The sequence below is a fragment of the Barbus barbus genome, assembly GCF_936440315.1.
Source record: "Barbus barbus genome assembly, chromosome: 40".
NCBI classification, from domain to species: domain Eukaryota; kingdom Metazoa; phylum Chordata; class Actinopteri; order Cypriniformes; family Cyprinidae; genus Barbus; species Barbus barbus.
Window position 1 is genome coordinate 9,825,881 of NC_136718.1, and position 72,089 is coordinate 9,897,969.

The 72,089-nt window shown below is 39.3% G+C and overlaps 1 protein-coding gene across 1 annotated transcript; it reads left to right on the forward strand.

The window, feature by feature from the left end:
* Positions 1-13,498: 13,498 nt before the first annotated feature.
* On the forward strand, positions 13,499-59,670 carry LOC306859115 (delta-type opioid receptor-like; the record flags this gene model as incomplete). Its single annotated transcript, XM_079399963.1, has 3 exons — positions 13,499-13,707; positions 51,358-51,716; positions 59,147-59,670. 3 exons carry the CDS (start codon positions 13,499-13,501, stop codon positions 59,668-59,670), a joined length of 1,092 nt encoding a protein of 363 aa, XP_079256089.1.
* Positions 59,671-72,089: the final 12,419 nt, after the last annotated feature.

Sequence of the window (72,089 nt, forward strand, 5' to 3'; positions counted from 1 at the left end):
GTAACTTAAATGACACATAATAGTATTTAAGTATTATTATTTTTTACAAAACACTTATGCGTTTGAACAAAACATTTGTAACAGACAATGTTCTGTAACAAAATTCAACATATTACAGAATATAAAATGGTGTTAACAAATCTCATTTGAGTTTTCATTCGTTACATAAGCAGGACCTAATAAATTTTACTCTAAAGGACCTGAATGGATAATTATGTAAAGCAATGTGACACTGTGGTACAAAAGGGACACATGATTTGTGCATATTATAATTGCAGACTATGAGGTGTGTGTGTGTGTGTGTGTGTGTGTCTAAATACAGGATCAGTGCTAATTGAGCCTCAGGGCTGCTAATTGAGCATTGGTGGTGAGGTGGGACTCGTTAGTTTAGAGTCAGTCCTGCTTTGTTTACGAAAGGCCAGCCGCTGGCAGACTCATTACTTTGTTTGTCTTGTTTGTCATTAGTTTAAAGGGAAGAGTGTGTATGTGTGTTTCTGGATGTGTTGGTGTGTTTGCGTAGGACTGTTTGTAATTAGCTGAAATGGAAGAGAGAAACATTTGCTTAAAAAATCTGCTTAATCCGTCTGAGCGGTGTGATAGAGGAAATACCACATTTGAGAACAAGCTAAATGCATCGCTGAATTATTGATACATTCCGAAACATTGTCCATAACTGGGCATAATACATTTTGACCAAAGCTGAAATGTACACCTGACCCCAAAATAAATATCTAGGAATGCTTTTAATGTTATTTATGCTCTGATGTCTTAACTGCACATTTTATAGAATGTGTGCAAAATAGTTTGTTCTAGTGCTCAGCAGAGTTTGATGTATACAGATATTTAATAGCATAGAGACTAGTGTTGTTTTTGGCAGCCTGTTTTAATTTTAGTTTTTGTAATTTCATTTTAGTTTTTATTAGTTTTAGTCACGTTCATACTCTTTTTAGTCTAGTCAAGTTTCCGTCAACTAAAAGTCTGAGCATTTAGTCTTATTTTAGTCAGAATTATCCATGACTATTTTTGTCTAGTTTTAGTTGACAAAAACTGATGACATTTAGTCTAGTTTTAGTCAATGAAAATTGCATTTTAGTCTCTTTTTAGTAATACAATTCTATTTAACCCAGTCAATATAGTATAAGTACCTAGTAGCAGCGGCATACCGTGGGGTTTTAGTCAGGGCCTTCAGTAAGCAACTGTAAACTACATGTACACACCTATATGCATATAATGCACATATTATGCTGCACACAGTCTCTCAACAGACAATGACGGCTGATCAGCTATTTTAATAGTAGGCTAGATTGGGGTGAGTTAAATGCAGAGTAAATTTCCCTACATGGTCAGTAAAAGTAATCAGCCAATACACAGGTCACTATCCACATTCATGTCACTCTAAAATGACGACGCGCCCAAAGCATCAAAACTGTACAAACTCTGGACATCCACACACCACACCACATTATTATCAATGCACCACATACACCTCCATAACAATGTGCATGATACAATACTCATCAAATAATAAAGCACTCACCTGTCACTTGTAAATAAAGTCCATGGGTCTGACATTCCATGCCCCTTTACTCGGATTTAAACACAGCCAACAAAATAACTTGTGCTCGGTGCTAGCTGTTAGCCACTCATAGTTGCAATCTTTGAAATGGCACATAAAACCTTTGCTGGCCTTTGTTAGCGAATTCACTTTGGGTGTAGGTCTTGCTTTCTCAGTTATTCGCTTTTGTCTGCAAAAGGCGGTTTTAGTAGAGCGGCAATAAGATCTGTAGGCGCCAATGACTGCAGCTGTCATTTTCTTTTCGTTTACTTTCATGTTCGTATTGATTAAGACAAATGAATGGGAAAACACGTTTAATGAGGTTTTAAAGTAGAATTGTTTGGCTAGCATTTATAGTCAAAAAATAGTTTAGAACTTTAAATGAGGATAGAAACCAATAAGCACATAATTTGTGAGGAAATAGAGTTGGAATATACTTGTAATGATTTGTTTCTCCCTAACTCTTTCTGTCTCTCTGTGCTTCCACTTCTTTTGTCTGTTTAATTGAATTTAAATGGAATTGATCCCATGCTGACATTCTCTGAACTCCATCTGCTGAATTCAGTGTGTAGTTCTGAAGAAATATAGTCTACACACTCCTACTGTCTTCCTCAATCAATGTCACACAGCTCCATTCTCCTTGTTCTTTTATGATTTTCTTCACACACTTGGCTTTGATCAATAGGTCTTATGTGTGCGTTTTATGTTTGTGGGTTTTCCCACAGGCCTTTACACTTCCTCGCAAATGGTTTGGGCATATTGCAGGATGTATATAGACATGCTTAGTGGCCAATGACAACATGACAGACTGCTGACAAATTCATGTACAATAATGACGTTGATAGACAGGTGTCAAGAATGGCTTTGACACCCTCAGTACTCATTTAAAGAACTCTTGAGGAATAAATGGAATTTTGAAGTGGCACAATCATCTGCCCATGGGAAGTAAATAAACATACATTATGATTTTCATATCTGAGTCTTCAATTACTCTCCTATCATCAGCATAATCTTTCAGCGCTTGCTGAATAAATGTGATAAAAGAGATATAAGGGCTTTGTTAATTACGCAGTCATCCATGAAGTGAATCCTGAAACCATATCAGATAATAGATCTGAATAGACTAAAAAGATTGTTTTGCTGCTGTGAAGAGATGTCCTCAAATGCGTTGTTGGAAGAGAGATGGGTAGAGAGTGAGCCAGGCTGAAGGGTTTGAAGGTTGAGATGAAGGTTTCTATCTTTGAGGATGGATGGTTGAAGGAGATAATGCTGCATCTCTATTTCAGAGTCATCATTTCACCACTAATTACTCCTGTCTTGCCTCTGTAGGCCCTCCACAACACCATCCCACCTTTTATCCCCTCTAATAACCAGAAATTGCTGACGCGACCACCCACATCTCCATTCCAAAGCACATCCCTCAGTTCCTCTCGAAATTACTTTGCTGCAGTCAAGGATTTGTGGAAGAGTGGTCTAAGACTCCTTAAGGCCATTTACTTTCACTAATGCATGTTCCTGCTGTCATTATAAACAATTTATTGGTGCATGCAATTCCAAAAAAAAAAAAAAGCTTTTTTCATCAAAAATGTAATGATTTATTCTGCCTCTAAATCGTAAATACTTTTTGTTTGATGATACCACAACCTCTTATCATTTTTCATATCCTAACCTCCAAGTGTGATACAGAAACTTTTCACAATCCAGACCCAGAATGATGCAGACCCAGCTGAAAACCAAACCCCATTGTATTCGGTTGAAGTAGAACTCGAAGGAAATGAAGTGAACCCCTGGCCATATTTATGCTCTATTATTCAATCTAAACTGTGTTTGCCTAAGGAGACCAAACTAGCAGCTTATAAAATCTCGATATCACCCCTTCGCAAGCATGTAGAGGTAAGCTAAATACTTGCATCATTGCATTGGTGGTTAAAATTAAGCTTTGGCAGTTTAGCAAAAGGTTTTACACAAATTAGCCAAAAAGACAGTGGTGCAGGGTGTGCGATATATATTGTCTGCGATAATATCGTAATTATTGTTTTAACAATGTGCGATTTGACATTATCGGTATTTAGCCAAAAACCACACAAAACACTCATACAGAGTGCCGTGAAGTCTAGATTAGACTAGTGCGCGCGTGCATTTAGAGTGTGTTCTTTCACTGCATGATTCAGTCTGTTAAAATGCATTTAAAATGAGCACAAAATTTAAGATATAGGGGCAGAACATGTATATTTATATCATTTAATTTAGTAAATCAATATCACACAAACAGTGCCGTTTTTCTCCAAAAATCAGTATGATTACATATATATATGTTTTTTTTACAACAGAATACAACAAAATATTTTTTCCTCCCACCCCGAATTTTTCCCACCACCATGTCCCATAAAGGGCTCCGTACTTCTACAGCATTTATTAATCTTAGATAATGTTAATTTCAGCATTTACTAATGCATTTATAAAACTCACAAGTTGTGTTTTTTAACATTGGTAAATGCTCTGTGAACTAACATGAACAAACAATGAACAACTGTATTTTTATTAACCAACATTAACAAAGATTAATACATAAATGTATTGTTCATTCATGTTACTTACATTTCACTGCTGGTTATGCTCTGTATAATTGTGTATGTGACGAATAAAAATCTTTAATCTTGAATCATTCATGTTAATTAATACTTTAATGTTAACAAATGATACCTTATTGTAAAATGTTACCAATTCATTATACAAATAGATGTATTTGGCACACAAAACGAGATGACAGACAGAGACACTCTCTCACCATTTAATTAGCTACATGAAAAAGTAACTGAGTGACAAATCATTCTGCCAAACATCTCCTTTTGTAAGTCATATAGATAAGAAACAAAATAAAGGTAAGTGATAAGACGCTTTGGATAAACTATTTTATTCACAACATAATGTCTTAAAATACCTTATAGGGTTATGATAACCAAAACAGTCCAGAGCTAGATCAAGCTTTGATCTGTAAACCAAACTGTCACTTTAATTAAATTATTTTTTGCTCTAATAAAAATATTTTATCATTAGCTAGCTCCACACTGAGCTGCTTTATAACAGAAAATCAAGTTATAATTCTAACTGTAGCGACACTGACTGTTTTTCATGTTTAATACAATAAAGCTGCTTGAATTTGTTTGTCATGTTTAATACAGTAAAACTGCTTGAATTAAGGCTATCTGTTGCATAAAGTACGTACTTTACTGGAGTAATGTTACTGAAAAGCAGAGCTCATGCAAACATCCACATCGTTGTAATCAGATGCATTTTTAACTGCTGCTTTCACACTGCTGTCAGTTTTTGTTGTGTTTATTTCGTTACTGAGAGGAAAGCGCGCAATATATATTTACATATTCATCCAAACGCCACTCAGGTTCAGGTGTGTCTTCTCTTGAATTGGATCCAGGAGGGCTGAACTACAGTCTTGGTCAAACCGCAGTATCGCAGGCTCTTACATTAGTCATATGAGATCAAACGATTACTCGACAGCAAAAACATTTGTCGACAATTTTTTATTGTCGACGTTGTCGATAATGTCGACTAATCATTGCAGCCCTAATGCCCTGTATTAAACAGTGTGTAAATACATCTAAATGCCACCTCAGATGAAGCGTCTGTGTTTCCTCTGCATTGCAAAGAAGAATTTTGTTGATTTATTGATTTAATTTGCCTGGTAACAAACCAAATGTCTTATTATCCTAAATAACTGATTCCTTTAATTAAAAACTAGTTTGAGATTTATAGGCCTATCCCAGGGGTGTCAAACTCAGTTCCTGGAGAGCCGCAGCCCTGCAGAGTTTAGTTCCAACCCTGCTCCAACACACATACCATGTAGTTTCCAAATAAGCCTAAATTATTAGACTAGTATAGATATAACCTTATTTAAACACAGCTGATCCAGTGTTTAATTAGGGTTATATATATACTGTGTAGGGCTGTGACCCTCCAGGAACTGAGTTTGACACCCTTGGCCTATCACATTTTTGCGTCCCTTCCACTGTTAAAAAGTAACTAAGTCATTTTTAATTTTTAAATTTTTACATTTAAAATTAGCTACTTTTTACTTTTACTTGAATAGATTTTTAGACTGGTACTTTTACTTGCACTTAAGTAAAATTTCATTAAGGTAATGGTACTTTTACCAGAGTAAAATATTTTCGTACACTTTCCACCTCTGATTTATACTAAATATATGTAGAATTTTAATACTCACCATTTATCAGTACTGGCCATAATATGAAAATAGTTAACAGTTTATCAGTATTGACCAGAATTTGAATATGGTTGCATCCCATTTTCTTACTCCACATTTTCAGGGTTTTATAGGGTTTCTTTTCTCATTGACACTTGTAATTACAGTACATTATTGTGACTACAGTTTCATGTTGACTACAAACATGCTTTAATCTTGCTGGAAAACAAATTCTCAAAGCACACTCATATATTTATAATGGTAGTAACCAAGAATGCTGTGACACATCTCTGAGAAATGCTCTTCATTCCACCATTTGAAAAGCTATGAGTCGCTTCAATAAGGCATCACACCCATGCTCCATCACTCTCTCAGCATTCCCTCGTTGTTTTGCCTTCTTCCATCTTTCAGTGTCTTTGCACCCTGTTTTAGCACTATGTTATAGCACTTAACCGCCGCTGTTTCTTCTCATCCATTATTGGTCATTTTCTGTTCTCACTATGTCACTCGCAGCCATTATAGTTATCAGTCATCCTCCCCCCACAGGTTTCCTCTCTCTACCTCTCATTTCTGCTCCTCAATGCTCCATCACCTTCTCTTCACCTCGCACAGCCCGGAATTCTTTCTCCTCTGTCTGAGATTTCAGATTCCCCCAAAACCCAATGTTAGAAATGTCAGCACCTCAAACTTTGGAACAGATATCTACATATGTGAAAATAAAATATATAGTATAAATAATATGTAAAATAGAAAACATTGTTCCCTGCGGAGAACAAAAGTAGTAAAACTGTACTGTATGAGTGAATCTGTATGGCTGCTGTATAACAAAGAACATTGGGCTATAGAGAATGGGTGCATAAATTAATTTATTGAATGGGATGTTGTAAAAACTGTGTGTGAAAGTACATGTAGCTTATCTGAAACCTATTAAGGGAACCATTATCGTATTTAGTGGAAGTGATTCAAGCGTGGGCCTGTTGCCTCAGTGTACACAAGAGAGAGGAAAACAGATATATAATAGTACATGACATCAGAGATTACATCAGCCCTGGTCTGATCCTGCCAGGTTTTACAACACCATTGTAACGTAATAAAAGTAATATTAATATGTAATTTAAAGCAATAGTTTAATTTAGCTCAAAGGGAATCATTTATGATTTTATAGGGATTTGAACAGAATCACTGTTACTGCGATTCACTGAACGAGCCGTATAACAAACTCTGCACTGGATATTACAATTTCAAATATAGTGAAAACACTATTTAATAGCACAGTAACAAAATCGGCAGATTAAGACATTAACTAAAAACACAAGATACTTCTCTTTTCAATATAAATCAGATTTTATTTATATAAACCTAAGACATAAACTAATCTAATACATGAACACAAGCATTCACACATTCACACATTGCAGAAAGAGAGAAGGTGAGGAAAGGATGAGTTTAAGAGAATGGAAATGTGAAATCCCAAGTTTATAGCAATATGTTCAATTGCATAGACCTTAACAACCATCAATCACTTAATTAACCCTCGCTTTAAGTTTCTCAATGAGGCTAAAATTAATATTAAATGCACCTGATTCAGTTAGATCTTGGAGGCGTTACTTGCTTGCTTTGCCTGTGCTAAGGGGTTTCCTTTGTGTCGTCATTGCAGACAGGGGGTTCCTCGAAGTTGCTGGTTGGCTGGAAGTTCAGTAGTCTTTGAAGTGAGGTCTTGGGCGTTGGCTGAGGATGCGGAGTTGGTCTGGACGAAGTTTGAAGCGAGTGCAGTCGGAGCTGGACTTTGTAGCAAACTTACATTAGAACACAAAACTCCACAGAAAGAAAAGAAACTAAAGTAAAAGAATAAAAATAAAAGGAGGTAATGAGACTAAGTTGTTTTCCTTCTCATTATGGTAGCAGTTGGCACGTGGGCCAGAGCACGCTCAAAGAGCAGCGTCAAAACGCAGTGGCAAAAGAGAAGAAGGGCGTAAGAGAGTAAGAGGCTAAGATGGACTAAGAGAGCATTTTTACAAAGAAGAGTAAGAGAAAGTTTGATGATGTCCTGAGTTTTTAAACTCGGCTTTCAGACCGTCCCATCTGGACGTCTTGACCAATTAGATACTGTCCCCACTAATAAATCGTTGTTATCTGTTCAGTCAGAGGTCCAAACTACACAGGCTCTTGCAAAGTATACTTTTGAACATGATTTCTATAACAAGACTATGATGCCTTTGACAAAGAATTGATTGGAAGAAACATTTAAAGCATGAATTTTCAAACTCATACATACCATACATGCATCTGAATCCTTCAGCTATTCAATAATGATTAAAAACATTATATAATTATATATATAAGACATACATAATATTTGATTAAAACAATGGATAGTCAAATGTGTGGGTTACAAACATAATATGGGTTATTTCTATGCAGAGAAATAACTCATAGGTCCTTTTAAGATGATTTTTAGTGCCCATGGCCAGATTGTCTCTGTGAACGAATGACTTTCAGTCTGGTTCTTTGTCTTCTGTGTGTGGAGACCTGCCCGAGAGAGTCTGTAGCTCGTGATTTTCTATCACAGGTTTACATGTGACCATCAGTCTTGATTACTTGCAAAAAATTTGACAGTCTTTTCCTGAATTGGGAATTATCAATAAGTGTTCTTTTGTCTCAATGTTGCAAGCTGTTTTGGGAAAGAGGCTTGCTGGTTAGGCTTTCTTCAGACTAGCTGGTGCTAGGATCTGGACAGATTTATGACATCCTGTTTCTGGGAGCCTCTCTTTGTGGAATCTCAGCTTCTCGTGTTTCGATGTTCTGATGGAATCTTAACTTTGTCTGATTCAGTCTCTTATATCTTAAACCATGAAGGGTGGATTTTATTAGCATTTGTAGGATGCAGCATTTTCACATTATTATTCAGAGTGACATTTATAATGCAAACAGATTTGCTACATATAAGATGATATGTGTGATCAAATGAATCCAAGCAGAACATGCTTCTAATTTCCTGGCTTGTAAAAGCACAGCAGGATATTTCCCATCTAACAAGTTTAATCAGAGGTTCAAATAATGCATGTAGCATTGCAATAGGAATACAGTTTATTTTATTTACATTATATAAGCCATAAGAGAAGACGGGCTAGCTGTCAAAAAAAATAAAAAATCTAGTTCAGCATTTTTGTTGAAATCTATCATTATTAAACAGCTGAATGTTTGCTAGTTTGTTTTACCTGTGTTTTACACTTGTTTAGACCTTAGACAATCCAAGATGTAGATGAGTTAGTTCATTCATCAGAACAGATCTGGATACATTTATCATTACATCACCTGTTCACCAATGGATCCTCTAAAGTGAATGGGTGCCGTCAGAATGAGAGTTCAAACTGCTGATGAAACATCACGATAATTCTCAAGTAAACCACACCACACCACTCCAGTCCATCAGTTAACATCTTGGAAGTGAAAAGCTGTGTGTTTGTAAGAAACAAAAACATTATTAAGACTAGTTTTAACTTCAAACAAGTCCTCTATTTATAATAATGTTTCTCCAATGAAAAAGCCGTCTAGTCTGAATCAGGAGAGAGATATGCTTAGATTACAAACTAAAACAGTCTAAAACAGTTCTAAACAAATATGTTGGTGGTGTTGATGTGAGAGGAGAACAGAGGATGGACTTTTTAGCTGGAGGAAGTGTTATTATGGATTATGGACTCGTATTTTGTCCAGAAGCAACAGCTTAAAGCTAAAACATCTTATTGGTTGGATCATCTTAATGATGGATTTAAAAAAAAACAAAAAAAACAGACAGCTTCACTTCAAGACACTAACTGATGGACTGGACTCGTGTAGATTACTTGTGGATTATTGTGATGTTTTTATCAGCTGTTTGGACTCTCATTCTGATGGCACCCATTCACTACATTGATGAACAACTGATGTAATAATATTTTTTTCTAAATATGTTCTAACGAAGAAACACACTCATCTACATCTCGGATGGCCTTAGGGCGACCACATTTTCAGTAATTATTATTATTTAATTTTTTTGGGGTGAACTGTTCCTTTATAAGACCTTTACTATAAAGGTACAATATAAGACTATGTTCAAGCTATATATTTAGCAGCATACAAATTAACTGCTTTGTCTCAAAACCTTATAGTTATGAGCCCCAAGTGACAGCTTGCCCCTGGTCTCCCCTATACAGTATATGGTCTCTAGTTGTAGTTTTATCCTTTGTTTTTACTAAGTAGTCTATGAACAACTGAGAGCTTGTCAATATTTCCTTTCAGCACCAAGGACAGTGACCATCCTGACAGTTATGCAGTAAACAGGTTTCCCCCAGCAGTGCAGGAATAAAGCATGTCAAATTGTAACATTTCACTGCTCTCTTAGACATGGCCTTCTATTAATATATAGCACTTTGCATATTTCTTTAACTCAACTAGGCCCAGAGTGCAAGAAACTGCTTAGGAGAGCATAAAATTCATGGAGCAAAATGTTAATGAGACCACATTAATACACCAAGTACTCTTGCCTCCAACGCATGTTTCTTTCAGGCATTAAAAACAAGAATCAGCCAAGGCTTATGTGACTGATGAGTGTGACATGTTGTCCAAGTAAAGACGCTGTGATTTATCACCGGTCCGTTGGTACCTGAACATGAGCTCCCCCTGTAGCCAATGCTCCCATTTATACTCACATTAAAGTTGCTGATACATTTAAGGGCAGCACATACAACATCACTGACATTCAGCCGAGAAAGCATTCGTGCACTTCTCAATTCTGTTACATGGCTGACGAAACAAATCTGCATGCAAAACCGGCCGCATCCTGCAAATAATCCAAACAGCATTAATGACTTATACATGAAATCTATTGCACTTTGCAATTGAAATCTGTTTCAGTTATCACAAAAGCTGCTTGATACACAAATTAATATAAAAACATGAGATCAGAGAGGCGCATCGTATTTCAAGTGCATGTCATGTTAAAGTGGTTGACACATTGACATTATTTGTCAGCATCAAGATTTTAGGTTAAAATGTATTTTAGCATACATTCATGTCAAAGTGTATATATTTTAGGTGCTACAATTGGTCACCATTGATCTCAAGCTTTTCAGCATTTTATATTTATTTTGTGTTTATTAATTTCAATGGCCCTGCACTGTACTTTAAGTTAAATTTATAGTAAAAAATGGCAGCTGTACTTGCCAAAAGGGTTCCAGAACCACATGGTGCCTGTGGTAGTGCTCATTAAAAATGGTTTGTTACTGTGAAATGTACTAAACAAACAGGTGGTACAATAGAAGATAAGGGTAAAACACATTACACTACATTAATGCAGTAAGTATGAATTAAACAACATAATATGCGACATAATACATAACTTTAAAAAATCCCTATTAATTATAAGGTGATTCATACAGTTATTTTAGCATCGTTGATATACTATTGTAATTTTTGTTCATATTTTGAAATAGATTTTATTTTCCTATTTTCTATTTTATTTTATTTTTTTGTTGTATAGTCTTTTTGTTTTTATTATTAGTTATATTTATTTTACATTTAGTAATTTGTTGTATGGTTTTGCCATTATTGTTATTATTATTATTATTAAATTCTTATTATTTTATTGAACATGTAAAGTTTTTATTTTTAGATATTTTATTGCTTAAATTTAAGTTTACGTTTTATATTTTAGTTCAATTAATGTTGTCCAAGATAAAACTGGGAAAGCTTAATATATATATATATCTTATGTATATATATTTACGTTTTTAATAATGTTATCTGTGTGTTTTTAGTTTTAGTTTAGTTTATTGTTAGTTTTCAAGTAAACATGTATAAACAATGTTTTACAAATAGGTTATATTTACTGAGACATGTTTATCAAATTTTTCTCAGGGTTAGCCTACTCTATGTTCTTCTTCTTTTTTTCTTCTATTTTTTGGTTCAGTTAACGTTTTATTGTACTTCAGGTAATGACATTTTTTTATTATAGTTTTAGTTATTCATACTTACAAATATATATTCCTGTTTACTCTCATTTACTGTAAACATTCTATATTTTATGCAATTGATAATATTTAAAAAAAAATATATATATATATATATTTACAAAATTGTAAAACATAGAGTTACATAGACTCTCCATCACAAGACACCTGTTCAGACGCGCGCGCGCGTGCCACTGACACCTGCATGCGCGCGCCATCGCTGCGTAATCAGCGTTTGGGTTAGCGCGTGCCAGTAGAGAGAGAGGGAGAGGGAGAGAGAGACTGAAAGATACCTAGTGGAGATGTAAGTCGCTGCTGAAGATTCGCAACAACAAGCAAGTGCTTTAGCGCACACCCCCCTCCCACTTCGCTCGCTCAGAAAAAAAATGTTTCTCTTGTGCCTGAGATACACAGTGATGTGAATATCTGTGTGCTGTTGGAGACAAAGCTCTGAGACTGCTTAAAACAGACAGAATAGCGGAAAAAAGAATTCCTCGCGTGCTTGCAGGAGTCGGACGCATAAGCGATCACACGGGATTTCTTCAAACAGCGGTATGTGCTGCTCTATTTCAACCTTCCTCAAGCGATGTGATTTAAACGTTTGTCTACTTTTGTTTGGTCGGCTGTGAACGTTACCAGGATGTTGGCATGTTTGGGTTGTTTTCTGTATAGCCAAACTGTGTGATGTATTTCATGCGCAAACTGTTGACAGTACAGTTGATGGTTCACCATGCGCCTCGCATATCACATCGACCTCATCAACTGTAGCGAATTCTGTTTCGGTCAGTGACGATTAATGTTGTCTGAGATACAAACGGGGCATTTTTTTAAAATATATAATATAAAACACACGTTTCAAGTTCATAGTAATGTTTGTGTTCTTGTTGGTTTTAAAGTAAACCATAATTTTTCCAAACATTTTTCAAGGTATATATATAAAAAAATAAATAAAGCATTTTTGATTCATTAATATAAATAGCTACTCCGTTTGACCTGACCTAACAGTTTATTTATTTATTTTTTAATATCTAAATATTTCAAAACTTGAGAGTGGTTTGTTGTCACATGACAACAAAATGGCTGCCTGCATATTGGTTACACCAGACTGACTAATTTGGGGAATTTGGGGAACAAACTTTTTCAAATATGAATAATATTTTAAACAATATTGCTTTGCTGCATATTTTTGTTTCCATTTATACATTTAGAAGACACTTTTATCCAAAACGACTTACAAAAGAGGAACACAGGCAATTCCAAAGAACCAACCGTATTTTTAATATTCAATGCCAGGTTTATTAGACATCTAGAATAGCAAACGTGCATATTTTTTTAAGCATACAACATGTTTATTTATGTTTATTATTTTTGGTAACACCTAATGTTAGTGTCCTTGTAATATGTACTTACTATAGTAATAACAGTACATTAAGCATAATTACACGCAAATAACCCTAAACCAAATACGAATGCTAACCTTGTAGCAAGTACATGTTTTTAACTAATTTTACCAGGTATTACATGTAAAGAATCCTAAATAACAAGGACACCTTAAAAGTGTAACCTTACTTTTATTTTATTTTTTATTTTTTTACCACCAATGTGTGAAAAATAATTTTAATTCAGAAATGTAAAAAACATGTTAATCATGGATGTGAGATAGACAGCATGGAGAGTGTGCTTCACTCAGCATTTTTATGTTTATGTTTTTTTTTCTTCTCTCCAATAGCTGCAGTTATGGAGTTCCCAAATGATTCCACCAGCTTTGCTGACCCCAGACACTTCCGTCTGTACAACGAGTCCCTGTTCCAGAACAACTTCAGCGCCTTCAACGGGACTGACAGCTTCTTCCCAAGGGGTGTCAAGATCACTATAGCAGTGGTCTATATGATCGTCTGTGTGGTGGGGCTAGTGGGAAACTGCTTGGTCATGTACGTCATCATCAGGTAAGCTACATCATAAGCTTTACATAGAATCTGATTAAATAAACATTCTATTGATGTATGGTTTGTCAGAATAGGACAATATTTGACCGAGATGCAACTATTTGAAAATCTGGAATCTGAGAGTGCAAAAAAACAAACAAAAAAAAAACTAAATATTGAGAAAATCACCTTTAGAGTTGTCCAAATGAAGTCTTTAGCATTGCATATTACTAATCAAAAATTTAGTTTTGATATATTTACAGTAGGAAAGTTACAAAATATCTTCATGGAACATGATATTTACTTAATATCCTAATGTTTTTTGGCATAAAAGAAAATTTGATCATTTTGACCCATACTATTCATTGTTGGCTATTGCTACAAACATGCCCATGCAACTTACAACTGGTTATGTGGTCCAGGGTCACATATTACCTGATGAATAGAAAACATGATGGAACTTCATGTATTATTCATAATAAAATGAGGAGTTGGAGGTTATTGGTTTGGTAATGGGTTTGGTAATAGCACACTGCACAGTTTATTTGAGAGCCATGAGGAAAAACCTCTGCATTCTGACAGCAGACCACAGGGTCATGACCTTCGGCTCAGAGACTGAAGTGTTTATTTGGTGTTTTTTATCTTTCCTTTTATTGTCCTACACCAACTCAACCAATGGCATAGCTATAGGGCAGGACTTCTTGTTTGACTAGGAAACCTGTTGGAAACAGTCATCATTTTTGCAGTTCTGTTGGGTGCAACTAATGTTTCACAAATTAGGTGCTGTACCTTTAAGAGGTGTTAAAGGGACAGTACACCCAAAAATGAAAATTCTGCCCAAACGTGTATAACTTTCGATCAGGTTTCTGAAGTAAAAACTCCATATGGAAATTGACTTTCTGATAATCCATTAAAGACAGACCTTTTGTGAGCTCTTGTTTTTAAAATAACCATGTTATGTTGATAGTGGAATTTGTGGTTTAAAGAAAATACCATACCCATGATGCTGTACTGAAAATGCCACCAATCAGATAGTTGCAATGATCAGAGCACACAATACTTTAATAGTTGTGTATAGTGTATGTATATTTTGCAATAGACATAAAATATATAGTTTCTATCGACACAGTCAACAACTGTAAATAATTAGTTTTATATTTCACCGTCATTACTATGTCATTTGCAGTGCTTCATGTAACTGTAGTTCTTTCCATCATTGCAGCGGTTAACCACACAGTCTTATTTTTCTGATTTTCAAATGTTGCTTTGTCTCAGATAAAGGTTTGTAATGTTGTGATTCACATCATAGCTGGTTGGTGATAGTCTCTGTGTATTTATTTTAGTCCATACAATGAAAGACTTTCATTGTGTGGACAAAATGGTTTTCAAAATATCTCCTTTTGACCTGAAGGTGAATAAATAAATTTTTTGGGGTGAATTATCCCTTTAAAGCTATTGAGAACCAGCAGACCACATTTAACCCCCACTGTACTACAACTGAGACCCCCAATGCACAACCATCTCGCTCAGCAGGCTTTGGTTCGCTATTGACAGCTCGGTGGGCCAGGAGATGTGAAATTAATTTTCACCCTCCATCCTCACTCTTTCTGTTTGTTTAGATGCTTTCTCTCAATTACCTCATCTCTCCACCCCCTCATCCCCCACCTCACTGCTTTCTCTCTCCATTCCTGTGTTGTTTTATAGAATGTATGTAATTTGGTCCTGGAGTTTTACTGTACGAGTGAAAGCTACAATGGTGTGTCAGAAATCTGTATCATAACTAATCATGGCACTTTGTCTTTCTTTTTCCAATTCTGAGCTGTCATGTTTACCCCATTTTCTCATCTCATGAACCATCTCCAAATACTTTTTTTTGTTGTTGTTTTTTTGCATCACTCCTTCACAATTTATTACAATTTGTGCTTATGTTTATACTGTAGATGCCAGAAACTATTTTTTAGTAATTGTTATTGATGGTTTCAACATGTTAATACTTCTATCCCAATATCATTTCAATATGAGGAACCCACCATTTATAACGTTTGCCAACACACTGCAAGCTAAACAGACAAAATACAGATAGTCCTTTGGATTTCATGGCAAGGTCACATATGTAGCTAATTTAATACCATTTGGTTTCAGACATCTAAGCTGCATCCAAAGCCAAAGGCAGCTGCTTTGCTTTTTCATTGCCCAGTCAGTGCATTAACAGGCGGTGTTTATGAAGACACCTTTTAAGAAATCTGGTTCCAGTCTGCCTTTTAGGGCTCCATGTGGTCATGTCTAATGATCTAATACAAATTCAACTGAGCTAAATGATTATTTTAGAGCAGATACACTCTTTAAAAAAATAAAAGTTCTTTACTGGCATCTATGGCTCAATGAAGAACCTTCAATATCATCAGAAATTTTCAATTCCACTTATGACTCTTTCTAGTGGAAAAAGTTTTTTTTTAGACTTTTAAAATGTTCTTCACACTAAGTAAAAAGAGTTATTTTAAGAACTGTTCACCAGGAGGTTATTTGGGTAATCTAAAATGGCTCTGCTATAGCATTCCTGCTGGAACCTTTATTTTTAAGAGTAAGAGTGATAAGCTAAAAGATAAAAGATAAAAAAAAAAAAAAAAACATGTTTTAAAATCTTTTACTTCTTCCAACCACTTCATCAGATGCCATTTTTATTCTTCTAACCATGAGCACACAAAGGATTGTGGGATATTACAGGCAGTGAAGTAACAGGATGTTATGCCAAATTCGATTTCAGACCTGTCTTAAGGGATAGCTCTCCCAAGCAATGTTCCCTCAAAAAATATTTTCTTGCTGAGCAAAACTTTTTTCTATTGGGCGGATATTTCGGGCACCTGAGCAAAAACATTCTTTATACCAGACCAGTAACTTTTAACTTTAATGTGCTATTTATATTTGATTTGACCCTTGATGTAACTAAATGATGTACATTTTAGGTTACATGAGAAAACATTTTTTACAGTATAATACACTGCAGTTCAAAAGTTTGGGATCAGTAAAGTTTTTTAAAGAAGTGTCTTATGCTCATCAAGGCTGTAGCCTATCTATTTGAAAAACAATAAAAAAAAAAAAATACTGAACATTATTTCACAAAATAATATTGTGAAATATTATTGGAATTTTAAAATAAATGTTTTCTATTTTAATATACTTTAAAATATAATTAATTCCTGTGAAGCAAAGCTGAATTTTCAGCATCATTGCTCCAGTCTTCAGTGTCATATGATCCTTCAGAAATTATTCTAATATGCTGATTTTTAATCAATGTTGGAAACAGCTGTACTGCTTAATATTTTAATTAGGAAAAAAAATTAAAAGTGAAAAAGAACAGTGTTTACAATATAAACAATATAAAGACTTATATTGTTATGAAAGTTTTCTATTTTGAATAAATGCTAAATTTTTAACTTTTTATTAATCAAAGAATCAAATAAAAAAGTAACACAGGTTCACAATATCAGTTTTTTCTGTATTTTTTAAATAGATACAGATAAATACAGTAAATACAATAAATACAGCCTTGATGAGCAAGAGACTCCATTGAAAAAACAAGGTCAATTATTTATTAGGTTTTATAATATACAAACAAACTATTTAAACTGACAGAACAGAATAGAAAACAAACTGAAGCTAAATTTAAGCTGAGATCTGTAAGTTAAATATATATATATATATATATATATATATATATATATATATATATAAAACGTGAACATATGAATTCTTCTATAGCTGTCTAAACATTCCTATGAAGTAGTTTGCACAGTACACCTGTGTGACTGTAGCTAAATGTATCTGAGCTTTGTTACCGTTCTGTGCCCATCCTAAGCTATTTCCAGCACTTAATCAAACCACTGATGACGTTTATTTCACATGCTATTGCATTTGTGTTGGTTCTCATGTTCAGCGCACCGCAACCATTGCCTGCGTCCCAATGTGCATACTATCCATCCTAAACTCTATGTGATAGTAGTAATTTTCAATACTATTTAGGGCTAGGGTGGATAGTATGCACATTGGGACGCAGGGATTGAAGTATTCGGTTTCTACAGCGACTCATTTGGCACCCATCATTCTCTTTCTATGAAACCTGTAAACCGCATTCACCGGTTATACCTCTATAGCGACATCAACTCTATAGCGGTTTGCCCGAGCAGTGTGATTCTTTCGCTTTTACTGGCATTCAATCAAATGGCTTTCCCAACTCTTGTGTGTGCGCAGCACATTATTTCTTCTGCGCGGTGGCGGTGGAAGAAGTGTGCGGCCGCGCGCGTGCAGCTTAGAGGGAACATTGCTCCCAAGAATGATAATTCTGTCTTCATTTACTCACCATCACATTGTTCCAAACCTGTATGACTTTCTTGTTTCTGTGGAACATAAAAGAAGATACTTTGAGAAATGTCTCATTGAGATTTTTTGTTTTTGTTGTTGTTTTTCTATACAATGGAAGTCAATCACTACCAAAATGATTTGGTTACCAACATTCTTCAAAACTGGTTTGGTTACCAAATTCTTTAATAGAAAAAAAAAAAAAAAAAAAGAATTACAGAATTTTCATTTGTCATCATGTACTCCTCAAGAAGGCAGCATCATTTTGGTTTTATATACAGACGTGGCCTGAACTGTCCATCTGGTTGTGTCTGGTTGTCCCATAATGATATTGTACCGCACATGGTGCATAGTGATGTACCAGAGACTAATCATCGGGCAGCCTCAGCTTCCTGTTCTGTGCTGAGTCTTTAGGCTGTCACCCACTCAGGCCCAGCTCACCCACCCTCTCCATCTGCAAGTATGCGTGGAGGCCACAAATGCATTTACTGTCCCTCCCTCAAAAAAAGTGTATGATTATGAGTCTGATGTATCACTGCTTTTGCTTGGATGAGTGCCGTTGATGATTTCAGCTGTGAAGGTTGTGGCGTTCTCTTTCTGTTCACTCTCTCATAATGTATTGTTTTGTCTCCTTCTTGCACATTCTGTCATGTGAATCAATCATGTGTTAGTGTGGAGGAATGTAGATGTAAGCGGTTTACTTCTGCCGTGCTGTTCTTTCCCTTTTTAAGAGAAGAGCTTTCCTGCCAGACCAGCGCTTTCACCAATCTCAGCCAATCAGAAGCATCGACCCACTGGCAGGATGAAACCGTATATGCATCATTCTAATCAGTTTGTGTTGTTCTGAGTCAATCCACTCTCTAAAAACAGTCATTCCTGGAATGCTTGAGCAATTTCGATGAGTTTCATCTCTGTTTGTGTCTAGGTTGTCTGATGACATTGCAGGGCTCGCAAAATCGCTAGCCCGACGTCCCGGGGCTATTGTGTTTTCCAGTCGGGCTACCAAAATGTATCACTGCCCTGCTCGACGGGCTACCTTAAAATACAGGGCTCCTGCAGGCCCTTAAAACTCTCAATTTAGTTGTATAAAATTTAAGGCCATACAAAGATTTAAATACGTAAAATTGTATAAGAAAAGTGTTAATTACAATTTCAAGAGGTCTTGTAGTTGGGGATGGAACGACAAGAACCGCGATACAGCTGATTAAACTTCAAAAGGCAATGATGTCATTGAATAAATGAGCGCTGCACATTTCAAAGTCAAAAAGCGACACAGATGTTTTTGTGAATGTGTCTCTGAAAGGAATCGTCTGTCTTCAGAAATGTATCGTTGGCATTTTCATTTCATCTTGCCTATAATGCCTGTTAAAGCAGCGTATATATGAGCGCGGTGCTGCTTTGCTGTCCATCCATACTTCCATTTCTTTGTCATTCATCCATTTGCCCGTCTGCCTGTCCACCCATTCACCTTTCTGCCAACCAATTCAGCTATTTTTCCATTTTTCCATTCATTGCTCCAGAGATCCATTCATTTTTGGGTTGTCTATCTGTGTACTTCCATCTGTCCAGCCATCCGTCTGTCTGTCCATCTATTCAGCTATCGTCTATCTGTTCTTCCATCCATCCATTCGTCCATCGATCTGTCCTTCCATGAGTTGTCTATCCATCTATCCATTTGTTTGTCTGTCTGCCTGTCCATCCATCCATCACTTATTAACTTTTTTTTCTATCAATTTATCAACCATCACTTCTTAATGCATCCATTCATTCATCCATCAATCACTTATTATCCCATCAGCGGGTTATCTGTCTATCTAGGCACATACATTAATCCATCCATCCGTCCATCTCTTTATTCATCTATCCATATGTCCATCCATCCATTGGTTGGGTGTCTGCATCCATCCATACGTTTGCCATCCTGTTTGTTCATCCACCCATCCATCCATCCATGGATTATCTGTCTATCTAGGTGCATACACTTATCCATCTATCTGTCCATTCTTATGTCTTTCTGTACATCCATGTGCTTGTCTATCCATGCATTGTCTGTCTATCTGTGCACATCCATCCATCCATGTGCTTGTCTGTCCATGCACCATCCATCTATGCATCCATCCATGGATTATCTGTCTATCTAGGTGCATACACCTGTCCATCTATCTGTCCATTATTCTGTCTGTCTGTACATCCATGTGCTTGTCTATCCATGCATTGTCTGTCTGTGTACATCCATCCATCCATCACTTATTATCCCATTGACGGGTTATCTGTATATCTAGACACATACATCAATCCATCCATTCATCTTTTCATTTATCTATCCATATGTTCATGATCCAGTGGTTGGGTGTCTGTCTGTGCACATCCATCCATACGTATGTCTTCCTGTTTGTTTGTTTGTTCGTCCATCCATCCATGTGCTTTTCTGCCCATGCACCATCTATCCATCCATGGGTTATCTGTCTATAAGTGCATACATCTATCTGTCCATTCTTATATCTATCTGTACATCCAGCCATTGGTTGGCTGTCTATAGTCCACACCCATTCATATGTTAAGTTAAGTTAAGTTATTTATATAGCGCTGTTTACAATGCAAATTGTGTCAAAGCACTGCACAATATCAAAAAAGGAAAATAATGTGTCAATAAGTTTAAATAGTGTCTTTGCAATAAGGTCGGCGATATCGCTGGAAATGAAGCGTCCCCAACTAAGCAAGCCAGAGGCGACAGCGGCAAGGAACCAAGACTCCATCGGTGACAGAATGGAGAAAAAACCTTGGGAGAACCAGGCTCAGTCGGGGGGCCAATTCTCCTCTGGCCAAACAAACCAGCAGTTCAGTTCCAAACTGCAGCAAGTCAGATTGGATGGGCTCAGCTGGTTCCAGTGGTCTTTTCCGATGGCTGTCTAAGTGGCGGGGTCCTCAATGGGGATCTGTCTCTGGCGTTCATCCAGGTGTCTGGCCTCTGCCTATGATCAGGGACATATGTCCATCTTCCTTTTCATTTGTCCATCTGTCTATGTGCTTGTCTGTCTATGCATTGTCTGTCTATCCGTGCATATTTATCCATCCATCCATGCATCCATCTGTCTGTTCGTCCATCCTTGGTTCATCTGTCTATTCATGCACATCTGTATGTACATCCACCTGTCTGCTTGTTCCTCTGTCTGTCAATCCCTCATCCTACTCTGAACTCCCTGGAAGAGCTTTGAGGTAAAGGTGTGTTTATGGGCATTTGGAGAGAGTTCTCTTCCAGTTGGCTCAGCTGGGTCCTGCCAGATCGATACTGGAGCTGTAATGAATTCATCCTCTCTCTCACTGGACTCAAGGCAGTACATTACAAGGAGGAATGAATATGAAACTGCATAACAGCATTAGCACTGCCCTGCCGTGCCCTAAATTCAGTGTAAATGTTGTTTGGCTGTAGTGATGCTTTTGTGACTGATGTCAATTCATCCTAAATATTAGAGTTCTGTTTTTTTATGTTGGGCCTTCTGTGTAAAATGTTTTTAATGTAATTAAATCACTTTATGACTGGCTTCCATTTATTATAAGTTTTATATAGTTTCCACAGCATGATTCATTTGATCTAATTTTTTGTTTGTTTATTTAGTCTGTGCAGATCTCAGGTTGAATGTATTTTATAGTCCTTTGACTATTTCAGAAACGGCTTTTGTCTGTATCCAACTCTGGACATCAGAGCTTTTATTTGTTTATGCATGGGCACATAGTTAGTGTGCCAGTGACTCAGGATGTCTAACTTCATTGGCTCATTATATATGAGTTTATCTGAAGATTTATGCTATTAGCCCCTTACCCTTATTAAAGTTGATGCAATGAAATTGTTACCAGCATATTAGCAGGGCTTGCAAAATCACTACACAGTAGCCGGCATATGAGAATATGCAGAGGATGACTGATTATAAAGTATACATGTGTGTTTCATGTATAATCAGGCATGCATAAAGGAAAAAAGAGAAAATACCTTTTACTCTGTGCCTGGAAATATATACAGTAGTTGTCAGGGAGGTATTCAATAAAAGGCTTTTCTGTGAGACTCAAAATGGCTTTTTTTTTTACATCTCTGACTGCAGTGTGTGCTCACATAAAGTGTGGTCTGCTCACTTAACTAAAACATAAAACCACCACAGATTTCAAAAGAATCCCATGATCTATGATCAGTCATCAGCGTTACGGTGCATTTATTAAGGCCATTTTCAATGCAGATGTGTCATTTCAATGCGATGACATATGCAGATATGTCATTTCAATATGACTACATTAAAACAGTTTAATTCAGTTTCGTCTGTGAAGCCTGCCTTGAGTGGCTATCAGTGCCACTACATCAGTGAATTTCTGTTAGTTGAATTAGTCTGAATATTCAGAATGTCAGGTTGCTCTCATAGTTGATTCAAGGCTTACCAGATGAATAATGTTAAATTGCGTTTGCACTGGACAGAGCAGTGTAAAGGCATATTCTTTTGAATATTTTGAACAAACTTTTTTTTTTACATTGATAACAATAAATCAGCATATTAAAATGATTTTTGAAGGATCATGTGACATTGAAGACTGGAGTAATCATGCTAAAAATTCATCTTTCCTATTACAGGAATAAAATTTATTTTAAAATACATTAAATTAGTAACCCAGTGGCGGCTGCTGGTCTTTCAAAGAGGGGAAGCTCATTTTCGGCCTACATCATAAAAATTGTCCATTTATTTATACGTAAATTCTGCCCTACGTTCCTTTTCAAGAAAATGCTCTGTGACCCTGTCGACCAGTGTCTCCTCAATGGCCAGCAGAGCTAGGCCAAGCCCCACCTTTGACCAAACAACACATCCGTGAGATGGTTTCATCAAGAGGCATGGCCAGCAGTACATTTTCTTTGTAACAGCACTTCCAGTCAGCCAGCTAACTTTGTCATACCAGGAGAGCTGAAAATACCTGTTACTTTTCCCTATCTTTTGCACTAAATCAGTCTTAGGTGTTGATCTGCCCTGCTGTTTAATTCTAAGTTTCTCCTCATAAGGAAGACTTTCAAATGGCTTCACCACAATCAGGTCGACAATATTAGCACTATCTGCTATAGTGTGCAGTTTGCTAGCTGGCTAGTTCACCCCATGATGCTAGCCTAGCCTACTGTATGAATGAATGAGTGAACAAACGATCTACAAAAAGATATTAAACTCGATGGAGGAAATGTGGGAATTAGGTTAAACTGAAACAAGGAATGTGGTGTATAATTGTGTGAAATGTGTGATGAAAATTGGCTAGCAATTTCGCTAAACAAATACCAAGAAATAGGTTGCAGCAGTTTGTCTTTCAACTACACTTGCAAAATCCGCTATGAGACTGAGCTCGAATAGCTTCAGCGTCAGCAACTTTTTATAGTACAAAATCGCTGTCAATCAAAAGGAGATGCAGTCTTTCGACAGACCCTCCAATCATCACGCAGTCCAGGCCAACCCACTCCTTCATTCACCCCCAGAGACGCTGAGCGTCCGTGGGCGGGACATAATCGCAGGATTTATTTTATGACCATCTAGTTTCGAAACACTGAAAAAAAAACAGTTGAAAGCAGCCCCATTGAAGTCAATGGACGCTAGGCTTCAACAGGGAAATACACTGTGACGCTACGGGAATGTATGAGAAGGAAATCAAGTCAGCCGACCTGCTATATGTAGCTGATTCTGAACGAACTCGTCTTCGAGATGAACTTGTTCTAATGCATTTTTAGTCAATAAAATGTTAACACAATAGTACATATTTGACCATTAATTTTTTGACATTATAGGGGAAGCCGATCTTCCCTTGCAGTCTTAAAGAAATCCCCACTGTAGTAACCAGTTATTTTATTCAATAATGCTGTTTTACTGTATTTTTTGTCAAATAAATGCACTCTTGGTGAGTATGAGACTTCTTTCAAAAATATTACAAAAATCTTACTGACCCCGAATTTTGAACCGTAGTCCATATTTACTACATAACTGAATGGAAAATGAAGGTCAAAGACGTTCTTTAAACTTCATACAGGGTTAGAGCATAAGGGTGAGTGTAAATGTTCATGATTGATTTAATAATTCCTCACTTTAATCCGGTGTAAGCTGTTGAAGCAGAGCGCACAGCAGCTGATATCACCTTCTTTTGTGATCTCTGCCCTGGACTTTACTGCTTCAGTAATGCTGTAGGGCCTAAACACCTCGCGGTCACTGAGGTCAGTACTTTATTTTTGAAATGCTGAAAAACACATTCATGCACGTATGCCTGGCCCTCTTGAGTATAACAGTGCTATACTTGAAGATCTATAAACAACAAGCAGGACCTCACATTACTGCAATACACAGGTTACCTGATTAATTGACCACTGAATAGGAAATCCTTCGACTGGCCTTTGGGCGAATTGGTTCCTTCTTACATTATAGACTAAAAGGTCTAGATGTAATTAATTTATTTATAGTGTAGAAAAATAGTTATGCATGCTTCACAGCACCTTATGATGGTCTTTGTGCAAACAAAGTGCTGTATAAATGAAATCTAATTTAATTAAACCTTTTATGGCTGACCTCTTTCTCTGTCTACAAGTCACCTCATTGTCTTTGTCTTAATTAGAGGCACAGGTTGACAAAGATTTCCAACCTCTCAATTAAAGCATCAAGAGAATTTCTTCTCTTTCTGTGGTCACTTTGTTGTTACGCACATGCTTTTATCTTAACTGTCTTTCTCTAAGTACCTTTCATTACAAGGTGGACGGTCAAATACAATTGGCATTATTAGTTTTGCTTGATTGCTTCTTAGTGTATTGCAAAAAATAAAAGGCTTCTATGAGTAAGTGCATTGTTGCATTTGAATCGTGAGCTCCTATGCACAACAATTCATTAGCTGTGATCAAAGCCGCATTGCTGAAAAGGAATGCCGGAATTGCTTGTGGCACATAATACTATCTCAGATCAAACACAGAGTATTCAGCCTAAATTTTTCAATCATATCTCTTGAATAAAACAATATCCTTTGAGATCTCAGTGTTGGAAGGCACACGCATATTTAGTTCTTTGGCTTCGTCGTATTCCACGGATCATCAGAAATGAAGCCGGTTGCTTGATGTTGAACATTTAGAGGAATCTATAATGACTCTGAAGGTTTTAACAGTAATGTTCACCCTGGTGGAAACAATTTCACTTAATGACCAAGCATTGGAAAGTCATTTAGCCAAAAAAGGCAAGTCACTGAGTCATCTTCTAAGAAAAACTAAACAGACAGAACAAATTGTGGGAAAGTGGCATATCATATGAAGGGAGATGACAACAGCATGACTCTTAACAGATGGGAATGAAAGGACAAGTTGCGTAACTAGGAATGTGATATGTTTGGCCTTCCTCTTTAGTCATGTACTGTATTAGGAAGATAAAGCCCCATTAATGAAAATAATTGTTACATTTGATATATATAAACACACAGTGAAGAACAAAATTAGAGAACAATTTACGAACACTTTATTTTTTAACATTTGAAATAATGTAATCTTCATCGTGTAAAATATGAAGGAATTTTAGTTGTGGCTATACCATGCTAGTTGAATGGTCTTTTACAAAACAACCAAGACACTTTTTAACAAAAACCCTTTATTTTGTGGAAAACACAATGATCAAAATGATAGAACAGCAATGACTGTAGCACAAAGAAAGATTACATCTAAATAATTAGTAGGCGGTGTAGAGGCCCTTGCTTTGAATGACTTCAGCACATCTTTTAAACAGCACTACCCTGTTTAAAAACAACAACAACAAAAACAGCATATGCTGGTTAGGTATGTTTTGAATTATGGCTGCTGGATTGAACTGGTTTAAGCTGGTCCTAAACTGGTCTTGAGCTGGTCATGTGCTGGTCCTAAGCTGGTAAGCAACTAGCTCCTGCTCAGGACCAGTTTAGGACCAGCATGACCAGCTTAAACCAGCTCATGACCAGCTAAGGCCCAGCTTAAATCAGCTCAAACCAGTGGCCATGCTTCAAAACATACCTAACCAGCATATGCTGTACAGTTTCTCACACTGCTCTGGTGTGATCTTGGTCCACTCTTCTAACAGTCTCGTTCAAATTTTGGTGAATGTAGTGAGTTTCTTAGCCATAACTTTGTTGCCAAAGATTTTCAATCAGGTTTAGATCAAAACTCTGGGCTGGGCATTTCATTATTTGAATGTTTTCAGCTTCAAGGAACACTTTTACCCATTTTACTGTGTGATGGGAGTATTGTCCTGTATGAAAATTGCTGGCTGATTGGGCGATGAACGCAGGAAAGAGGTTTGGTCACTGCAGAGTGTGCTTTCAGTCCAAATTCTTTTTTATCATGTTGACAAATCCTTACCCTGTTCAGCAATGAACTGACAAGCAATTCCAGCTGCAGTGTTGAACTGATTCCCCATTGAGATTCTACGCACTATCTGGTCCTCTCATGCATTTGTCTTTCTTGGTCGACCGGCCTTTTTGGGGGATTTGCTTCTATTGCTATATGGCTGCTATTGGCTTTCATCTGGATTACCTGCTGTTGGAGGGTTTCAGTCACTTTAAAATAGCTCACCATCTTGCAAAGTCAGTGAAAACGTCTCAGGTTAAGCATGTAACCATGGTTCCCTGAGAGGGAATGAGACGCTGCGCCTCCCTAGAGGGCACTATGTGGAATGCAGTCTGCATGACCGGTGTCTGAAGCTCACGTGAAACTAGACCAATCTATTGGCCCACATGGCCCATGACGTCATAGGCGGTGTGCCCGGAAGTATGAGAGGGCACCTGCTGAATACGTCATCCACTTAGCTGTCTGAAGGAGACGTAGACAGGCAGGCCGAAGGCATGGCAAGGGGGGGGGGGGGCGGGCGCAGTGTCTCGTTCCCTCTCAGGGGAACCATGGTTACATGTGTAACCTGAGACGTTCCCCTTCTAGGGAACTCCACGCTGCGCCCCCTAGGGGGCACTATGGGGTACGAAATCCAACCACGCCATGCCGAGGCGCATGTCTGTCCTGGTGGGAGAGCACCAAGGAAGCGACATATATATGCCAAGCGTTTCCTCAGAAAGGGGCCATACCACTGACGCCACGGGCCGCTCACACAACTTGGCAGAAACGGGGGAATCTGAATAGATCAGGTGGAACATCCCACCCAAGTTAAGAGCACGGCTATCCTCAGATAGCTATGCTATGTGAGCAGAACTAGCCTTGATACACAAGACCACTGAAGAGGCTAACTAGAAAGCCTCTAGAGGAGCTCAAGAGTTCGCTGCTTAAATCCCAGGTAAAGAGGGTAGCTACTGAGCGATCAGATCAGGTCTTATGAAGGCTTGTGGACCAGAATAACGTCGCTGAGCTAACCTTCCTACAGAGCTGCCTAGACCACAGAGAGTGGGCCATCTACTTACAAACCTAGCAAGGGAGATAGCATTGTATAGGCAAAGGCTCAAGGAGACCACTACTTAAAGACCCTAAGAAGGGGAGCAATCACTGAGCTAGCACATAGATATCCTTAGATAGCTCAGATAGCTATCCTCTGATAGCTAGGCTAGAGGAAAGGGGACCACTCTATAAGAGGGCTCACAGCAACTGCAGTAGAAGACAGCTAACCACAGATAGCTGTATTCAGGTAAGCCCGTCCTGCCATAACAATGGTTGGAATTTAACCACCTACAGATGGCTATACTAAGGAGCACCCCAATGCTTGTCAGTCCTAGCGTAGATAGCCTTCCTACTAAGCTGCCCGGACCACAAAGAGTGAGCTATCTACTTACAACCCTAGCAGGAGAGATAGCATTGTGGAGGCAAGGGCTCAAGGACACCACTATTTAAAGACCCTAAGAAGGGGAGCAGTCACTGAGCTAGCAAATAGATATCCTCAGATAGCTATGTACCTAGGAAGGGCTACCAGAAGAGGGACCGACTGAAACTACCCAGACCACAAAGAGTGGGCTGTTTACTTACGACCCAAGAGGTGAGACAGCATTGTGTAGGTAAGGGCTCAAGAGACCGCTACTTGAAACCCAAGGCAGGGGAACGATCACTGAGCTAGCACATAGCTATCCTCAGATAGCTAGGCTTTAGGAAAGGGGACCACTCCATAAGAGGGCTCACCGTAACTGCAGTAGAAGACAGCTAGCCACAGATAGCTGTATTCAGGTAAGCCCATCCTGCCATAACCGTGGCTGGAATATAACCACCTTCAGATGGCGATACTAAGGAGAACCCCAATCCTTGTCTGTCCCACATTAGGCTAGCTAAGCACCGTGTTATTGACCAGGAGCTCACAAAAGGGAGATCCGGACCCTCCATAAATGATTCGCTAAAGAGTGAACACATAAACATCATAGTCAGTGATCAAAGCCTGATGTAAGCTGAGGCCATAACACTAGAGGGCTGGACACAGCTATCCTCAGATAGCAGTTCACTCAGATAAGGCTGAAGATAGCCCAGACCACGGAAGTGGACCATTTACTTAAAACCCTGAAGGGTCTCCCCTTCAGGGTTTTAAGTAAATGGTCCACTTCCGTGCACATTTACACAGTCCATGCAAGGGGCTCACAGAGACCTTTTTTTATTTTTTATTAGCAGTCGCCAAGCTGGAACACAGCTATCCTCGAATAGCAGATTCCTAGACAAAGACTTCAGTGCTTAATTCGGGAGAACTTGTGCCAAGGGGAACCCAACCTATTAAAGGAGCCAGGCTAGAACATGGCTGCCCTCAGACCGCCATATTCCAGAACAAAGTAAGCCGGGCTGGAGCATAACCATCCACAGACAGCTACACTCTGGCTTCACACAGGAAGAAACATTCCCCATAACCACTCTAGGTGCTTAAAGCCCTGCGAGAGAAAACTCGCAAGCCTGTCTCCACAGAACATAAAAATATATTCATGCCCAGCGAGGCTCTCCACACACAAAACATGCATGTTAGAGAGGCACAGCCGAGCTGAATATAGCTCAGCCCACGATCCCGCAGGATCAGGGCTGAAACGACTCCGTGCTCACACTTCATAGTCATAACAACCCAGTAGTATCTGTGACATCCAACAACCCGTTTAGAGAGGGTGTGTGGATCTCACAGATCATGACTGAGAAACTGTGCTGCGGCAATGGCGGTACCATGTCGCGAGACACAAGCGCTTTGTTCCACGCTTTGAACGCACGTGCTCTTCGCCGAGACAAACGCGAAAGCAGAACATGCCCTCGAGTGTTAGAATCCAAACACGGAGGCACACATCCCCTAAAGCGCTGCTCGACTTGAGCGCTCTCCACGGGATCCGATAACCCAAAAAGAGTGTCTAAAACCTTCGAATCCCGTGATCCGAGTCTTCGCCGTGCCTCAGCAACAGCGGGACCCGAACCGCAAGATGCAAACACTTGTCACTCATCTCTCGAGAAGAGGGGCAAACGCGAATAGAGCTTCTCATAGGACAACACTCACTATACTGATTGCATTCAGCCCCCTCGAGCTCTGAACAGGCAAGCTCCTGACCATGACACATGACAGATAGATTGTGCATGTCCTCAAGTGCCAGAAACCTCTGGAACGGAGGCACACACTTTCCACACCGCTCACCTGCCTTGGTCTCTCACACGCACTTCAAACAGACGGCTCCTGAAGACAGCAAAGAGGATGACATATTCATCAGATGCCCTCTTATACTTCCGGGCACCCCGCCTATGACGTCATGGGCCATGTGGGCCAATAGATTGGTGTAGTTTCACACATGCTTCAGACACCGGTCATGCAGACTGCATGCCCCATAGTGCCCCCTAGGGGGCGCAGCGTGGAGATACCTTGAAGGGGAACTGAAATGTTAGGCTGCTAGTTAAATAGGGTTTGTTAGATAATTAAGGAAATTAGCACTATGTGCCATATTAACACCAATAACTTGTAGGTATCTGAAAGTGTTTTCTATTTTTTTTTTTTTTATCAGAGTTCTTTTTCAAATATCTAATTTAAGTTTTTTTCATGAAATATGGTTCAAAACTGTGTTTCTACTTCTGTTAGGACAGAGTAGTGACCTTGAAATTTAAGAAATTGTAGGTTGTTCTCTAATTTTGATCTCCACTGTATATACACATACTTTTTTTTTTGACTATCACACTTTTAAAATGATGATTCCTCATATATCTTATTTTTTTCCAAGACCGTGAGACGGACGGACGGACGGACGGACGGACGGACGGACAGATAGATAGATAGATAGATAGATAGATAGATAGATAGATAGATAGATAGATAGATAGATAGATAGATAGATAGATAGATAGATAGATAGATAGATAGATAGCATTAAGCACATTAGTAAATGAGACCCAATGTTTACAGAGGATGCAACACTTTAATGGATATTGTGTAAAGTGACTGTCAAACCACACTAACATCTGCTAATCCAAATTCCAATTTCATAAAATAAAAATAAAAAATTCAGAAGGGAATCTTTTATAACATAGCTGTGCAATTACAAGTGCTTTAATTTACAGCCCGTCATCCACTTTATTGTCATCTGCACCTAAATGGCTCTGGCACTGAGCTGATACACCATTGGAAAACAAATTCTGTTTTTATGGCATTGACAATGTGCAATGTGGGATATTTAAATCCAGTGTGCCTGCAGACCCTCACTGTATCACAAACATGATGAGTCCCAAGCTCATCAATGAATCCTCTGCAGTGAATGGTTGCCGTCAGAATGAAAGTTCAAACAGCTGATAAAAACATCACAACAATCTACAAGTAATCCATATGAATCAAGCCCATCAGTTAACAACCTCTAAAGTATAAAGCAGCGTGTTTGTAAGAAACAAATCCACTGTTAAGACATTTTTTTAACTTCTAACTTTTTCACTAGAGAAAGCAATTTTATGGACTTTTCACTTCGCAGGATGTTAATTGATGGACTGGAATCGTATGTATTATTGTGATGTTTTTATCAGCTGTTTTTCTCATTCTGACGGCACCCATTCACTGCAGAGGATCCATGTGTGAACATGTAATGGTAAATTTCACCCAATATGTTCTGATGAAGAAACAAACTCATCTACATCTTAGATGTCCTTACAGGGCTCTAGACTGCGACCAAAATGGTTGCATTATTGACCATTTTTTGAGAATGTGCGAGTGAAAATTTGACGTGGTCACACTTGTGCGAGTGCATGTTCTAAGGTGCTCCAAAGCGTCTGCTTCATACAGCGTGAGCATTGTAGGAGATGGTCCTCACTGCAAAACACAAGATCCTGGGGTCGTGGTTGGATCTAGATCCAACTCCTCCCACTTTACATATACCTAAACCTACATGTCTCCACCCCCTGATCCCTAAACCCACCCATCCCCACCCCTAAACCTACCATCTCCATCCCCTAGATGTGGATCCAACCCCGCCCCCTGGATCTTTGTTCTGCAGTGAGGGGCTACTGCATTGTAGCAGGAGTCAGATTTCACTGATCAAGTGAAGAGAGGCACTTTCAGTGCAAGCGCTTCGTGGGTAGAGCGTCAGCTCGAGCGCGAAGGTGTGCGTAGCGGACTGAGCGCAACGGAGGATTTGGTTTTCAAACTAAAGTAAAAATCCACTTCTTAAACCAGAGAAGGTGAACATGTTGGTATTCTTGTAGGAAAAAAAAAAACATGCAAGTCCTGTCAGCGACAGCCAGTTTAGTTTTACTTTTCTTTTTGTTTTGAAAAGCTTGTTATCTTTGCTGTTTACCTCACGTTACGCTATGGAGGCTTTCCCTAATTTTTTTATATTATTTATTTGATTCCTCAGTGTTTGCTAAACATTCTGTAATTTATTAGTTGGTATATAATACAGCATGTGATGTGTCCTATGCCATATATACTGTTTTCTTGTAGTTGTGCTTTTTAATTAAGAATAACAATGAATCCATCTTTTGTTTTAGTCTTAAAAAGTGAAAGGTGTATAGATATAGAGGGTTTCATCGGGCGCACGCGCCTGGCCCAAAGTTAGCTTCCAGTCTGTGTTTGTCTATTGGTCTGGTTAGTTTGTCTGTTGGTCTGGTTTCTCCATTGGTAATTTCTCATGCCCTGCCTGAATGCAAAATAGGGCTGGGTAAAAAATATCGATTCTAAGATTTTAATCGATCTTCAGTTTAACGCAACGATATCGATTCGGGAAATCCCCGAATCGATTCTTAATGCTCGTGCTTCACATAAGAGGATATGAATATTCACCTCTCATCCTGAAGGTGTCACCATCTATAGATATACTTACCTGGCAGGGGAGACACCATGATCAAGAAGGCGGTTCACCCAGAGTGTGCACGTTGGATGGGTTAAATGCAGAGCACGAATTCCGAGTATGGGTCACCATACTTGGCTGAATGTCACTTCACTTATCTTTCGAATTGCTCCACTAAAAAAAACAACTGTATGCACCCTATTATTAATGTAGATGTGTATTTCAGTAATAAACTTAAGTAGGAGAGTTTCAGTTACCAGCATTTATATCAAAATATGGATCCCATGTCTGCAAAACTAACATTTTAAATGAACTATTGATAGCTAATCGATATCGAATCGAATCGAAATCGAATCGAATCGAAACCATAAAAATAAGAATCGAATCGAATCGCAGAATTGGTCACAATACCCAGCCCTAATGCAAAATGCTGTGCCTTTGTACTCTCTTGCACTAGACTTTGTTTAAGCCTCCAGCATGCGGACAGACAGACTCCCTGTGTGTAAACACTTACATACAGGTGTGTGAGTTGATAATGTAGTGCGTTTGGCAAAACATGCAGAAGCAGACAGACGCAAATGCGCTTGGCAGACACAAAGTTGTGATTCCCAGCAGCTTCTTGCCAAACGAGAGACCTGTCAAATTGCGCAGTCATGCACTTGTTCTGTTTGGATGTGTAAATCATTAATTATGTACAGGCAGGGGCTAATTCAATTCACTTCCCTTTCCAGGCTGTTTGTTTTTGAAGTCACGGGATATGTTGTGTCTGTAATAAAGATGCCACAGGTTGACGGCTTGTGTTCAGTCTCTGGGTAATTGTTACGAAATCTAAACTCAGTTAATGTGAATGTATCTGCAGGATCAATTCTCACTTTCCATTACACACTGTTAGACATTTCAAAGGGTTTTTACAGTAACTTACTGTTGCCAGTAAGTTACTGTAATTAAGATTTACAGTAGCAAACTGCATTTGATTTACAGCTGCAAACTGTACTGTTTTACAGAAAATTATTGTAAAAAAATATCTAATTCATCAGTATACAATTGTAATTCATTCATTTTAATATAGATTTCATTAGATTTGATTATTGTTATATATAATTCATTTAATTTTTTTACTCTACATAGGTATTACTGGCATTCAATTAAAACAGACACAATAATTACAAAATATCAAATTCTTTATTTAAAACATTGCATGTATAACACTTCAAAATACTTTCAAATGCAGCAACAGTGCATCTTCACCATGTCTCCTGTCTTAGGATGTTTTGCAGTGCATTATGTGTCCTCTGGATTTATCAAAGAATCCTTAGGCAACAGAAACATAATGGGGAAAAAAGACAAGCAGCAAAAGAATACATAGCCATCTGCAAAACCCAGGTGCTGCTCCAAAACGTGGCCACCACCTTTGCTCACCATCCACTTTGTTAGTGACAGAAATGTCCTGTCTGAAAAACAAGAAGTAGAAATGACACACTTTTAAAAGGCAAACCCCATGTAGAATACTCAAACGTCTCAAAACCATAGTTGTTCTCTTACCATGAATTTTCAGTCTCAGGGTGGCTGGCATGCTCATGTCTTTCTTGATGATTCATTGCAGTTGCCTTTAAAACACATATACAAAAAAAAAAAACCTGCAGAACATATTAAATTCCATTAAAAACTATAACAAACTTTTTTTAAAACTAGAAAAGGCAGTTAGCCATAAAACTTATTTAACTTAGCTAACATACGATTTTATTTTCTCAATAGGCTACTGACCCAACATTAACTACTAACACCTGAACAAAATTTCACATTAGTTAACCTAATGTTAATTTAATGCTAGCGTTGCTTGTTAAAAATAATTTTAATTCGGTAACTTAATTCAATAAGCTGACAAAAGTTGTGTGACTTTTTTTTTTCGAAACGACAGCACAGTTTACCATAGTAAAGTTTGTTACCGTTATGTTGATGGGTAAATGTTACTTACGTTAGCTAAACTGGTGTGCAGAAATCTGACACAAACACTCAGACAAACATACATATATTTTTACCTTGCTTGCAGGGCTTATTCTCTCATAAGGTGCATTGATACACAACGCAGGTGTTCTCCGGAGGTCTTCCACTCTCGCGGGTTCATCCCCGGGCAAAACCCGTGGCGCTGGCCCACTGCTTCCGTGTCTTCCTTGGACGCGAGTGGCATGGCGCAGCACGACTCGATGAAAAACAATATAGAACCCATTATATATACTATCTACAGAGGATACAGACAGTAAAGTGAAGCCCCAGTATATTTCTGACGTACAGATGTACTCCCAAGTGCTTGCGCTGTTTCTGACACGAAGGACAAATGGATTTTCCCATCATTACAAGCGATGTAACACATGATGTCAATCCAAATGTAAGAAATGAGGAAAATACAGCAACCTCAATAGAATGGCGCCAAAGAGGCCGTTACAGCAAATACAGTAGTATACAGCAATTTAAAAAAAAATACAGTAAGTTTCTGTATGTGGTGTCTGATGTCACAGAAAATTCCCATGATGCAATGGGTATTACAGTTATTTACTGTAAAGGGAATTTGCAGTATGATACTGGGTGATATACAGTAAATAACTGCAGAAATTACTGAAATGTCTAACAGTGCAAGATAACAAATGAGGATCTGAAAGAGTTTTGTTGACTCTATTGAGAGTTGTTGTTTATCAGCAACTGATCACTAAAATAAGGTGCTTTACTTTTACATAATGTCAGTTGTTAATATATACTATGTTGCCAAAAGTATTGGGTCGCCCCCTTCTAATGAACATGTTTGACTACTTTAGTAATTTCCATGAGTACAAATCTTAATATTTAAGCATATAATGATATTCTAGGGAATTGTGTGCTTCTTATTTTATAGCAACAGTTTGGACAGAACCCTTTTCTATTCTAACCTGACAGTGCCTAACCTTGACTGGTCTGCAGAAAGCCAAGTCCTGATCCCAGCTGAACACCTCTGGTGTGACTTTTAATTACAGACCTTGAGCCAAAAACACCAAACACTAATGATTTGTACATACACTATAAGGACACAAGTGTTGGGACACCCCCTTCTTTAGAACAGAAAAAGGTACTAACAAAACTGTGGCAACAAAGATGGAAACATAATTCATGTATTTAAAAATTGTATTTCCATCTCTGTTGCAACAGTTTTGGACGTGTCTAAAATGGCAGTACCCTTATGTACAAGTCATTGGTGTTGGTGACGAGTTTTTGGCTCAAGGTCTGCATATAAAGTCACACCAGAGGTGTGTTTACATTGACTAATGTTTTTTTTCACACTGCAGCTGTCCAAACATTGAAGGGAATGAATTGAACATTTCTGTCCTCCCTAGTTATAATGATTGTCATTACGCTAATGGTGCCAGTCATGCAGTTTGTTTTGCTTAGTTTTAGCGAAACATTATCTGAGCTGCCTGTCATTTTGTCAATCCCGACTCTCTGCACAGGTCATTTAGGGCCCGTTCACATATCGCGTCTTTTGCGCGCTCAAGTTTGTTATTTCAAATGTAGACGCGCGGTATGCGCGCTCATAATCGAAGCGACACGCTCGTTTCCGTTACTTTGAAACCTCCGCAGCTTTTTTGAAGTATGGGGTGCACCCAAACACTGCAGCGTTTTTTAGTTTTCTTAGTAAATAAACCTTGTAACAGAGTTACAGCAAGGGTTTTTTGGTAGTGGTAGTGGAAATCCATTGCTGAAATTTTCTTTTTGTAACGGAGAGCGCAGCTGATGGTTGCTTAGCAACGACAGACGCCTCCGGAGCGCAACCGGCGCTCCTAGCGTTTTTAGGCGCGATATGTGAACGGCCCCTTAGTCTGTATTGAGATGATTAATGTGGTCCTCAAGGGCTGTCCCTCACATTGCCTGATTTAGGCTCAGAATTACTGCACCATTACCCAATTACCCATAATACATATGCTTAGTAATACGTTTACTACCAAAAGTTTGAATAAGCATGACTTTTAATGTTTTTGAAAGTCTCTTATTCTCTCCAAGGTTGTATTTATGTGATTTAGAAATACAGTAAAAACAGCAAAATTATGAAATATTTTTGCAGTTTTAGATAAATGTAATTTAAAATGTATTCTATCTAGATGTATTTATTAATTTATTACTCACTGTACAGTATGCTTTATTCCAATCAACCAGTCTTTTTATTATTTTATATATTCATTATCTGTATATGCCAAGGATAAAATCAAACAACCACTTCTTTCTCTCTTTCCATCAGAACATGTCCTCATGTAACTCAGAAATATACATCTGGTTCAATGTGTGTTCTTTTTCAATTCCTTGTCTTTCAATGACAGACTCGCACTGATGAGCCACTATATTTCTATCTGAGTGTAGCAATACATATTGGCCAAGCACATTCAATCTTTATCATTTTCTGTAGCCGTCCTTGTAAATTTACTTCATAAAGCCATCTGCACAGCGTCTGAAAGAACCAATTAGTTTGTGATTTCAATCGGTTGATCACTATTGTTTGTGTATAGGACAGAGTGAGCAAATATAATTATACTCAAGTACGTCTACATGATGACTACTTGAGCAGAGGATTTGTTTGTCTCATTGCTGGAGTTCATGTAGAATGAGTGGCATTTGATGCAATGCTACATAAATAACTTTTCTCTTTTGCACAATATTTGATATTTCAATCAGATATTCTGTAAAAGAGTTTTGTCTAGAAATATTTTTTTATTAATTCAATTTGTATTGTCTTGGATGTTGACAGTTCAAATAAGTCATCCATCATTTATGAATTAAGCTGTCTTTTGGCTGCTGAGGAGTGACAGTAAAATTTGTTATAGCTCCCAAATGGAAGGTTACACACCAGTAACTGCATCATTCAGATCACACCGCATTTATGCCATGTGTACATATGAAGGCCACATACTGTATGATTTATGACACATGCAGCCACCATATGGCTTATGTACTTTACTTAATATTACAGCCATTTGGTGTTCAGAAACAGCAGTTCACACAGATTTATCAGACACAGATTTATCAAATATTTGATGAGGTAACACAAGCACATATCCTTTTGTGCTTGTGGGTTTTACTGTATGTCTGCTACTGTACTCCAACATCAACAAAATGCACTATAAATACATACAGCATTTTTTATGGGCTCTTTAAAGTCCAGTTGCTTATATCACAATGGTTTGCCATTTGTTATACACCACCATTCAAAAGTTGGGGTTGGTTAGATTTTTTAGTTTTGTTTTGTTTTGAAAAAGTATCTTATGTTGACCAAAGCTGCATTTATTTGACCAAACATACAGATTATTATTTTTTTATATTGTGAAATAGTATTAAAGTTTAAAGTAACTGTTTTCTATTTTAATATAGTTTGAAATGTAATTCATTCATGTGATGCAAAACTAAATTTCAGCATCATTACTCCAGTCTTCAGTGTCACATGATCCTTCAGAAATCATTCTGATATGCTGATTTGCTGCTCAAGAAACATTTACTATTATTATCATTGTTGAAAACAGTAGTGCTGCTTTATTTGCCGAAAACGTGACAGATTTTCTCGAACATTATTTCATCTCCTCACATTTAACACTCGTAGCTCAGGAGGTCCTCACTAAAGCGGTGAATGTCTTTTGCAGATCAGGTGTCAGAGTGAGTCTCTACAGAAACACTCTTCCCTCTTATGACTGACACACACACACACACACACACACTCTCTCTCTCTCACCACTGCATAACTCTGCTGCTTTATTAAGATTTGAGATATCACTCTGCAGAAAATGAAATTAAATTCCAGAAATCTCAGCCCCTGTGACTTCAGTGGCTGCAAGACAAAATAAATTATACAATTAACATAAATATATCATCTAATGTGGCAGGTCATATAATATTTATAGCAGATCAAGTGATTATTCATTCTTTTTTCCTGCATGGATACATAATCTGTGGAGAGACTGTTTCATGAACCAAAATTAGAATTGATCTCATGCTACAGGAAAAATAAAGCACTGGCACTTTTATCTCTTACAGATCAGCAAACTTATATTTATAGTGAACAATCTCAGTTTTGATGATGATCAAATGATAAAAAGAGCTATAAGCAGATGAGCACTGGTGTTCAAAATGGTTGGGTTTAGTTTAGAGTTTAGAAAAAGTCTCTTATGTTTTCCAAGGCTGCATTTATTAGATCAAAACTACTGTAAAACAGTAATATTGTGAAACATCATTGCAATTTAGAATAACGGTTTTCTATTGTAATGTCATTTATTCTTGTGATGCAAAGCGGAAATTTCAGCATCATTACTCCAGTCTTCAGTGACACATGATCCTTCAGAAATCACTCTAATATGTTGATTTGCTGTTCAGGAAACATTTCTTATTATTATAAATGTTGGAAACAGTTGTTATGTTTGGTATTTTTGTGGAAACCATAATACACTGTTTTCAGGATTTTCCAGTGAATCGAAAATTCAAAAGAACAGCAATTATTTGAAATATAAATCTTTTGTAACATTATAAATGTCTCTACTGTCACTTTGGATAAATTTAATGCATCCGTATACACGCTATATGTGTGTGTTTTGCAAGAAATCAATACTTTATACAGCAGAAAGTATTGCTTTCTAGCAAAACACACACATATAGTGATCCACAAATGTTGAGAATAATATTACTACTTTAAAATTGTGTCAAATAATATATAGTTTACTATTTTTGGATGTATTATTTGTACATTCTGGGATTTTGTTCTTCATGAAGAATATATGCGATGCTCCCTCAGTAGGCATATTCCTGCATTACAGTCCAGTACTTAAGTACCAATTAACGTACAAATTAAGATTGGAAAGCATTCCAGAGAACTCATTGTTTGGCCTTACGCTTCCTATATCTTTCATGTTTTAGCATCAGTTAACAGCCTGAGTCTGGCCCAAGCCCAAAAGTGTCTGTAGACATCCAGGCCAAGATTGTATAAATGAGACACTATTATAGAGGGAGAGAGAGGAGCTGCTGTGTATGAATGTATTCCCAATGGTTTTACCGAAAGCTCATCGCAGCCTCATCAGATCTGAGCGCTCTTCTCCCTCCCTGATGTCTCAATCTTGATTACACTCTTAGAAGACAATGTTCTATATAGAACCTAAAGTTTCTATTAGGCGCTTCATATATGGAAGCCTTAAAAGGTTCCATATAGAACCCTTTTTAACAGTTCAATCAAAAGAACCCTTTTGTTTTATTTTAATTAAATTAAGACTTAAACAGCTCATATAGCTAATTTATCACTAGAAAAACTTAAATATCCATAAGCATAATACATCAAGGTTTGTGATCATTTAAGACACTTTTATTAGCATTTACAATGACAAGCAATATATAACACAACAATTCATAGTGCAACAGTTACAGAGATTAACATAAATCCATGTTTCTTTATTTAGTCATACTTTTTTAATAAAATATTTTTTTACAGCAGGTTGGTCATGTTTCCTCTGACTTCCACTTTTCAGCACTCTGATAAGCTGGTGGTAAAACTTTAAAAGTGCTCTCTGAGATAGATGAACATCTACAACAACCAAATACAGCGTGTTTAGAATAATATACAATTACTTCAGCACAACAGATAATTATATTTTACTATACTATAACTGCAAACACCAAACACTCACAGTTATCCACAGAAAAATGGAAACATCTCCATCAGCTGCTCTCTTTGTTCTTCTTGGTTTGAATTCATGTTTATAAAGTAAGTCTGATGGTGATTTGACCGAAACTTTGTTTCATCTTTTCCTATAACGTTACGTATAGGTCCAATACAATCTACAGGGCAAACAAAATTACATAATATGAACTCTCGCCAGCATTATTAATCAATTCACAACAGTTTTTATCAAGATACTTTAGGGATTCATGTTAAAAATGACAAACCTCCCGGCAGAGAATTGAGCAGGCCTGGACAACGCAACAAACGTACTCGGTTACTAACGTAACCTCGGTTCCCTTAGATACGGGAACGAGTACTGTGTCGCTAGACGCTATGGGAAAAACTCCTTTTTCTCCGAGGACTGAAGACTTTTTCAATCACGCAGTGTGACTGCACGGCCATTGGTTCGTGCAGTAATAAAAAACGAACCAATGGCTCGTCAGTGGTACTGCACGAGCCTATGGCGGCAAAGCCCGCCAGAGCCCGCCAGAAGGGGCGGGGTCATCTGGCTATATAAGCGGGCGCTTCGCCATAGGAAAACAGGCCAATTCGACTGAAGCGACGACCTGAGTCGTGCAGCTGCATGGCATGGCATAGTACGCAGTACTCGTTCCCGTATCTAAGGGAACCGAGGTTACGTTAGTAACCGAGTACGTTCCCTGTCGATACTACACTCGTACTGCGTCGCTAGTCGCTATGGGGAACAAATACAATCCCGCCATGCCATGAAGAGAAACGACAACCGTAAAACTGGCCTTGAGCAGTAAGGCTCAGAGGGACCAATTATGAGCAGGAAGCATGCTGCAGGAGGCATGAGGACCGAACTCTTCAGAGGTCAGTCCAGCCTAGAAATCGTTTCAACGGTCATAAGTACAGCCTCAGCACCAGGAATGGGGCCAAGAGCGTTCTTGGAGAATCAGGCAATGCCTGAGGGGACCGCTTTAAGACAGGTGTGTGCCATCTAAGCAGAGAAAACCCTAGCCTGTAAGGCCGGGACATCCAAGCTATAGAACCTGGCAAATGTGGACGGCGTGGCCCAGCCGGCCGCCGCACAAATGTCTGCCATAGACACACCACTAGACCACGCCCAAGAAGAGGCCACGCCTCTTGTGGAATGAGCTCTCACTCCAATGGGGCTCTGGAGGCCCAGGGAGGAGTATGCTAGTGCGATAGCGTCAACTAACCATTGAGATATTCTGTGCTTTGTGACCGGAGACCCCTTGGTGCGGCCGCCAAAGCAGACAAAGAGTTGTTCCGTCTGCCTAAATGGCGTGGAACGCTCGATGTACATTCTCAATTCCCTGACTGGGCAGAGAAGGTTGAGCTCTTGGTCCTCCTCAGAAGAGGGGAGCGCAGAGAGCGTAATAACCTGGGCTCTAAACGGAGTGTAGAGCGCCTTAGGAACATAGCCGTGTTTTGGTTTTAGGATGACCTTAGAGTTGTTAGGCCCAAACTCAAGACAGGCAGGGTTTACAGAGAGAGCCTGCAAGTCACCTACTCGCTTTACCGATGCTAGCGCTAGTAGCAGAGCAGTTTTGAGCGACAGTGTTTTTAAGCTTGCAGATTGTAGTGGCTCAAAAGGAGGGCCCTTAAGGGCTCTCAGGACCGTGGGCAGGTCCCATGCAGGGACTGTGAGGGGTCGGGGCGGATTGAGCCTCCGAGATCCCTTCAGAAAACGGACAACCAGGTTGTTCCGGCCCACCGACTGTCCGGCTATAGGAGCGTGAGAGGCTGCTATAGCTGCCACGTAGACTTTGAGCGTGGAAGGGGCGCGGCCCTTATCCAGCAGCTCCTGTAGATATGACAATATCACTGATATGTCACATGTTGTCGGGTCTTTACCGCGGGCTTGACACCAGGCGGAGAAAACCGACCATTTAGAGGCGTAGAGGCGTCTCGTGGACGGGGCTCTAGCCTGTTCAATGGTGTTCAGGACATTCTCGGGGAGATCTACTGAGTCCCATCGAGTGCCTATAGATGCAGGTCCCACAGCTTGGGCTGGGGGTGCCAGATCGTTCTGTTCGCCTGGGAGAGGAGGTCTCGCCTCAGGGGAATAGGCCACGGAGCCGCTATTAGCAGCTGCGATAACTCCGGGATCCAAAGCTGGTTCTTCCAGAGTGGGGCCACTAGAAGCACTTTGTGCTTGCATTCCCTGATCCGCCTGATTACCTGAGGAATCAGAGCGATCGGGGGAAAAGCGTAAAGAAGGAGGTTGGGCCATTCGTGGGCCAACGCGTCCTTGCTCTTCGAAAAGTAAATCTGGCAGTAAGAGTTGTCTTTGGAGGCGAAGAGGTCGACCTCTGCCCTGCCAAAGAGTCGCCAGATTTCTTGAACCGTCTGTGGGTGGAGCATCCACTCCTCTGAGGGGACATTGTTCCGAGAGAGCATGTCTGCTCCTTGGTTCAGAATGCCGGGCACATGAGCTGCTCTCAGTGAACGCAGGTTGAGATGAGCCCATAGTAAGAGGCGCTCTGCCATCTCGAAAAGGCATTTCGAGGTGAGCCCACCCTGGCGATTTATGTACGACACCACCGTCATGCTGTCCAAGCGGACTAGCACGTGGTGACCTTTCAGGACTGGCAGGAAGAACTGAAGAGCTCGACATACTGCTTCCATTTCGAGGCAGTTGATGTGCATTTGTCCTTCTGCGTTCGTCCAGGAACCGAAGGTCGGTTTGCCGTTGCACAGAGCTCCCCAACCTGTGTTGGAAGCATCTGTTGTAACAACCTTCCCTCTGTAAACCAAACCCATTGTCACGCCTTGTTCGAACCATTGTAGGTTCCTCCAGGGGACCAGGGCTGACACTCAGGCCCGGTTCACCCTGACACGAATGCGTCCATGACGCCACGCATGAGGCGGAATTAGAGGTTTCAGCCAGTACTGAAGGGGTCTCATCTTGAGAAGGCCCAACCGAAGAACTGGCGATGCGGAGGCCATGAGGCCCAGCATTCTTTGAAACGATTTGAGTGGGTAGGAGGCTCCGATCTTGAAGGAAGCCGCGAGCTGCCGTATGGCCAGAACGCGATCTGGCGCGACTTTCGCCGTCATGCAGGCGGAGTCGAAAACTGTCCCCAGGAACGACGTTCGTTGGCTGGGGGACAGGGAGCTCTTGGCTAAATTGATCCTGAGTCCCAAGTTCTCCAAGTGCCCGAGGAGGAGGGACCTGTGTGCTACCAGCTCTGCCTCTGACTATGCCAGAATGAGCCAGTCGTCGAGGTAATTCAGGACACGGATTCCCATCTGTCTCAGAGGGGAGAGAGCCGTGTCTATGCACTTCGTAAAAGTGCGGGGAGCTAGAGCCAGCCCGAAGGGCAGGACCGTGTATTGATAAGCCACACCCTCGAAGGCGAATCTCAAGAATCGTCTGTGATGGGGGGCTATCTGGATGTGAAAATAAGCGTCTTTCAGATCCAGCGAAAAGAACCAGTCCTCTGGGCGAATTTGCGAGAGGATCTGCTTCACTGTAGTCATTCTGAATGGCCGTCTCATGAGGGCGCGGTTCAGACGTCTGAGATCGAGGATGGGCCGGAGGCCGCCATCCTTCTTGGGGACGAGGAAATAACGGCTGTAGAAGCCTGACTCGCTCTGAGCTGGGGGAACTATTTCTATAGCTCCTTTTGCCAGCATTTTCTGCACCTCGGCTCGCAGAACGTGAGCGTTGCTGCTTCGCACTAAGGTGGGGACCCTGCCGCTGTACCGCGGGGGTCTTCGAGCGAATTGAAGTGTATAACCTCTTTCTATAATCCCCAGAACCCACTGTGACACTCCGGGGATGGCCCGCCAGGCCTTGGCCCGTGTGGAAAGGGGTTGGATTAGCTCGGGTGGTGAGTCGCCTTGCGGGAACTCGACGCACCTGGTATTTGGAAGAGGAAATTTGCTCTCTTATTGAAAATGTTTGTTTTTTTATTTTTCTCGCTATAACAGCGGCTGTATGTGAAGGCACTTCTGGAAAGGGCCTGTGATTCACAACAGGATTTGAAACAAACCGGTTTGCCTTGGCACCCAGAACTGAACGGGGTGCTTGAAGGCATAACAGAGGGCGTTTTGGGGTTGGTCCAGCGTCTGCGGGACCTTGACCCTTCCTCTTTCTTCCTATCAGATCAGGACGACGCCAGAGGCGCAGGGTCCAGGGTCAGCCTGGGCCGGGGTCCTTGACGCTTTGGATAGGGGTAGCGTTTGGCCGAGCGGGAGTGCTGCCGAGGCTCAGGCTTCTTTGTAGGCTGAGCGGGTGACGGCGCAGGTTTAGCTGGCTGTTGCGCTGGAGCAGGCTTGGGGCGACTGGTGGCCGTTGCAGAGCTGGACCGTTTAGGCAGGAAGTGTCGCATAGCCTGGGACGACTTCTGAGCCGTGGTGAATCGCTCTGCAAAGCCCTCGACGGCAGGTCCAAAGAGCCCAGCAGGGGAGACCGGTGCTTCGAGGAAGGGGACCTTGTCAGCCTCCTTAATCTCCGTGAGGTTTAGCCATAAGTGGCGTTCCAACACCACTAAGTTGGCCATTGACCTCCCAATGGACTGTGCTGTAGCCTTTGTAGCTCTTAAAGCCAGGTCGGTGGCACTGCACAGTTCTTTAAAAACTGCTGGATCAGGCCCGAACTCGTCCATGGACCGGAGGAGTTTGGCTTGAAAGACCTGGAGCACAGCCATGGAGTGAAGCGCTGAGGCGGCCTGCCCGGCGGAGGAGTATGCTCGAGTATGCTGGAGGGATGAGCAGCCTTTGCTTTCCATCCGATGGCGGGCAAAGGTGCGCAGCCACAGTTTCGTCAAGAGGGGGCAACCTCTCGTAGCCCTTCTCTTCGGCGCCATCCACTGAGGAGAGAGCAGAAGAAGAGTTAGAGCGGAGTCGGGCCGAATACGGAGAACGCCACGACTTCGTGAGTTCGTCATGGACCTCCGGAAAAAACGGAGAAATTCGCTGACGAGGGGCCGTGCGGCGCCCCGGCAGGAACCATTCGTCCAGACGACTACGAGTGGGCTCCTCCGGCGTAGACCACTCCAAACCCAGCTCATCAACGGCCTTAGAGATGATGCGGAAGAGCTCGGCATCCATCCCTTGCTTTGCTTCGCTGGGCTCGGCAGACGAGGAGGGGGCGGGGTCGATGGTAGAGCCCGAGATATCCTCTGCGTCTGACGCTATTAGAGACATGTTGTCATCTAATAGCTCCTCCTCAAAAGCACCGAACGAGATCACGTCACTCGCGCCAACCGAGGGACGCTGATCCGCGTGCTCAAAGAGGACGGGAGAATCCACTCTGCATAGCGGGGGCGAGGCACGCGGGGTCTGAGCCGGCGTGAGCTCGCTCGCCGCTGAGCGCTTAAGCCCTTTACCCCGCCGTTTTTTCCCACCAGGTCCCTGGGAGGAAGAAAACGGGAGAGCGCGAGGGGCGGAGTCGCTCTCTGAAAAGAAAGCGATCCGAGCGCGCAGAGTCACGAGACTCATGTTCATGCAGTATGAACATTCCATCTCGCTCAGAGCGGCCTCTGCGTGGGATTTACCCAAGCAGGAAACACACTCTGAGTGGCCGTCGGCATCGTGCAGCGAAAGCTTGCACGAGACGCACTGACGGCGCGGCATTTGCAACAACGCCGCTTGCTCTTTTAGAAGAAATTTGTTCTTCTTGAAGGCTCGCCGGATGGCAGCAGGGGACGAGCTGACGTCCGCTCTGATCGCTGAAGTGGCTCGGCGAAGCGGGCTGGATCAGCGGGGAGCGGGGAAAAAAGGCAGCCTTCCAATCCGCAGAGATGCGTGTCAACGGCGAGCGTCTGGAGTCCTGGATCAGCGAAGAGGTCGTCGCTGAAGGAGAATTGATCTGTTTTCCTATGGCGAAGCGCCCGCTTATATAGCCAGATGACCCCGCCCCTTCTGGCGGGCTCTGGCGGGCTTTGCCGCCATAGGCTCGTGCAGTACCACTGACGAGCCATTGGTTCGTTTTTTATTACTGCACGAACCAATGGCCGTGCAGTCACACTGCGTGATTGAAAAAGTCTTCAGTCCTCGGAGAAAAAGGAGTTTTTCCCATAGCGTCTAGCGACGCAGTACGAGTGTAGTATCGATAGGGAACTACCTTTCTTCTTTTAGCTTCTTGAAATAAACGTGTAACGTTAGGCTAACTAAAAATGACAAGGGCTTAGGTAAAAGTAATTAAAATAAGCTAAAATGAATTAATTTTCTCACTTACCAATGCCAATGTAACCGTCGTTCCCCCGAGCGCTGAGCGCAGTCAGCGCACTGTGAACCGTTGAAGTTTAAACAGTGGCGCTCGTGCGCTTTTAAGTGGTCACTCTCGCGAGAGGCGTGTGACTGAAATGAGCCGCTGTGCAGACGGGACAAAACTGATCAGCGCATAGATACATGGTCAATGCTGTTTATGTCAAAGATCATTTTATGCATCTGTTGGGAGGGATGAGTTATAAGAATAGCCTTTTAAAATCTAAATGAAACATTGAAACTTGATATGAGCATGAGCTGCAGGGCATCTTACATAACATATAACTAGAACTTGCAATCATGTTAGTGTGCTGATTAAATAGAAGACTAGCATGTACCTATTAATAAATAGATAAAACTGTCCAGATTGCTATACACTGCTAGAACACATGTAGCCTATTTCTACCTGATCAGTTTGTTGGTATAATAATAGGTTGATTCAGTGCAGATGTACATTTTAAGCTTATTTTTTTTGGAATAAAGGTGTGTCAAAGTAAAATTGAAATGAAAGCACAAATATAATGTAGTATAATCATTTTAAACAGCCTAATGCTTAAACACACATAAAAAGCATGGTTTAGCCCAAAGAACCCTTTTGTTCCAAAAAGGGTTCTTTCTCCTTATATAGAGCCTTTTTGGCATAAAGGGTTATTTGAATTTGAGTAAAGAACCCTAGGGTTCTATATAGAACCCCAAAGAACCTTTTTTTTCTAAGAGTATTCTCTCTCCATCCCTCCACTTCATTGATCTCTGTCTTCAGCACTCCTCTCTGCTACTCTCAGGCTCAGGGTCTAGTTTCAGTACAGTCTGATCCCAGTCTGGTTTTCAAGGAGTTGAAATGCTGTCAGTGCAAGATCAACCACAATTCTCACGAGTCCCTTCCTCTATCCATCCCAGACTAACAGAGACTGAATCTCAGCCCTCAGTCTTCACATTTCAAAGCCAACTCTCTCTGTCCAGTGAGATTTTCTTTTACTCGTCCAACTTTAGATTTTCTCACTACAACCATGCCTGCTGTGAAATGTTTAATCTCTCTAGTTTTAGTTTGACTTGCTAACTCTGTGGAAAACCAACCTAGATCAGCTCGGCTGGTGACAAACACATGGGACACAACGTGATCTATGACTTTATTTGCCATTCGGATTGAAAGCAGCAACATTTCAACTATGAAGTGAATCAGAGACTATCATTAGAATATTCTTAACACAAATGGTCCATGTCATTTTATTTTCTCTTAATTTTATTACATGCTGTATATAACATCGCATTATAAGAAAAGGAAAAGACGTGACGTGGCCAAGTATGGTGACCCAAACTCAGAATTTGTGCTCTGCATTTAACCCATCCAAGTGCACACACACAGCAGTGAGTAGTGTACAAACACACACACACCATGAACACACACCCAGAGCAGTGGGCAGCCATTTATGCTGCAGCACCCGGGGAGCAGTTGGGGGTTCGGTGCCTTGCTCAAGGGTCTCACCTCAGTCGTGGTATTGATGGTGGAGAGAGCGCTGGACATTCACTCCCCCCACCTACAATTCCTGCCGGACCTGAGACGCGAACCCACGACGTTTGGGTTGCAAGTCCGACCCTCCATTAGGCCACGACTGCCCCCAAATCACTCACTACCCCCAGAATCCAACTGTCCTCACACCATAACAACCAGAGACCATAAAAATGTTTATGGTCTCTGGTCAAAAGAATAAGAATAAAAGGATGTAACGAGACTAGGTGGTTTTCTTCTCATTATGGTAGCAGTTGGCACGTGGGCCAGAGCACGCTCAAAGAGCAGCGTTTTAGTACATATGAACAGATTGTCTCTGTGAACGAAGGACTTTCAGTCTGGTTCTTTGTCTTCTGTGTGTGGAGACCCACTCAAGAGAGTCTGTTGCTTGTGATTTTCTGTCACAGGTTTACATGTGACGGCCATCTCTTTGACCATCAGTCTTGATTACTTGCCCCAAATTTGACAGTCTTTTTCCTGAATTGGAATTATCAATGTGTTCTTTTGTCTCAAGGTTGTAAGCTGTTCTGTGACAGAGGCTTGCTGGTTAGTTTGCTTGCTTCAGACTAGTTGGCGCTAGGATTTGGACAGATTTATGACATTGTCCTGTTACAGCTTTGAGGCCCTCTTTCTGGAATCTCAGCTTCTCAGGTTTCAATGTTCTGATGCATCTTAAATTTGTCAGATTCAGTCTCTGATATCCTACATATTAATATGCATCTTTTAAAGAAACATTATTGCAGCAATTTAACAACCTTCAGGAAGACGTTAATATTTCAGAATATATAACACTTTTATAAGGTTTCAAAACTGTGTCCCTCTTGTCAACCATCAGATATTTATAAAATCAAGTCATGTCAAAGTCAGCCTTCATCCCAGAGGTCCTTTTTCATATTTCACCTGCTGAGAGTTTAATAAAATCACACAGGCTCTGGTGAGGTAGATTTGCTTAGGTTTAAACTGATTTGTCAAAATCTGATATTTGACAAGGTAGTACAGACACATACCGAGTAATAAAAACACAAATTTCAAGAAAATAGAAGGAGAAGTGGGAGGCTGCACCAAAGCGTCGGTGAAAATATCTTAAATCAGATCATTTACTGGCATATACATTTTTCTGAAACCTATTTAAAAACCAGTCAAGATATTATTGGAAACTGAGTTTGTTCAAACAGGTTTAAATTCTTCTTCTTCTTCTTTTTTTTCTGGAAAAATTATGTTCTGTGTTTGAAATCATATTTGAAATCTTGTTAAGATACTCAGTTTGTGAAATATGCTATGTTTTTTCAGTCATCGAGTAACTGAACTGTAAGCGCAGTGTTGTCATCAAAATATTCAAGACATACACTGAGCCAGTTATAAAATAATTACCATTAATGTCTAACGATGAAGTCTATTCACTGCTTATTAAATATTATATATCAGTGAAAACAGGGTGTTGTTTTCATTTGCCGGCTAACTTGTCACAATAAACCCAGAAGGGCTCATAAGCGGTGGGAAAGTATTATCATTTGTGTCATTTCACAGCACTGTCTGTCAGTGTTTGTATTATACTGTCATACAGATGGAAATATGAAAACACCGTCTGAGTGAGAATGCAATTTAAATCGTATGTTCCACTTCCTAGGAGGTTCAACAAATAATCTAACAGTACCATATTTGATGGCATAAGTTCTGACGGTAGTTACTACTGGACCACGGGCCTCGTGTTTCGATTCTATTTTATCTGATTATTACTTTTTTTCTGTGGTGATGTTTGTGATGTTGGATGATTAAAATGGCTCAATACCTGGGTGACTCAGGACTGGAAGAGGAGGTTTTGCTGTCTTTCTTCTTCACTTCTTCACTGCACTCAGGCTGGCTCTCGCTGTTGCATAACAATCCGAAAAAGGACTGCAGAGGAGGCAAAAAGCCTTGTGTCGTCCTCTAATGTTGCTGTATTAGAGAAGAGAGAGAGTTTCTTTATAATTATTATACTTATTTATTTATTTGCATCACCCATAGATTCATTGGTTAATATTACTTGTTTACTGGCACTGTTGGGATTATACTTTAATTTGCATTGCATGCCATTAAAGCGCACTAAAACTGAAAACTGAAAATGAGATTGGCCTGTCTGCTGACCAAAACCTAATAAGAAAAAAGCTAGTGAAAATGCATATTTGGGCCATTGGGGGAAAACTATTTCGCAAATAAATAAATGTATTCAAATTATTGCTTTAAACTGTTTTTTTCCCTCTTTTTTTTCTGTCAATTTTTCTGTGTATATTTATGCTAATTCAGTGTCCATTCATCCATTTTTATGCATGCTTACATGCAGCAAAACTGATTTAGAATGTATTGGAATTGATGGAGCATGATGATGTCAGAAGCAGGACCTCATTATGCTAAATATATTCACATTCTTTCAAATTATATGAAGGACATCTCTCATGAAAAACAAACAAACAGATCCAGGCTTATTATCCAAACAGATAGTAGAAGCATCAGACACAAATTCTCACCTGCTGAACCAGTCTGAATACCACTTTTTCCTGTCATTACTGTTAAATGTCATTTTGATTACAGAGGAACAAAACATTAGATTAGAACAAGCTGGTATTTCAAGGATCACTTCATATCGCAAAACATTGGCTCTGCAATTTCAGCTCAAAATAAGTGACTAATTTCTTTTTTGAGAAAAAGTTAATTCTTAATTACTATAATTGCAATAATCAAGTCAACTGACACTTTGCAAAGACCCACCCCAGCTTCGTTACTGTTGCTATGTCCGACAAGTCATGGCACTCTCGCACACATCATGTTCTCACACAGAGAAATACATCACGGAGCAAAGAGGAAACTGAAAATATGCCAACAAACAAGACATGAGACAAAGTCTCCGCTTTCAAATTTTGTAATTTTTTAATGAAAATTCAAACAATAAATACTGTTTTGTGGCTCTTTATTGTGTCGTGACAGATCGCTGCAGAGCCTCAGTTCAAGCAGCACGTGAACTGATAATATTTTCCTCTTTACTAGTTATAGCGCAAAATAAACGTGAATGAACATCAGAAGGTGTCTTGTTTCAACTGCGGAACGGAATCAATACACACCATTTTTCAAAGTCCACCAATGTTAATCTACTCTTCGGTCTGATTTGTTTTGTTTGTTTGTTTTTCAGACAAAAGTGAATTCGGTGTTATGATTGGTCAGATCGCTTGTCAATCAAACTCCCTGCAAAGGAGTTTTCAATTTACCACATTTTTTGTTAGATCCTGAGGGGAGGTGGAGCTGTGGTGAATGATAGGATTGTTGGTACAGAACAGAAACTGTTATCAACCTTTCTCAAACATCATAAAACAGCTGCCAACCAAATAATTCCTGCTTTTCATCCATTGTCATGGCAGTGCTCTCTTCATATTTGTAATTGTTTATGAATCTTGGTGCATTTCCGCAGTGGGGATCACAGGTTCTAGTTTTCAAGTAAAACAAGAGATTGCCAACAAACCTTTAAAAAGCGAAGCTGATTTGATGTGAAATGTCATTTTAATGCCATTGTTGCGGAGGGCCCAGGGGAGCGACAACTGATCTGTTTCCTCACAAATATAGACTTTGTCAGGATAAATGTGTTTAGCTGTTCGTCCTGATTTATATTTTCATTCTCTTTTTTTTGTTGTTGTTGTCTCCTTCTCTGTCACTTTCCCAGATATACCAAGATGAAGACAGCTACCAACATCTATATATTTAACCTGGCACTGGCTGATGCACTGGTTTTGGCTACGCTTCCCTTCCAGGGCACAGATGTGTTCCTTGGTTTCTGGCCCTTTGGCAATGCCCTGTGCAAGGTGGTCGTCTCCATCGACTACTATAACATGTTCACCAGTGTGTTCACCTTGACTGTGATGAGCATGGATCGATACGTGGCCGTGTGCCACCCGGTGAAAGCCCTGGACATGCGGACGCCCCACAAGGCCAAGGTGGTCAATATCTGCGTGTGGGTCTTAGCTTCAGCCATAGGGGTCCCGGCTATGGTGCTTGGAGATGTGGAGAATGACAATGGTGAGTGTGTGTCTACAGTTATGACCCTATTATTATTATTATGTCTTTTCTTTTCTTTTCTTTTTCTTTTTCTATTTCTTCTTTTCTTGTAGGCCTAATTTTATATTCTCTTAATATTCTCTGCAACTATTTAATTAGAGATTCATAGCTGCACATTATTCCTGTCCATAATTTTAAAAAGCCTTCTCAAAAAGTAAATGCTGTAATAATTTTCATTCAATATCCAATTTTAATTTTGGAAATACCCCACCGTCATGTTTAGAATAATTGAATTAATTAATTATTATTTATTTTTTAATGTTTTTAAAAGAAGGCTCTTATGCTGACCAAGGCTGCATTTATTTGATCAAAACTACAATAAAAACAGTAAGTTGAATTTTGTTAAATTTAATCCTGAATAAAAGTCTGTCTTTCTTTCTTTCTTTCTTTCTTAACCCATATTTTTTCTTACTTAACCCTTTCTGTCTTTATTCTATGTACTGTATCATGGTTTCCACAAAAACATTAGGCAACAAAAACTGTTAATAATATATGCAAGCTTGTTTCCACCATATGCTTAAAATGTGTTGCAGCTTTTTATCTCTTAATTTATACTTTTTTTTATCACAATTCAGAGTAGATCAGTCAGATTTGTAAAATTAAATTCATAATTGCAAAAAATAAATTCTGAATTCGGAGTTTATATCTCACAGTTCTGACTTCACAGTTCGTCAAGAAAAAAAGTTTGAATTGTGAAATAAAAAAGCATATTTGAAGGATCACGTGACACTCAAGACCGGAGTAATGATGCTGGGAATTCAGCTTTGCATCACAGGAATAAATTACATTTTAAAATATATTAAAATAGAAAACAGTTATTTTAAATTGTAACTATTTTTTCACAATATTATTGTTTTCACTATATTTTTGATCAAATTAATGCAGCCCTAGTAAACAAAACAGACTTCTTCAAAAAATTTACATTTGACATGTAGTGTATGTCAAATAAGTAAAACAGGTTGTAAAAGCTGTTTCCTGTCGACTTTAATGTAAAAGGTTCCCTCAACTGCAGAAAATGTGTGAATAATCACAGTAGCTCACAGGCCAGTCACTGACTATTAAACATTTATGCAACATTCATTTAGGAGCAGCCGTTCAACGATCGCAGGATGCACCAGCACGCCGAATAACAAATTGCAACACCTGAGACCTACAGGGGAAACGTAAAATGACTGTATATGTGTGTAGGGTTTGTTTGTCAATAATGCATGCATTATTAATAGACTTTAAAAAGCACATCCAAAACATTTTAGTGTTAATCATTTTGCTGTTATTGGATCCATTGAGGTTACAATAATTGCTCTGCACACTGCTCTGAAAGCAGAACCACGGGCAACCCAGAAAGACCTTTCCTCCCTGTGGCTTTGAGCTCTTGATAATCATAACATTTCCTAATTGAATGAGGTTTATTTTCATGAAAGTATCTTGCTACATTAATTGTACAAGCAGGAAACAGGTTTAACACCATGCTGAGCTCGCTTTTTTTTATTAAGCACATAAATGTGAATGTGTATTCAGTATGTGGGTATGCAATGCATTTTGAGTGTGCGGAGGAGTAAATCTCATGGGGAAAAAATCCTAGGTCATATATAAAAAATAAAAATAAATAAATAAATACTACCATGATTTACAATAAAAAAAAATTCAAAAAATTAAATAAAGTGAAAAAGCTGAATTGGCCAGAAAATAATGTATAAAATAAAAATAAAATATGTATAAAATATTTTTTATAAATAATTATAAAAAAAGAGCAGTAGCAGTTTTTTATTAATTATATACTTCACATATTTTGTGACCTGTTACCCATCATTCTATTTATGTCCACTCATTTGTATTTATGTATATGTCCTGAATCTCTGCTGTACCCGCTGCGACATCTCTTCAACACCCTCCTCTCTTTCATAATCCATTATTCATGAACCTAATAGATCCTGAAGAATAGTGGATAAGCCCATTTAGCTGTATTGTGTTGAAAAACCTTCTCTGATCTCAAATTCCCTCTCTGTGAAATAATCACCCCTAAACCAGCACTTTAGAAACAGGACACGGTATTTACATGCAGATGAGTTACAGGTCTATATATCTTTCTATAAAGTAAACATTAAAAAATGTCTGCCTAGGAAGGGATGCACCGATACCATTTTTTTTTCAGAACCGATTCAATCCAGTATGCAAAATTATCGTGTATCGGGGCGCAGTTATTTTTTTTTTTAATCAACGTAGAATTTCTATACCTCAGTGTGGTGACCTGATTATCACTGTTTTGTGTGTTAAACTAAATATTCTACTAAATATAGACAACTTGAGTTTAAAGAAAAATAACAAATGAAAAAAATATAAAATCATAATCTATGACAAAAATACTATTATAAAATAGATTAGTAGATAATTCAGCAGCAAAAGTTATTCTAGAAAAATCATGAGTGCACATTAATTTTATTAAATCATTTATAAACATTCAGTGAAATAACATTATTTAGTGGGGAACAAATATAAGTGAATATGACTAAATCTGGTAAAATGTTACATAGCTCTTGGGATTGTTTGTATATACTATAAATTAAAACACATTTATTTTAAATGTATAGCACTGTAATGAGGCAGCAACATATGGTAGATAGGACAGAAAAAGAAAGGCTATAAAAAATCTTTAATTGCGCAAAATTATTGTAATATGAAAGGCCCAATCCAGAGAGGCACAAAACGCTCATGTGCATCCCGTGCGCAGAATGATGCACTTGAAGCAACATGGCGTCACAGAGCGCAAAGTTCAAAGCACAAACAGAATAGATACTGATGTGTAGTATATTATATCTGTGTGATAGTTTTTTGAGCCTTTTCTTTGAACAGTTTTAAACTTAAGTTACTGTGCACTCTTAGAGAGCGTTTCATTGTTTTGACTGTAGTAACTGAACACGATACGCAGTTTGAATGTTGAATGGAGGATGACAGACAGCCGCAGGGAATTTTATGTGAACTTGAATTTAACGACTTAAATATTCATCTATACCACACAAACTATAGAACGGTGTCAGAACACATGAAATATAGTCCATGAAAACTTTACGGTGCTTTAGGCGTATAATGTTTTTGTGCCTTTCATGGAGCTTTACAATAACACAGAATAGTATACACAGAATATCAGATTTTGATCGGTCTCGTCTGACCAATACCCGATCCGTCAGAAAATGCCAGTATCGGAGCCGATATCGATGCTGAGTATCAGAGTATCCTACTGGGAACCATTGCAATTGTTAGCAGATGTTAAGCAGACAGTCTACTTATACTTAAATGACTGGTAGTTGACATTTAGTAGCACAGTAACTTATAGTGAGCAGAATGTCTGAAGTGGACTATCAATACAAAATGTTACTGATATTATTACAATTTAAAAAAAAAATGTTTCTTTTTTAGCAAAGGTGAATTTTCAGCATCATTAGCCCAATCTTCAGTGTCACGTGAGCCTTCAGAAATCATTCTAATATGTAGATTGGCTGCTCAAGACTGTTGTTGTTTAGATGACACTAAACAAAGTTCATTGCTATAAGCATTGTGTTTTCTTCTAAACAGTGGCAGAGTGATGAAAAGTGTAAATAGCTTAATGCAGATGCATTGCTCCGATGGCTTACTGCACCTCTGTTCACCAAGTGTGAAGGAAAATCACATAATCACAGATTTTTAAGGGTGCTGACAGCTGAAATAATTGCAGATCTTTGGTGGGCTGGGATGAAAATCAGGTAGCAGAAGCCCCCCTAAATAGGTTTAATCAACATCAATGTGCTTTACTGTATATAGAGTTTGGTGAAAATAACTACTAAAACTCTTTGGACACACAGTACTCAGATGATCAGTGTTCCTCCCAGCAGAATGTTCAGACAGCTTTCTTTCATAACACTCTCTCTCCTCTCCTCTACTGCCAGGCTGCAGCATATTTATTTATTCATCACTTCATGCAAGTTACGTTCTGCTGCCTTTGACACTGCAGGGAAAGACAGACAGAAGCTGAGGGAGGGAGGATGACAGCGATTCAGATGTACAGGGATGTGGATGAATGTGTGTAAACAAATGTCCAGCAGTGTAGCTGTTTACGTTCTTAGCAAAGCTGTTCCATCTCAAAATAGCTTTCAAACTAACAAGAAGACTTGCAACAATGATTTGCTTGGAGTTGCTTGATCACAACATGATGAATTAGAATTACATATACTGGTGTGACCTTATAAATACAGAAACATTGCAGACAGTTGCACAGTTTGCATGTAATTCAGTTATTTGCACATATAACTAATGCCAACCAGTTGCAAAAATATTTTTCCAGTCTGTTTCCCCCAGTCTTTGAAGACGCATGGAGATTTGCGCTTGTCAAAATCCTGCTGTTTTAGTGATGCGATTTGAGTGACTGGTTTTGGATGAAAAGAATACGAAGCAATTTTGCAATGCCTGCAATATGATTGACTTTTGTGAAAAGAAAAGGTTATGTATGGAAGAATCTGTTCTCTGCAGCAGATTGCCACTTGTGTGCAGATGTGATAGGGAGAAGCTTTAGACCAGTATGATGAAAATCCCCTCAGAACTTACATAAGACTGTCACTTTGCTAGCAAGATTGACAGAGATATACTGTATAAGATTGCATTGTGGGGTGCAGATAAATAATATAATATTAATAATATTCAAACAAGATCATCATAACAAATGGGATAATAATATAATGCTGTACAGTTTTTGTACCAGTGATTTAATGATTGATTGATTGAGATTTCAAACTAACCATCAGATTGATGATGCTAGTTTATCATTTGCACAAGTCTTGCCATTTTAAAATATTCAAGCACTTTGGTACTTGCGCAAATATAGAATTTAGCTCTTTTTTGCGCATTCTTGTGCTTAGACACAAACACAATTCTCAAAATCTCAATCAATATTCATGTAAACACAATCAGTTATGTCTTACATGTGTAACAGTATACGCGATTCGTGCAGGTCTTAAAGTGACATCGGCCTAACAAACCTTCTGCTGTCTGTGTCATTAATGTTAATAAAATAACAAATCAAAACCACTCACTGCTCTTGACAGAATAACTTTTGTAACTTTAACAAGAAATAATCTGCATTTCATTTATACAGTGGAAACTATGCAATGTTATTTAACATTTCATCATTGCATTTTTGTACCTGAATACTACTGTTTGACCTACCTAAAAAACATTTTGCTGCTCCAAAAAATGTTTCAATGTACAATTAAAAAACCATAATCTGATATGAACTGTGAGTTTTGTGATCCATCATACCCCTAAAATATGGCTGTAGGCTGCTTTGAGTTCACTGGAGGTCTGTAATTTGTCATGTTCAGAAAAAATATCTGTTTTCTGAATGACATTTAAATCTCTTAATATGAGTGTCTGCATGTAGGCTATAGGTAATTAAATTTAAACAGTTTGCTAGAATTTTTAGTGTCTGTGGTGTGAAAATGATGGAGAAATATACATGTCGCTGTGAAATTCTGGCGTAGTGAGCGATGCTTGAGAGAGGGCGCAGACGCAGCCAGATCCAGATATTATAAGCTTCGGTGGCCTTGTCATTTCCTCTTAAGTGGTTAATTTGATGCTTTCAAAAGTTAATAAATTTGGAAGTTGCAGTTTAGGATTCAAAATATCTTTATCATATCTTATTCAAAAAAGGTTTAAACAAATTTTGTTTAATTTTATTTATGTTTCAGTTTTTTTATTTGTCAGCAATCAAAAAGCCTACGGTCAGGTTATTGATGACAGGGTCCACATTCAATAAGGTAAAATAAAAAAAAACATTACAGAAAGTATCTGTAAGAAATGTCATTGTTGCTATCAAAAAGAGTATAAGTTAACACTAATACAGATATCTGTATAACAAGTAGGTTACAGAATTAAATGAAATATGCAAACAGTGGCCATGAAGAAGTCTAAGCTATTTCATTCAGAATAGTAGTTACATTTTCACAAAGTCATGCTAAAAACATTCATACTGTAAGAGCACTAGACAAAGTCATCATCTACATAGCAATGCTTATTAATGAAAACTATAACTGTACTAAGTATTGTTGCATAAATAATAAACAACTGATAAAATTATCCACTCCTAACCTATAGTAAAATATTAACTAATATAGCAATAAATATGGTATAATTTAAGTGTTCATGCCTCCAAAACAGAGAAAACATCTACATGATTTTAGTGTATGAGTTGTATTTGTAGGTATTACAATAGCACAATTCTTAACCCCACCCCAGACCTTACTGATTTTCAAACCCTGGTTACAGCCATGCCGTAAAATGTTATGTAAGTGTACACTGTTTTATAAATTAGTAACATTTTGTATCGTTTAGGAAACATAAGGCCTATAAGAACATTACTGATCTTATCTATTTGAAGGTTGCTTTCAGAAATGCTAGTAAATGTTTTGCATTATCATTTTGTGTTTAGTGCACATTGTCTGCATGAAGAATTCTTATGTTACAGAGCATTGTGCTTTTGAAGTGTTTACCGTCCAGGCCAGAAGAAAAATAAGTCAAATAATAAAGTAGGATTAAAGCTTCAAGGCCTTCATTCTTTTTAAAAATGTTTAAAGGTCTTGGATTTCTGTACGGCTGTTCATGGGACCCTTTATTTGAAGAGTTTTCTTTTCTGTGTTGCTTGATTATTGTGGTATGATCTAATTTACATTTACTCCCCCTAAACAGCACTTGAAAACAAATCAAACTAAGGTTGGTCACTTTACATGTTGGTTGGGTGTTTTCTTCCTGTCTAAGTAGGCAGTTCAAGACCTAAATACGTTAGACCAGATTCCACAGTTCAGAAGTCTGGGTAACAGAACCCTAATACTTTTCAGCCAAGATGGGTAAAAGACCACTTCTTGGCATTAACGATTGGCAGCTGTTTCATGGGAGTGTTGATGTAGCTCACAGTAAGTCCGAATTCACACATCTCAGGAATGGAGAGGCTTTTAATGCTCTCAGAGGTAGGCTGTCAAAAATGTCAAGAGGAGTGGCAAGGAGAAAATTATTAACTGTGAAAAACAACATTTTCTGAAAAGGGCATGTTGAATCTGTAAAGAACTCAATATTATTGAGGCGCACTATTAACTTATCAATTTTAGATTAAATACATTGTAATATTTTAGAGATTTTCTGATGTTTTCAAATTCAAATTTAAATCCAAAATCCAAATCATTGACCTGCAATCTTTTTATCATACATTGTTTTCTATAGATAAATTACAGTTGTATGACTTGCATTATATTTCAATGTAATTCTGCTTGTTTACATTCAAACTCAAATTACAATTCTGCACCCTGTTTGCTACCTCAAATCAAATTCAATTTAAATTCAGGAAAAGACTTGTGATGTATATTTTTTATTCCACACAGGCATCGAGTGCATCTTGGTTCTCCCGGATCCTCGCAGTTATTGGGATCCAGTGTTTGGGACATGCGTTTTCTTGCTCTCCTTCCTGATTCCTGTAGCGATCATCAGTGTGTGCTACAGCCTCATGGTGAAGCGCCTCCGTAGTGTCCGAATCCTTTCGGGGTCCAAGGAGAAAGATCGCAACCTTCGGCGCATCACGCGCATGGTTCTGGTGGTAGTCGCGGCCTTCGTTGTGTGTTGGACGCCCATCCAGATCATGGCCCTGGCGCAGTCGCTGGGCTTCAACTTGGCCAGCGTCCAGACGGTGGTGTTCATGCACCTCTGCATCGCCCTGGGCTATGTCAACAGCAGCCTAAACCCCGTCCTCTACGCATTCCTCGACGAAAACTTCAAGCGCTGCTTCCGCGAGTTCTGCCACCCTTCACCGTTTGGCCTCGATGCGCAGCAGTCAGGCCGCATGCGCAACATCGCACGCGAGGTGGCCTACAACTGCAAGACTGCAGACGGGAACAGTAACCCCGCATGACTAGGCATGGAGCTGCCCCTGGTCAGCCCTGAGCCTCAACCCAATCCAGGGACAGGAAGCTCAAACTCTGAGTTGACTCAGATTACAACGCTCTAGCACCACAGTAACCTCCGCCAGGTGGGCGGGGGAAAGGGTTGGGCTAGGAGTGAGGGCGGAGTCAAGTTAAATGACACGACCTTTTAGGGACAAAGGGGCTCACTTTACAGTGTCTTAAATGGTTTTGGATGTTATTGTCCACGGTTTTGTTCTTATTCGAGAATTATTACACTTTGTCGTTCAGTGTTGCAGCCTTGTACAGATGCTTTTTTTGTCTCTCTTTACAACAATCAATGTTTCTCTTGAAATTTGAGACTGTAGAATTTCATGGCCTTAAACATACATCTGAACCTATGGATTAAGTGTATCAGTCCTTTTTTGTGGTATTGCCAAGTGTTGGACTGTACTAAATACACTATAGAGTATATATAGTGTATAAACGGTATATAGTAAATGGACTGTACTATGTATTATAAAACTACATACAGTTATGACACTGAATCTGAAACTACAGAGACTTGTAAAGCCTGATTGTTATTGAAAAAAAGTTGATATTTTTCTTGGTTTGACAGTACAATAAGCAAAGATATTTTATATACATGTATGTTTGGTAGCACAGATTGAAGCTTACAAAATACTTGTAAAGAAATGAAAACGTATCGCAAAACAGTTGCTGTGGTGTTCTATTATATATGTGCATAAAATGAAGTTAATCACGTTCGAGGCTTTGCAGTGTTGAAGATGTCGGTCAGCATTACCTCGAATTTTTCTTGAATGTTTCTGCTTCGCTCTGTATCTTGCTTTGTTATTACATAATGGATTATTCTCGATGAGACGGACAACAAAGAGCCAGCATTGTCATTGGTTTACATCACAGACCACTGAATGTGAAAAAAAGACTATTTACGCCAAATTAAAGAAATATATATATAGAAAGTGTCAGTGGAATATAGATATATTGTACACCTAATGCTTATTCCTGTAAACTTTAACTTGATATTGTGATTGTTTGTTTACTTGCTGCATTGATTGGCTGATCATCTACCTGTACTTGCATATTTATTGACTTGTGGGACCATATTCCGATGGACTGAAATTAAATGCCAGCTAGTGCTATGGACGTTTACACAGCCTATATGGGAAATCCTTTTCTCTTCTACATACATATTAAAGCATTTATTAAAATGCACTTTTATGGCTGTAAAGCACCGTTTATGATTAAAAACTCCTACGGCATGTTATTTTGAAAGATCCCAATGATATATACCTCAGAATAACAAGCTGATAATGTTGATTTAAGTTGCATGAAAAAGTAAGCGAACCCTTGGGTCACAACAGACAAACAAAAGTCAGGTTAAAAAATAACCTATAAAAAAGAAAAAATTTTAGGCTTTTTGGGAACACACTGTAAACTTATACAGTGCAGGTGGATTTAATAACAGTTTGACCCACCTTTGGTGACAATAACCTCCACAAACATTTTCTGTTGCAGATCAGACTGGCACAACAGTTGGGAGGAATTTTGCACCGTTCCTCTTCACGAAACTTTTCAGGTCAGCAATATTCTTGGGAAGCCCGGTGGCTCAGTTGAGGTCATGCCAAAACATCTCACTCGGATTGAGGTCAGGACTCTGACTGAGCCACATCAGGAGGCATGTTTTCTTCTGTTGAAGCTATTCTGCTGTTGATTTGCTCCTGTGCTTTGGGTCGTTGTGCTGTTGCATCACCCAAGTTCTCTTGAGTTTCAAAAGGAGGACATATGGGCTTATCCTCTCCTGATAAACTGGGAATTAACACCCAAACCTAGTGATTCACATTCTTTTTCCACTTTGCACGTTTACACAGTGGGTTCAATAAATACATGAAAATGTATAGTTTGTGTGTTATTGGTTTGAGCAGACTGTGTTCATCTATTGCTATGACTCAAGATCTAATACATTTACATTTATGCATTTAGCAGATGCTTTTATCCAAAGCAACTTACATTGCATTCAAGTTACAGTTTTTACATTTTATCAGCTCTTGCTTTCCCTGGGAATCGAACCCATGACCTTGGCGTTGCTAGCGCCATGCTCTACTATTTGAGCTACAGGAAAGCCGTTTTCTGACAAAGGGTTCACATACTTTATCTTGCAACTGTTTTTCGCAACTAAAAACTGAGTAAATGAGATGCATTCATATTGAGTGGCACCTCAATCACTCTGCACAGCATGTATGTCTGCCATGGGGTTTCATTTCACTGTGGTTGTAAAAGAAAACAAAACCCTGGATGTGAACGTGTTACTTAAAATTCACAAAAATTATTGAGATCATCATTTTTCAGTCAATTGTTGCTATCCCTGTAACTCACCACTGTAATTCCCTCAGTTGGAACCATAAACTTTTAGGCTTACACCCCAGATCTTTAACTTTTATGCCCTGTTTCACTCTTTCGTAATGAAAACCGGGATGTAGCTGTACATCTATTTAGGATGTAATTCATACATTATGTGCAGTTACTTTGCACTCAGTCATTTTCGTCTATATATTTTAAAGCTTCATATGCACCCGTCACCTACTGTTTTTCTGCAGCTCCAAGCTAAGCATATAATAAATAAATATATGAAAATAATATATTTTCTTATTTTGCACCTACAGGTTCAAACCGAACCTGTTAGACGGCTATAGGTGGGTTGCGACCCACACCTACTTCATTTGTTCAAGTGCTAACTATGAAATCAAACAATCACGCTCTCAAAATGAGACATATGCCCAACTCTAGGAAGCCCCGTTTCCTGTTGCATTTCATCAATATTTGATGTTTTCATTTCTGTTACCATGGCAAAATGATTTCTGAGCCCCATCTTATTTCGCATTTTAGTGTAATGAGGACTAGGGGAAATGTTTTGAAAATATAAGTTTGTCATATAAGAGATTAAATTAGAAGTAGGTCTCAGCTGTTTTTCTCAAGCGTGTGTTGATCTTGCTGCAGACGCTTTTTTTTTAGTTTGATGAATGATGAAGATGAATCACAGTGGGATTGAACGCTTTTTTAGCAGCTACATATGGCCAAATGTATATTAATATCACACCTATACTACTGTATATGTGAATGTATTTCATTTTAAAACCAGGGGCATTGATAGTGAGTTGGTCTTTCTGGGAAGACATCCAATAGATGACATATTTATGGAAGTTTGCTCCCATTTGGATACCTGAGCATTAGTTTTTGAAGGGATCTGGCCAGCATTGTCTTGTGTCAATTTGTAAGTATTTTATGTTTTGGTCAATTGGTGGCTAATTCCATTGTACAAATTCATATGAAATCACCACCTCATAAAATACTTTTACTGTGAGATTTGATTGGGTGTGGTTCTCAATTTCCATTCTGATTCATCCCAAATGTCTTCAGTGGGGTTCGGGTCTGGGCTTTGTTCTTCCACACCAGACCAAACCATTTTTATATGGGCCTTGCTTAAGAGGCCTTGTGAAACGTTTACTAAAGCATCCACAGACTTTTGGTCTGGTAGTGTAGTAGGATAATGTTCAGGGAACCTGAAAATATAGTTATCAATGCAATTTTGTTTTAGTTAGATGGACAATGAAAATGACTTCCATTGTGTATTATGACATGTTGTCATGGGACCTACCAGCATCAGTTGTCGCTTCATTGCAATTCACAAATTATTTCAGTCTCATGGGGTAAATTAGTGTCCATCAGATGAATATTAAAGTAGTAAGTCATCCAGGTACTTTCTGCCTATATTGGTTTATGAACACTGAATTTGGGCATACCACTCTTTTCACATACTGTTTTTCGCTACCTTTTTTTCTGAACGCGGAAGTCTCGCTCAACTGGAACAATGCTAGCTGTGTACATTTCTGGTCTCTGGTGTTTGTAATCAAATTAACATATTTTCTGGGACTATAATATAATGTTAAACCTATTTTAAAAAAAAAATCACATGGCACCATAGTTTCATCACTTTACAGTGTCGCAATGACTGTCTATTTGCAGTAATAAGAGGGAAGATGACATGAAGTGGCTGGAGGTTAGCAACAGCACAGCTTAACCCTACACACATTTTTATATGTAGGTATATTGAAAAAGTTTCAGTATAATTAATTCAGTTTACCTTTTTGTTTTTTTTTTACTTACCCCATTTTAACATGGATTTCTAAGGAGACCAGAAGATAGAATGGCGGCACTCATCAGTTACTCAGGCAAAAGTTGGGTAGTAGGAAAATACAGTAGCAAAGACTATATTCAGACATGGTTTGTCTGAGGTGCAGTGATATAAACATATTGGATAAGAATGTCTTGATTTTTAGTGAAAACTAAGCTAAAACAAGTAGATGGTGCAACTACCGCAATAAATCCCAAAATCAGAATCAGAAAGAGCTTTATTGCCAAGTGTGTTTACACACACAAGGAATTTGTCTTGGTGTTAGGAGCTTCCAGTACAGAAATACCAACATAGTGCAGACAACATATAATTAAGGTAATAAAAACACTAATAATGAAGAGAATAGACAATAATTATAAATAACAACAGTAATAAAAATATACAGAAAAGGAAAGGAAAAAATGTCGATAGACAGAACTGTGAATGTGCATATGTCCTATGTACGGACGAAGGTTTGATGAGTTATTTACAGATGTACAGTACTGGGGTGTGTCATTTGTTGTTCAAGTGGGATATGGCCTGGGGGAAAAACTGTTCTTGTGTCTGGCTGTTTTGGTGCTCAGTGCTCTGTAGCGCCGGCCAGAGGGCAACAGTTCAAAGAGAGAGTGAGCTGGGTGTGAGGGGTCCAGAGTAACTTTCTTAGCCCTTGTCCTCACTCTGGAGATATAAAGATCTTGGAGGTTGTGTAGAGGGTCACCGATAATCCTCTCAGCAGTCCTGACTGTCTGTTGTAGTCCTCTGTTGTCTGTTTTGGTAGCTGAGCCAAACCAAACAGTTATAGATAAACACAGGACAGACTCGATGATGGCAGAGAAGAACTGTTTCAGCAGCTACTGTGGCAGGTTGAACTTCCTTAGCTGGCGGAGGAAATACAGCCTCTGCTGGGCCTTTTTCACAATAGCGTCAATGTGAGTGTCCCATTTCAGGGCCTGGGAGATGGTGGTGCCCAGGAACCTGAATGACTCTACTGCACCCACAGTGCTGTCCATGATGGTGAGTGGGGGGAGTGCAGGGTCCTTCTAAAGTCTACTATCATCTCCACTGTTTTGAGCATGTTGAGCGCCAAGTTGTTGTGACTGCACCAGACAGCCAGCTGCTCAACCTCCTGTCTGTAAGCAGACTCGTCTCCGTCCTTGATGAGGCCGATGACTGAAGTGTCGTCCGCAGACTTCAAGAGCTTGACAGAGGGGTCTTTAGATGTGCAGTCATTTGTGTAGAGGCAGAAGAGCAGTGGGGAGAAAACACAGCCCTGAGGGGCGTCAGTGCTGATGGTGAGGGTCCTGGATGTGAGTTTGCCCAGCCTCACTATCTGCTGTTTGTCAGGAAGCTGGTGATCCAGCAGGGGACTTTGCACAGCTCCAGAGATCTGTTGAAGATCTGAGTTAAGATGGGGGCCAGTTGGTCAGCACAGACTTTTAGACAGGCAGGTGAAATACCGTCTGGTCCTGAAGCTTTCCTAGATTTCTGTTTCCTGAAGACCTTGTTCACATCCTCTACACAGACTTTAAGCGCAGGTAAAATGGAGGGGGAGGGAGGGAGGTGGGTTGCAGGGGGGGTAGGTGAATGTGTGGAGTGCAGATCAGAGTGTGGACCAATGTGTGGAGTGGGTGCCAGTCTGGCCTTTTCAAATTGGCAGTAAAACAAATTCAGATCATCAGTCAGTTGTTGATTCTCCACAGACTGTGGGGGTGGTGTCTTGTACCTGGTGATGTTCCTCAGACCAGTCCATACTGACGCCGGATCGTTGACTGAAAGCTCTCTTCTCAGCTTTCCAGAGTAGTTTTTTTTAGCCACTCTGATCTCCATTGTTAGTCTGTTCCTGGCCTGGTTATACAATATTTTATCCCCACTTGTGTAAGCATCCTCTTTGGCCTGACGAAGCTGTATGAGTTTCCCAGTAAACCACGGTTTATCATTATTGAATGATAAGAATGTCCTGGTGGGGATGCACATATCTTCACAGAAACTGATATATGAAGTTACAGTCTTTGTGAGCTCGTCCAGATCGGTGGCAGCAGCTTCAAAAACACTCCAATCTGTGAGGTGGAAACAGGCTTGTAAAACCTGCTCTGTTTCATTAGAGGACTAATGAGAATCAGAGAGCCCCAAAGCAGCTCATGGGACAGAGTGATATGCATCCTTTATTGCTGTCTAACAGTGATCCAATATATTACTGTCCCTGGTGGAACGTGGAACATGCTGTCTGTATTTCGGCAGTTCACGGGAGAGATTTGCTTTGTTAAAATCTCCAAGAATTATTAAAAGAGAGTCCGGGTAGCGTTGCTCCGTTTCAGATATTTGTTCAGCCAGCTGTTGCATCTCGGCGCTCACGCACGCGTCCGGAGGCACGTACTCATTCATGAGAATGAAAGAGGAAATCTCTCGGGGCGAGTAGAACAGTTTACAGTTTATGAAGAGCGCCTCTAAATTAGGAGAACACATCTTCTTCAAAGTTGTTATGTCTGTACACCAACCTTCATTTATGTAGAACCATAGTCCACCACTTCTCGTTTTACCCATTAGCTCTGTGATGCGATCATCCATCCGCTCTGAACAGCTGGTAGGCCGGCAAATGAAGCGCGTTGTCCGGAATGGCTTCACTCAGCCAGGTTTCAGTGAAGTTGCGGTTGAGGAGAATTAGTTCATCCGTTGTGTTAGGAAGGGATCGGAGATTCGCTAGATGGATACTAGGGAGAGCAGTTCGGAAGCCACGTTAGCGGAGATTAACCAGTGTGCTTACCTCTTTTCCGTCTGAGCGCACGTTTCACTAGGACCGCTGCCCCTCCGACTAGAACATCCAACAAAGCGACTGAATAATCAAAAACCGGAAAAAAACTGTCCGGTGTGTGTTGCCTTATGTCCAGTAGTTTGTCTCTGGTAAAACTGATAGTAAGAGAATGACTAAACACAGACCAAACAAACAAAAACAATAAAAGAATGGAAGTGTTCCACACCACAGCATACATCTGCGGCACCATCTTATCTTAATAAATAAATCCCAATAAACATGCTGTGTTGTTTACAGTTGGCCCGCGCAAATAAACTCCAAAGTGCAGCAACAGATTCATTGTTTTGCTGTATTGGCTTCCCATAGGAAATCATGCACACAGAGATACTGTTACGGGGCTGACGAGACGTGAGACGTGCGGATCCATATGCAAAGCTTTATTATAAAACATGGTCAAAAACAGGCAGGATCAGACAGTGGCAAACAAGTATGGCAAGGGCAAGACGCAGCAATCCATGGAGCATGCGTGGGTCGACGATCGGCGAACAGTATCCAAAGGGGCAAGGCAGAGAGATAATCCAGAAACGAGAGCAATAATCTAAACGGGGAGCGAACAGAGTCCAAACGGCAGAGGCGAAGGGTAAATCCAGGAAACACGGGCAGGGTCAGACACGGCAAGAAAAACAAGGCAAGACTAAGACTATGACTAAGGCTCCGTAAAGTAGCTATCCCTGGGAGAGTGATAAGTGCTATACAATACTCGGCCCCGAGCAAGAGCAAGTCCCAGACTTAAATAGTGAGTGAGTGATTGTGAAATGATAATCAGGTGTGTGTGATGTGGGAATGGTGACAGCTGTGATCTGTGAAATGGATTGTGTGAACTGTAGTCCAGTGTGCTGTGTGGTGTACGAGTCCATGTGGTGAGTGAGTGACATCTGGTGGCGAGTTAACGGAAGCGCATGGCCAAGATTCGTGACAGATACATGTTTTCCCTCGTTCACAAATCGCAGTACTTTATGTTCCCACAGTAGTTCATCCTACCTTCCGTTCTTATTGAAAAACTCGTACACACAGAGTGCGTTGTTTAAAATACACAGCTTCACACATAAACCTAACACAGAGAGTCTGTCGGCGGTGGTTATCCTTCATAATGCGTATTTAGCTGCTAATATGACTTTAGGTTAAACTAGCGGTTATTAATCTGGTTAAACTGTTGGCGTTCAAGTTTCTTGTTCACAGCCAAGACGCCCAACTGTTGCTTTCATTGTGGTTATGCCAGTCGTCTCAGTTTTGGAGTGACTCATGTTGCGTGCAAACATGGAAAGATAATTTCGGTAACACTACACAACCGAAAATGCACGTCACATGCAGGTACAACCATAGATATGTACTGTAGATTCCCTATTATTTAGATGGCGGACGCGTCTACGCATAGACATATATAGACGCCCTATTCGACCGCTCCAGGCATGTAGATGCGGCTACCATCTTGGAATGGTATTTTTGACGTCATGCACCATACTGTAGGTTCACACAGAGCTGTCGAGCCGTTCTGTGCATGATTGTGGCATCTTTCGAATATTCAGTGATCACTATATGGTGAAAGACGTCAAATTTGCCGCTACAACATGGTGGATGGCTTATGTATATCGGCCAATAGAAACAGTCGCTAATGAGGCATCTACGTATATATATATCTATGTGTTTATGTGCTTGGAGCGGTCGAATGAGGACCCTGTACACATCCATGGGTACAACAATGTGCATGATGTTATTGTTTACATGGTCGTCAAGGATACAAAGAGAGAATGTGGGCAGCCACGCAATTGTTTTCTATAGTCTCCAGTTTAATGGTCCGTTTACACTGAAATGCAACCCCGGAGTTTTCAAACTAAAATGGGGCCTACAGCGTTTTCAAATTTCTTTTTTCGAGGGTCAAAAATGCTGGACTAGTGTAAGTGACAGGTGTTACTTTAGCAAAGGTTATGTATTTTAAAATGAAAACGCACTAGTGTAAACGGGGCCTTAGATGCTTTACTCCGAACCATGCCTTGTGTATGTGACCTTAAGCAATTCGATGTAAATATGATGCTTCTTCAAAGTCACTGCAGGACAAAAAAAAAAGATGTTTGAAAACCATTAGCTTTCAAACGCAGGCCATGGGACTCAATTACACACAAGTTTATTTATGGACCCTTTTTATGGCCTGTTCACGCTCTCTTGATCTCACAGAATCATTATGCCGGTAACAAGCAACCTTCACTAATGCTTCAATTAAGGGCTTGGATCTGGCCACCTGCCTCACTTTAGTGAGTAATTATATCACGTGAACGCTTGTGTTATAGCTATTTTATTTTATGTAAGGCTCTCCAAATCTGTTTGTGGCTGTTATTATTCTCTGTCTCCTGCTATCACTTTATCTCTCTGATGTATTTTGATCATGTGTAGATCGATCCCCTAGGGTTACATTTCTAACGCCCACAGGCATCAACATCAAACCCTTGCTGCAGCGCGCACCATTACGCTCATGTGCCGTACTCACACATAAATAGACGCTATACGCATTAGAGCATGATAATACACTTCCCTGCATATCCTGTTGGACTGCTAGCTTATGTGCTAAGATATAACATGACCACTTTCACATCAGGCTGAAGTGTGTTAGGGAGCAATGAGCACTCTAATATTTCCCTTCTCCGACGCTGCACAATTTCCTTGTTTTGGTCCTTTCCTTTGCTGTTTTGTCTGAATATTGAGTTTTAATGAGGAGTCCTTTGGATTACAGTATTAAATATGCATGCCACACACACGTAAACACAAAATGTCATGTCTGAAGTCATATTTCCCCTGTTGCTCATTACCTAGTCATATCCTGTGCAATGTGCTGCATGCAGCAGTCTATCAGTCTCTCTTGCCAACATTACTAATAGATTAGCAAAGTTAAAGAGACAGTTCCCTCAAAATTAGCATTCTGTCATCATTTACTCATCGTCTTGTCATTCCAAACCCTTATGATTATTTATTTTTATTTTGTTTCTTCCGTGGAACACAAGAATGTCAATGTTGCTCTTTTTCTATACAAATGGATGTTGACCACAGATGTATGATGCTTTTTTTATAAAAGCCCATATGACTTGTGTACTATATTTTTGAAGTTTCTAATGCTTTGCGACTAACAAATCTAAGTTTAAGTTTTCATTTACTGACAGACTAGCTTCAGAAATATTTCTTGACAGCTGTGGTTAGCATTGTGTTCCACAAAAGAAGGTCATGCAGATTTCAAAATTAATAAATATTATTTTCAAAGGTTTTATTTATTTATTTATTTATTTATTTTTAAGAAAACATCTCCCTCAAAATCAGTGCACTCAGACAGACTCATTTAAATATTCTTTGGATGGTAAATTAAATGACTGAGTGATATTGTTAAAGTGCATGCAATTGTCAAGAGTTTGATTTACACAGTAGGCATTTGTTAAATAGGCATGCTCAACTAAATCACACAATGTGTCTGTCAGTGGTTTAATTATTTTTTTAATTAAAACAGCCTCCTAATTTTAGTACTTTTTGCAGAGAATCGGATTGGCTGAAGTCCACCAGGTCATTCTCACTTGTATTGTCCAACCCTTGTAATGGTGACAATGACAGTGAAAATCAAGCTCTTATGATTACATGAGCAGTCGATTGCTTCACCATGTTATCTCCTCTCATTATCAAAGCCAGGAAGCGCATTTAAGAAACGTGCTGAAAGGGGAGAACATTGCACACAAACACATTAATTGATGGTTATTTTATTTTCCTTTCTCTGAGATCTAATTGAGGATACCAAACTTGACAAGATTACTCTTCTAGTGTGCCTGGCTAATTTTCTGATGCATTTAGCTCAAACTTCTAAGTGACCACTTGGGAAGCTAACCACGCAGAGGTGTAAAAGCCATCACTTCCTCCTGCAATCAAGACTGTGATGGAACGATCTGTTTTTCTCCTTTTTCTTCAGCTTCTCTGGATGATGTACTGTGTTTACACTTATCGCCCAATGTCAAATTACTGCTAGCGAAGACCCTGTCTCACCCGGCATCTGCATGCCTTTCCCCCTCAGGTGTTCTTGCTATACAATTGCCAAGTGACAGAAATGTCAAAGCAGAAGGTCACAGAGCCTTTCTCCTTGATTATGACAAGCTTTAACAACCTCTGGGAGAGAGGAATAACAGGGATGGCTTGCGGTAAAATTTAAGTGATGGGACTCTAAAGACTTTCGGTGTACAAGATGTGTTTTTAGGTTTGGTAACCTCCCATTTCAGACTTCTCCAGCCCACGTATGAATTTCCTCTTCGATGCTGTGACATGGCATTTGGAACATTTTAACATATGAAACATTATTTTGAGTGTGAAGGAACTATTTCCCAGTCAGAAAAATCCTACTGAATCCCTACTGAAAATTTTATCATAAGCTCCATATGGAACCAATCCTAAAACTATCCTAATGGGGATTCCTATGGAAGCTTGTTTTGTCACGGTGTATAAAAAAAGTAAATGAATAAATAAAGGAAATTGCGACTTTTCTCACAAAATCTCAAGTTTACATCTCAAAACTTGGACATTTTTTCTTGCAGAATCGCTAGATAACTTTCTGGGAAGAAAAGTCAGAATTGTGAGGAGCTGCAATTATCTTTTTTTATTTATGTTGAAACAGAATTGTGAGATGTGAATGGAGAATTAAGATAATTTTTTTGTTGTTGAAATGGGATTCCATATATGCCAGCAAGCAAAGTGCACAATGATAATTAAAAAAAGGAGATATTGCCACATGAGCTTTGTTTCTTTCTTTTCTGTTTATGTACTTAAAGAAGAAAATAAAACATCTTGTCCTGGTCATTCTGAAATCACAAAACCAAAGCTTTCATCAAAATGATAGCCTACAATTACTTTCAATAACCATTTCCATTTTGTAAAATTTTTCCTAGATGTGTAATTTTTTTTCTCTAGAATATTCGTATTTGATCCGATTGATTCACAATTATGATGTCTTGTATGTATTGCTTCAGGATTGTTTGACTAGGGTCTCCACTTTTCTGGTTGTACTGGTTCTGGTGCAGTTTCATTTTCCAGCCATACCAGGTAGTAAAACAGCAGGGCATTTTATCAGACTGTGTGGGTGCAGAGCACACAGTGTAATCTTATTTGCAATCTTTGATCTCAAACCTTAATTCAAACTATTTGAATAAAGATCAATTCATAATGAGGCCATTAAAGTGCAATCCAATATTCTAAGCAAGCCAGACCTTCATACTATATGCCTTTTATCTTCTCTCTAAAGCAGCTTATCATTCCCATGGTCTGCATCATGTTTATATGCAGATACATCAGTCACACATCAGTGAGCATAAGAGCTTCCGTTACAGTATCACTGCACCAAGGAAACACCTACTGCATGTGCTTAATGATCTTTAACAGAAAGCTTTCTATTCTTTCACTCGGATATTAATGCA